Source organism: Sorex araneus, chromosome 10 (genome assembly GCF_027595985.1).
Source record: "Sorex araneus isolate mSorAra2 chromosome 10, mSorAra2.pri, whole genome shotgun sequence".
In the NCBI taxonomy this organism is placed as follows: domain Eukaryota; kingdom Metazoa; phylum Chordata; class Mammalia; order Eulipotyphla; family Soricidae; genus Sorex; species Sorex araneus.
Window position 1 is genome coordinate 32,188,201 of NC_073311.1, and position 72,089 is coordinate 32,260,289.

The following is a 72,089-nucleotide window of genomic DNA, read 5'->3' on the forward strand; positions in this document are numbered from 1 at the left end:
AGGCAAACACCCTATCTGCTGTGCTATCATTCCATTAAAGAGGCATAAGTATTAAATTTTAAAAGAAGCACGTTTCACTTATTCACACATATTTTCTAAAACTATTATATAATAATTTTTGCTTCATCTAAAATCTCATATCTCTGGAATATAAAAAGCATGCTTTAGATTCAGAATGATCTCTTTAATATGTGAGGTACAAAGAAATATATTAAGGGAGCGACAAATGACCAAAGGCAAAAGAACTGGAGACTTGTTCCACAGAATTGAGCTTACATATGGGATAGATCGCTGGGATATTGGTGGAGAGAAGCAGAAACTGAGTGTGTAGTGTTGGAACTATGTGTGCATTAAACTATCATTGCTAGTGTTTTAAATCATGGTGCAACAATAAAAAAATGGGAAAGTCTGTTTTAAAGGCTAGATTATGATGTTAGAAAATCCCAATCACCTTGGATGCCAATTTATTAATATGCATCTGTTAATTCTTTCAGAAAATATTTAATAGCAATTCTAGTTAATGCACTTGTGATATCTGTATTTCTATATTACAATATAAAAATTCTACCTTCAAGAGCTGTGACCATCGTGCAATAAGAGTTTAACAAGGAGTTGCTTGATCTATTCATTGAACAAGAAATGAGCATTTGACATGAATCTCAAAGGCAGAGGAAATACTTATTAGCAAATGCTGGCAGAACATTCATACAGAGACGACAATATGAGAAGCTGAGGAGAAGTGGAGGAATGTCTTGTAGGCAATCTAAGTGAAAAATGGTTAACAGATATGACTGGAAAAAAAAACATGTATATCAGTTAATAGTAAGATCCCAAATATGACAAAATACATAATTTATTTTCTTGACTCTTATTTTTAATGTTATATACCTCACAATGTTTTCACTTTTCTGTAGAGAGAATTATTTTGCTATTTTATAGAAGGGCTAGTCACAGCCTGATAGCATTTTATATTAATTTAGAGTGAAAAGAAATAGAAACTAATGACTACCTATCAAACCGAGTGAGCTTGAGATAGTCACTTGAAGTAAATGAACTTTACTATTCAGTAGAAAATTTCTTCCTTGGATACTGCAATATATTTATTTATGGTTAAACTCAAATGCTTGCTTGATGATCACATCTGCCTGTCATCATTTCCTACCACTACTCAGAATTCATTCATTCCCCAATTACTTATGCAGTGTTTACAAAAAGCTGGGCTCTATTTTTTCTCTGGATATTGCAGTGAATCAAACAAAATTCTCTCACTGCTGTAGTTTAAAATCTAGTGTAAGAAAGAGGCAAAAACAAATAAATACAGAATATATGTTGACAAGAATAACTTAAGCATTCAAAAGAAAGATGTGTAGTTGTTGAGTAAGAAATTCTTTTTCTAAGGAGGTCAAGGAATTCCTTGTTGCTAAGTGGGTTCTTGATCACAATTCTGAGTTAAGATTTAAAGGGAAAAGAAAAGGAATTCGAAAAATATATATGGAGGAGAAAGTTAGATCCAGTAAAGAAACAGAAAGAGCCAGTGGTGCTGGAGGTAAGTGTTTGTAAAAGGTAACAAAAACTCAGAGTGAGAGTTATGCTTGCGATATACCCAAGAACTTTGTAGGACACTGCAATAAATTGGGTTTATATTCTGAGTAATAGGGGAAGCCATTGGGTAATAGGAATAATGTAGAGTTTCTGAAATTATTTTCTTCTCTTTTCTTTCTTTTGTTTAATTGTTCAATGTCTGGGGATCATAGAGTTGATTGCAATGTACAAAGATCACACCTGTTGTGGCACCAGGGATCACAGTATCAGTACTGGGGATGGCATTTGACAATTTAGAGTGTTTCCCAGGACTGGATCCTTAATTCCACATATGTAATGCAGGTATTTTGCCACTCAACCATATCCCAAAGTCTGGAAATGATGCATTAGTGTAAAATGATCCCTATATATTTTTTTGGAGGACGAGATGCCAGAGCTTTCTATTACAGTTAGAAAGTAAATAAGAAAGGGTTGATTGAGTTATTGAAATATTGTGAGAGTAGAAGAGAAGTTCTTGCTGGATATATAGATTTCAGAGTTTCAGTATATAGAGCATACATACCACAAATCTGCATTGCAGCATCGACTTTTCCATGCAGAGAAAAAGAAGAAAGAGAAGCAGATGCACGAAATCCCAACTTTAACAGTGTTAAAAATCAGGCAGTTCAATAAAATTGGAAAAATGGGGGGAAAGAAACAGAAAAATAATACCTAGGGCTAGAATATTTATGTTTTTTTTACATGATCAATGCTTTGGTTAGGTAATAAAAGTAAAGTTTCTTTCTTTTCTGTAATTGGAGCACTGAAGCAGTACCCATAAGCTAGGAAAAGTGACAGTCATGTTTTCTTCAGCATCTTTAGTCCTACAAACATTAGCAAATTTCTATCATTTCAACTTCTCTGTAAAATAATGCACTGTAGAGTCTGCTATTAATTTGGAACCACCACATCCTCACAGGATTGCATTTCATCCAATTGCATTCAACTATTGCAGGTAGGCAGAAAGAAGAAGCAGTAACTCTGAAGTCATTTGGAGTAGACTCAAAAGGAAAAGAAGAGTCTCCTAAAATCTCTGCATAAGTACTATAGGCACAAATGGAGTTCTTTTGTTCAGACTCATGTGTGAATGTGATAAAAGGTCTAAAAACTAATCCATACTATTTGGTACATTTTTAGTGGGAGAAATACACCTGGCATTGCTCAGGATTTAGACCTGGCTCTGCACTTCAGGGATCATTGCTGGCAGGCACCAACCAGGACCCAGGGGAGTGCCGGGTCTGCACTTGAGTCATCCCTTGAGTCAGCTGCCTTGAGGGGCATCAAGGTGAGCACCCTACCCACTCTACTATTATGCTCTAGCCCCATATTTGTATTTTTATTCTCAAAAAACTCCGTCCATCTGAGTTATTAAACAAGACTACCAAAATATAAATTTGTATTTTTTATAACTATTGTCATGAGGTAGAAACCATTGGAAGTAAAATATAGAAAATATTTATTTTTTACATATCTTAAGATATATCATATAAATCATTAATCTGCTTACTGGGATGCTTTGATATACTAAAAGGAGATAAAATATATCTTCAAGATATGCTTGTGCAAAATCTGAGATGGAAAACATTGATAACCCCTCTCCCCACTCCTCCACACACATACCAGTGGTCCATAATATTTAAAATAAAGGTGGAGGAAAAACCAATGAAGTCTGAAGGATGTTTCTCTCATCTCACCTACCTTCTCATTAATGTGTCAAATTCTCGGAATCAGTAAGAACTGAATCAAGACCTAGCTATCTCACCATGGACAGAACATTTTGCTATTTCTGTAGAAATTAAATTATCATTTATCATAGCAACTCAAAATTAACATCCTACTGAGATCTTTATGAGAATAAATGGACTTTTTAGACCTGTTTGACATATTTGTTTATAAAATGAAATGTAGCCTGCTATTGTTCATTTTCCTTAAAAAAGTAATGCATGGAGATAATATAAAATCTGATCTAGTGACTGCATTTGCAACATAACCATATTTTATCTCTAAATATAGCCTTTCTCCTAGGGGAAGGAACTCAAACTCTGAAACACTTCTGGAATAATTGCATTTAGTATTGGGAGCTAATTGAGAAGATGCTGATACTTGTTTTCATCATTGCCGTGAAGTGTTTTTAAACAGGCCTTCCGTTGTAACACTAGGGACAGTGTAGGAGACAGAGAGACTTGGGGAGGTTAATCTCCATTTACTATAGGTCACCTCAACAATGAATTTCAGTTTCTTCACTCACAAAATAAACTAAGAATCTATCTCTGTATCTGCAGAAATACTATTAAAATATTTTCGGAATTTTTGAACTGCTGTGTTTTACATATATATGAATATATACACACATATGTAAGCATACGTGTGAAAATGCATAGTTTCCAGAACATTTATGGGAACTCAGCAAATTCTTCTGTTATGATAACAAATTTGGAGTTTAATACAACATGAAGTGATGATGCACTTTCTGATTTAGTTAGCTTAGTGAGAACTGATTTGTAATTAAGAAGAAAGGAGGGGGTAAAGCAAAACAAGAAAAATAAGGCACAGTGAACTACCTAATTCTTGTAATCACAATCAAAGATGCTCTAATATGGATAAAACAAGGGGAAGTATGGCAATATAAATCCCTGTATCTGCTGATGATATGCACAATTTGAACACCAACCAGATATTACATACTAGAACACAACACACTGTATTAATATTCTTTCTCTAAAAAAAATCTTTTCTGAAGTGAAGCTATAGTACAACAGGTAGGCATGCCTTGCACCTGACCAACATGGGTTCCATCCCTGCCATCTGATATGGTCCACTGAGAACTGCCAGGCGTGATCACTGTCTGCAGAGCAAGGAGAAAGTCCTGAGCACTGCTGGGTATTATGCAAAAACCAAGAAAATATTTCTTTCCTTTAGTCTATGGCAATAGGTCAAAGAGCTGGAGTCCAGGCTTTGTAATGACAAGGGCTCTGCTTTGACCCTGAGCACCATATGGTTCCTCAAGCACCACCAGGAACAACAGTTTGATATGGGCACAACAACCCCCCTAAAAAAAAGAAAGAAAAGAAAAAAGAATTTTCTTCTTGTGCATTATTTATCCTCGTAGTCTGTAGTATCCATACAATAGTTTATTCCTGATAAGACTGGTAAGAAAGTAATTTAAAAATACTTTCTGAATGCATAAATACAAATTACACACACACACACACACACACACATACAGTTGCCTCTTAGAACATACATGAGTCTAAGGAATACTTTATTTTTAGCCCTGCCTATAAGTCCTTGAATATTACTTTGGCAGTATAATATTAAAATTTTTCTTCTCTTAGTACTCTTTATGGAATATGGAATACACATTATTTTTTAACTTAGAGACCTTGGACTTGTCACTAGATAGATTCCCAGTGTATGACAAGTTACCATTCCATGAGATGGATAATCCTACATCAGCTGTTTAACATAGCCATTGCACTATTTCTTAAAGGAAAGAAATTCAAATGTAAGTGTCCTGATGTCTCAAGGATGGCAAGGTTATATTTTCAGCATGTCCCTCCTAGTCTGCTCAAGATAGCAGCTATGCGTCTAACTGATAGATCTGTATTTCTGGGAAAATGAAGGAAAATGTGCCAAGGACAAAAGGTTACATGTGGTATCATATGAATCCATTTCCTATTGAAGGTGCTTTCCCAGAAACCCCTCTTAATAAATTCACTTATATTCTATTATCCAGAAATGTCATTACAAGGCTACCCATATCAGCAGAGGAGTCTGAGAAATGCTTTTTAGATGGGAACATTGCCAGTACCGACAGAATCAGTATTCTGCTAAATAAGATAGATGAACAGTATCGTTACTGTACATGCCACTGGCAAATTCCATCAAACTTGAAAAACTTCAGTATCTTCATTTAACAAAAAAGAATAAGTAAAATATAAAAGTTTTGTACATAAAATTCAGAGTTTTAATGTGTTTATAAGCATTAAGCAAGTATATTAAACGACATCATTGGACTATTCGTGTTAGATACAAAATGACTTAATTACCGTAGTACAAGGAAGCACAAGGTAATGATGGCTCACCAATATTTGTAAGTTTGCTTTAAATTCAGGTCTACTGTCACAGATTATTTAAAATTGAGACAATCTTCACAATTTTAAAGGTTTGTTTTTCCCTAGATATTGCCGTGGCCTTTGTGACCTGCAGGACAAAATGTAGACCAGGTCCCACTAAGGCAGACAGCTGAAGGAGACTTGCAGAAGAAAGGCTGATTTCAGATTTCTGAAATTTTGAGAAAATTATATAAAATTACAAGTAAAGATTTCATTAGAAACACATTTGATTCACATGAACTTACTGATATACCATTACTGATATACTTTACACCATTATATACTTTTATGGTATGAGTGCTAGAAATTTTCAATTATATTAATCAATTAAACACAATTAAGAATGTGTTTTCAAATTTGTTTTTATTTTTTCCAGTTCTTATTTCCTGGATCTGAAGAGAAACCAGAGCACAGCACAACGGGTAGGGCGTGTGCCTTGCACGCTGCCTACCCGGGTCCGTTTCCTCCATCCCTCTGGAAAGCCTGGCAAGCTATCCCACCCACACAGTAGAGCCTGTGAGAGTATTCCGCTCACACAGCAGAGCCTGGCAAGCTACCTGTGGCATATTCGGTATGCCAAAAACAGTAACAACAAGTCTCACAATGGAGATGTTACTGGTGCCTGCTCGAGCAAATTGATAAACAATGGGAAGACAATGCTATAGTGTTTATTTCCTGAAAGACAACATTTTTAACAGGAAATAGTGCAATTATTTAAAGTTTGTTCAAATAGAGTTTATAGTATAAGTTAAAGAAATGTGCTTGTAGATATTCAACTTTATTATTTCTTTGATCAACTTTAAAATGTGCATTTGACAGACTACATTTTTAAGAAGCATTAGGTAGCTGCCAAAGAAAAATTTATAATTTCTTGAAGTCTTCCTCTTTTCTTGTATAGCCCCACTAGAATATTTGGATGTGCCATTTAATTTAAGTCATCTATTCACTTTTTGTTTTTGCAAGTATGTCCTTGGCTAATGAGCATTTCAGGGTATATTCTATATATGGGAAACTGAGACTAAATGGAGCGACAGAGTGCTTAAAAGAAATCAGCTTCCGCTAAAGAGGTTGTAGAAAAAGCAAGTTTGCTCATCTTTTATGAAAAGCACCCTGCTATGTAGCCAGTATCGTAGTTACCGACAAAGTATTAAAACAATTTAATAAAATATTAGTATTGGAAATACTAATTATAATTGGAAGCAGATCCCATATACCACACATTCTGAACTAATCATTCAGCATTTGCGTTTAGAATGTTTGTAAATATCCCCTGAGGTACCTTATAAAATAATCTTTCTTGAGATATTATGATTCCGTAGAGAAGAGAAACCTAGGAGTAAACCTAGAAAAACCTAAGAAGAGATCTAGGAGTAACACTGGAAAAATTAGAACAGGGGTCGGGAGGAGTTCAGTAAAAATAAGAGTGACTTAAAGCAACCAAACAGTTAAACAAAATCACAAAGATCTGGTGACTGAAATTCCAGTGAGATGAATGTAAGAAGATTGATCTGAATCCCAGTATCCTAAAAGACTTACCATGGACTTTTGTGAGTGGGGTTGAGTTAAATTTATATTTTTGTCCATTGAGGACAAAGTTGTAGGCTCCTGGATTCTCCCTCATCTTTTAAGTTAAGCTAGGTGAATTTGGTGAACAATGATGAAAAGTTGCCATGAAATGTTTGAGACAAAAGCAGTCAGTGATGAGTACAAGACACAGTGGGAAGATAAACATCCACCATTTAAAAATAACATCCACACATAATAGGACACATATATGTAACTAACATTGAGAAATAATTTTACTATATTCATCAGAGAATACACAAATAACAACATACAGAATTTTATGTAACTTTACAGTTACACACTAAGGAAACTACTTTAGTCAACAATGATTTCAACAGATTTGAATCTTAAAAATTGATTTTTCCTATGATTTGCTTGTGTACTGGGAATAGAGTGAGTAGGTGGTGAAGAAGACAGGAGGAGTAGGCCAGTGGCCCAGAGGCAAGGGAGGAAACAATTTTGTTCACAATAGGCATCCTTAGCAAAGCCAATTGTATGACATCAGTGTCTACACATTTTCCATGATTTCTAAAAATATAATCAACTCACTAAAAGAGAAACATTATAACATACAATTTTAATTGATGAATGATTTGTGTACTTGGCTTTGAGATTGGGCAGTGGTATTACATTTAGATGATGGCTTCCCTTATTTCCTAGTCCTACGCCCTTGAGAAAATACTACCCAGAACAAAGGCCACATCCAATGTCTTAACTTGAACCCCTTATTTCCTGTCTGTCTTCATTATTATTATTAAACAAATGTCTGCAACTGTGAACTGTCCTAGTTTTTATTTTTAGATGGTTTGTTTTCTTAAGTTCATTTATAAAGAAAACATATAATTCCGTGTGATGACCATCCCCCCCTTTTAATTACAGCATTAATTTTCCTAGAATGATGATGTTATTGATTGCCCAACTGCAAACTTCGTGCCAGAAATGCTTAACACTGTCTTGTCATTCACAGTCTGTTTAATGGTAACAAGGGATTTATAGTCTGTCAAATTTGATAACCAGAATAACCAATAAAATATGACAGGAAAGACTTACTACTCTTTAGAATGGAATGGTTCCAACTGTACAAATGATGGCAGTTCAAAAAAATCCCTGAGGTAATGAAAAAAACAGAAGAAAAACACAATTATTTATTTCTATCAAGAAAGAAAATGCACATGTGCTGAATGGAAAGTGATGATTTAGAAAGTCATTATTCCAAAGTCCTTATTTTATTTGTTTCTATTTATCAAAATTGAATTTTTACTTTCTTACTGGAAATGAACATCTACAAACCAATTTTTGCCCTCAGAACATTCAAAAATGCTTTCATTAGTAAATCCATGACTTCTTACCCCAACTAGGAATCACTTTCATAATGGGAAGCTTTGTGGGACAAATGAAGTTGACAGGTGACAGTAATGGGTATGAAACCATTACTGTTTGAAACCTGTTAGGCAATTCCTTTCAACCCCACACCTCTATGTCAATACACATAGCACTGGTTGGTTTTTTTAGGTGTTATTCTCAGTAATATATACATTATATATACACACATATAATGTGCATATACATGTACATATATATGTATATGTGTGTATGTATATATATGTGTGTGTGTATATATATATAGGCTGGAGCAATAGCACAGCAGTAGGGTGTTTGCCTTGCACACAGCTGACCCAGGTTCGATTCCTCCCCCCTCTCAGAGAGCCTGGCAAGCTATTGAGAGTATTTTGCCCCCATGGCAGAGCCTGGTATGCTACCCGTGGCATATTCAATATGCCAAAAACAGTAAGAACAACTTTAAAAACAAAAAGGAGATGTTACTGGTGCCCACTCGAGCAAATTGATGAGCAGTGATACAGTGATTTTATATATATGTACATATATATATGTATATATCATGAACTCTCCAAAACAAAATGACTTGACACTAATGACAAATTCAGAAAATAATAGGAAACCCATTTTGAGTACTATTTTTAACTCCCCTGCAGTGATGCTGAAGAAACTATTAAGCACTTGAACACATCTCTGGTTAACTTTCGATATTAGTCTCATTCGGTTTATTTACAGAGTGCAGACAGTTCGTGGTTGAACTTCATCCTTGAGTGAGCAGTGAATGAGCTACACTCTCAGCATAACTTGAATTTTTGCCATATCCCTCCATGACCAATATTTGAACTTTAAAATCAGGCTAGAAAGATTCTACAGAACAAGCCACCATCAATTGTGTACTGACTGACCTTTCGAGATTCCCCTTAGAGCAACAATTCTCTGGATATAATGGACTGAACAATTTGATACTGCATCTATTCATAGAACTTATCTGTTTTAACAAATTTTCACATTTCAAATATCTTCTATGATGTTCCTGTAGGTAAACATAATAAATTGAAATACAGGTTGGCATAAAATACGATATTGCCTTTATTTTATTTTCATTATCTTTAAAGCTTAGGTTATAATTGCCTAGTTAAATGAAATAAAATTGCTGATACTTTAGTGTATTGCTCTAAATAAATAACCATTTTCATTGCACTATTTAAATGCCTTCATGCCTTAAGATAAAATGTGTATCAAGAAAATATTCACATTTTAATATTAATTTAGGAAAAAAGCTGTAATTTTGAAATGCTGTGTGTTTACTTTATGAATTTTTGTCATTTTTTTGAGTGGGCTATGTTAATGCTTAGTGTTAGTGCTCTCAAATTGATGTTTTGGGGTTAACCCTGATGGTATAGGGGGGTTATGTGATGCCAAGGATCAAACCAGGCCTCCTAAATGCAGCAAAGCATGTGCTTTCAGTCTATTAAAACATTTCTTTAGCTGTGGAATGGTCTTTAAATTGGTGAATATGAGTAGAAAGTCTTTTGAAAAAGTATAAAAATTGATCAAATGCCTTTGGGTGCTAAGTGGGACTCTGAGATATTTCATTGTAATCAGAGTTCCATTTCTAGACTGTAGGTATATATTATATTTATTGAACAACATTTATTTTATCTGGCTATTGAAATAACTTTATTTCAGAAAATAGAAAAAAATAAAGAAATACTATGCAGATTTTGTGAGAACTTACTCCATTCTTATTATAAGCCATATTGTCAATATGTAAATAACTACCTTGTTCTTTGTTAATTTTTGCACTTATTTATTGGTTATTTTAATTATTGTAATCCTTTCTTAAGTGTTGGTGAAACCCAGACAGACTTACCCTTCTTACAAGAATAATAAGTGTTTAACTGGAGAGAGCCTTTGGCCTATTATTGATCCTAATTTAGTTATAATATTATTTATAAAACTCCACAAATGTTAAAAGTATGTAAGGTATATTCTTAATAACCTTTCTAATATTGCAAGCCACAGTGCCCAAAAGGAGATAGGAGGGAGAGAAAGAGGGAGAAGGGGGAGGAAAAGAGAGAAGCAGAGAGAGACACAGAGAGACAGAGAGAGGGAGGAAGGTGGAGGGAGGGAAGGAGAGAGATGGAGGGGAAAAGAGTATGCCATAGAAGCAGGCAAGAGGTTTTGAAATATTGTATGACTGAAATTCAATCATGAACAACTTTGTAATGCTCTAAAACAATAAAAAAAATTAAAAATTTAAAAAACTCACAAGTCTTTCAGAAAAGTGCAGAAATACTTATTTCATTCTTCAATAATAGGGCAAGAAGTAGGATGAGGAAAAATAACACTAAAATGCATGAGGTATCAGAACTGTTTAAATATGATAATTAAAACTTTGGTACATCTACATAATGGAATACTATACAGCTATTAGGAGATATGAAGTCATGAAATTTGCTTATAAATTGATAGATAGCTAAATGAAATGAGTCAGAAAGAGAGGGACAGACGTAGAAGGACTACACTTATTTGTGGAGTATGGAATAACATAACATGAGGCTGACACCCCAGGACAGTACATACAAGGGTCAGGAAGATTGCCCCATAACTGGAAACCTGCTTTATGAGTGGAGGGGAGAAAGCAGATGGAATAAAGAAGAGATCACTAAAATAATGATGGCTGGAGGAATCAGTCGAGATGGAAGATGTATGCCAAAAGTAGATAACGGGCCTATTGTGATGGCCTCTCAGTGTCTGTGTTGCAAGCCATGATGCCCAAAAGTACAGAGAGAGTATGGGGAATATTGTCTGCCATGGAGGCAGGGATAGGGTGGGAAAGGGGGGTATACCAGGGATATTGGTGGTGGGGAATGTGCACTGGTGGAGACATGGGTGTTTGATCATTGTAACCCAAACATGAAAGCTTGTAACTATCGTATGGTGATTCAATATTTTTTTAAAAGGTAATTGAAAGGAAAAAGGGCAGGCAGGGTAGTAATATCTGTAATAGTCTTAGAAAATAAGCAGAAAGTAAATTATGCATGTTTTCCTATAGAAACAGGAATTTCATTTCCCTTCATGCCTTAAATTTCCCTCAAACCTAAACTTCCTACTAATTTATAAAAATTCATCTGAGGAAGGCATGGAAATTCATTATATTTTTGCTTTCTTTTCTACATTTTCTTTATCTCAACAAGTTACAGGAATCTTTAAATAAAGTAACACTTATGTAAGTTTTATCTTCGAAGACTTTAAAAATGATTAATATGTGTATGAAATTGGGCATATCAGAGCACTTGGTGAAACATACTTCTAAAATAAATCTTTTAAAGAGAAAAATTCAGTAAAATATGTAGTTTTACCTAGAATTCGCAGGTGATTCTTTTGCAGTCATTATGCTATCTTGTGGTCAAAATAATTAATATATTGAAGAAAAGAGCTCCAGAACCCAGATTAGTGTAAACACATATTTTTTTCTCAAATTGGCTATTTTCCTTTTCTTTAAAAATAATTTAGAGTTCTCTTATGATTGTTAGATGACTCTTATCTTTCCTTTAGGAAAGCTGAAGGTAGTTAAGAAAAATTCAAGTAAAAAAATTCTTAGAATTTAAACCTATATTACTGTAAACAAAAGAACCATAAATTATAAGGAATGTAGACTTTATTTACTTGAAATTCTCTTTAACTGTATTTCTCATAATTCTATCCATATTTGGTTAACCATTTTCTGATCATTATGATTAAAATTTTAAGTTAATACATACATATATATCTACACATAAACAAAGTACAAATCTATTTATATATACATAATTAAACAGAAAAACTCTTAAATTTCTTTAATCTTTGGTTTGAATCTTATCTGATTCCTCTTTAATATGGTATTATTAAATTATCCTTTAATAAGTTTAAGGAACTTTTCATGAAGAAACATAGCTATTCACAGACTGAAGCACTACAGCACTGTAGCACTGTCATCCCATTGTTCATCGATTTGCTCGAGTGGGCACGAGTAGAGTCTCCATTGTGAGAATTGTTACTGTTTTTGACATATCAAATATGCCACGGGTAGCTTGCCAGGCTCTACTGTGCAGGCGGGATACTCTCGGTAGGTTGCTGGGCTCTCCGAGAGGAATGGAGGAATCAAACCTGGGTCGGCCTCGTGAAAGGCAAACTTCGTACCCGTTGTGCTATCGCTGTAAGGGCAATTCACAGCCTGAAGAGTGAACAGAATCTAGAAGATGTGCTTTTCCCTTTTCCCTTTCTCAACTTCTTCCCTTCCTTTCCTCTTTCCTTTATTTTCTACCATCTCCTCAACACTACCTTCTACTGTGATGTGTAGCCACCTTTTAATATTTATTAAAAATTAAGCTATTTTTGTAATGAATATAATAAAAATGTGTTGGTAAGTATGGTTGTTGGTGCATTTCGATGCCCTGAGAAAATCAGAGGGAACTCCAGATATGTTAAGCTCTTCCAAGTTCTATATGCAAAGCTAAACAACTTGTATAAAAATAAAATGATCTTAACATTTTTCCCTATTGGCATTTATGGTGAGAAACTTAACTAGTGGTCAGAGAAATTTTTTAAAACTGTCTAGTGTTATTTTATTGAGGGACTAAGTATAGTTGCTATTGCAAATTCGAATTAACAACAGACAAGGAAAAGAAACCAACACACAGAAGAAATCATTTGAGGACTGAGGATAGACTACAGCTTACTTGTTTGTGTGGCACTTCTCAGTTTAAACTTCTTAAATATAATGTTTAAAATCATTTATTGAGCTGAAATGATTTGATGCACACTATATTTTCAGTTGATCCTTTATTTTTTGTGATTTAAAGACCTCTTCAAAATGAACGCACACATATTTTTTAAAAAGATCTAGTAAAACATTAAGCAAATAAGCAATATCTTGAAATAAGGTATTATGTTGTCTGCACTTTCTGTTGTGGTTTTAAAATTTGGAGAGAGACCGGAGCATTAGTACAGTGGGTAGGGCGTTTGCCTTGCACGCAGCTGACCTGGGTTCAAACCCCGACATCCCATATGGTTCCCCAAGTGCAGCCAGGAGTAACTCCTGCTTGTAGAGCCTGGAATAACCCCTGAGCATCGCTGAGTGTGACCCAAAAAAAGCAAACAAAACAAAAACAAATAAAATTTGGAGAAGGTTTTTCATGTTAATGGCCAAGACTATTTTGTGTAAGACAGTTGAACATGTAAATGCCTTCTCTTTTATTATGGTTTCTTATCTCTTGAAGTTTGTTTCACAGAATTTTGCTCTTTTGGCTGCCCTGATAAAATGTACAGAAATTATCAGTGATACCTTGATTTTTTATTATCTCCACATTTATAGTTTGAACAGTTTTACTTAAGGAAAGCCCTCAGCAAGCTGCAATTTCTAAAATCATATCTGAAAAGATTATTCGGGTTATTTTCTCTATACAAGTTCAGTTCATGCTTGCTAAAATGGTGTTAATGATGTCATTCTTTAGTTGGGTGGTTTTTCTTCCAGATTTAAGCACTGTAGCACTGTAGCACTGTTGTCCCGTTGTTCATTGATTTGCTCGAGCAGGGACCAGTAACATATATACTGTGAGACTTGTTACTGTTCTTGGCATATCGAATACTCCATGGGTACATATGCGAAATCAAGATAGACATTAATGAATTCAAGGGTTGTGAATTCTTAATCAATTGTTGAGGAACATGGCATATATAGGTCTGGTCTTTAATCTTTGGGGACTTCTCAAAGGTTGTATAATGTAAAAAAACTGTAAAGTGCATAGAAAACTCCCTACTCTTCTGGGTTCTTTTTAGTTTGTTGGAGTAACCAGAATAGCACCAGATGAGTTAACAATAGAACGTAGCAATTTAACTATGTGTACAGGGAATTTAGATTGTAGGGATTCTCATTTTTAGTTGCAGAGAAATAGGTCCATATTCTAAAGTAAAATCTGGATGGAGTTTTGGGGCCAAGAAAAAGTGGAGGGTCACTAAAAATAATAAGCTTACTTACAAAAATAAATACTCTGTAGGTACACATGTACTCTACCAACTAAATTTACAGCTTCTTACAAAAAATAATACTGTTATTTTTTTATATTTGGGGGTTACACACAGAGGTGATCAATTATTAGAACTAGAAAGCATAATAGAGCATCAGAGAGATGGAAACACAAATGTTAGAGGATAGAAAATCTGCTCTGATGTATGAAAAGAGTAAGAAAAACCTGGGGTCAAGGGATCTAGTGACTCTCTTCTACTTATTACTATTCTAGCAATCCCCATACTGTAATAACATCAAGTCAAATTACAAATTAGTATATATAAAGGCTAACAAATTACATCTTCGATAAACTTACTTACAAATAAGTATTTTGCCTAAGAAGTCATTTGAGTTCTTAGAATATATATAAGCATGTATCTATACTGAAAACCAGAAAAATTTTTTTTTTACCATGTTCACTTCATAGACTGGAGCAATAGCACAGCAGGTAGGGCATTTGCCTTGCACGCAGCTGACCCAGGTTTGATTCCTCCATCCATCTCAGAGAGCCTGGCAAGCTACCAAGAGTATCCCACCTGCATGGCAGAGACTGGCAAGTTCCCCGTGGCATATTCAATATGCCAAAAACAGTAACAATTCTCACAATGGAAACATTACTGGTGCCCGCTACAGCAAATCAATGAACAATGGGATGATAGTGCAGTGCAGTGCAGTTCACCTCATTATAAGAAAAGTAAAATACAATTTATGTAAGAGTATCAGAAAAGTAAAGGAAAAATTGCATGTACAAAAATTTGAATAAATAATGGATCAATATTTCTCAGAAGTACAGAGAGACATGGACATTTAGATTTTAAGGGATCAAAATGTCAGATGGGATTAGCAAGGAAACTTCATCCATTTCCATTAAGGTTAAATTTAAGAGCATCAAAGACCCCAAAAAAGTAAAAATTATTCAGGGATTAGGTGATGACCTACAAATGTATCAAGAATCAGTTTGACGTTATGCTTCTAAATAGAAAATCCAGTTTAAGAAAGCAAAGGAGAATGTTCTCAGAAACTAAAAAAAAAATGTAGTTTCACATAGAGATACAAATAGTAAAATGAAAATTTATGCTGCTATTGTTTGTACATCAGTTGTTGCTCTGGGAAAATTTTTACTAAATTGTATATATATTTTTTAAATTTTATTTTATTGAATCACCATGTGGAAAATTACAATGCTTTCAGGCTTAAGTCTTAGTCATACAATGCTGAAACAACCATCCCTTCACCAGTGCCCTTATCCCACCACCGACAAAAAAAACAAAAACAAAAACACAGTACGCCTCTCATCCCGTCCACCCCTGCACACCCTGCCCCCGTAACTGATAAATTTCACTTTACTTTCTATTTACTTTGGTTACATTCAATTTTTCAACACAATCCTCATCATTATTGTTAGGAGCACCCCACTAGAGTCAGACATGTTGTGAAGGGGAATGAAGTCGCGCGGTTTTGGATTTCTGTACTTTAACAACTAAGTCCAGGGAGATTTCTTCCGGATATTGGATCATTGCAAGCTTGTAAACTCCATCTGTGGCCATCATATTATGGCATCCCCACGCCCTTCATCCCTGGGAACAGACAGGTGAGAGAGAGAAATACCTTTCCCCTCCTGGGCGGGCATGGGGTCGCGGTTTTGTTCTCAGGCTGGAGACATTCTGCAAGTAGCTGCCCATGTTGAATTTAGTTCAGCTGGGTCTGGATTCACGCTCGTGCAGCTGCGGAGGAGCCGCACGTGCGTGTGGCCCCCGGGGTCACATCTCAACAGCGGCCTTAATTGTATATTTTTTTGTCAGCGTTTGGAATTATTAAGACACAAAGAGTCCTTCCTAACCTTCCTAAATATTTTCTTTTGGTTGGGCCAGCACATATAACAGAGCTCAGGGACTACTCCCAATGTTGACAATTTTGAATCTCAAATTAAAAACTGCATTAAAAAATGAGAAAATGTTTTCCAATAATAATAAATGGTAAAAGTGATTCCAAATTATTTGTTGTATGTTAATCCTAATCAAATATGACTGTTTCTGATTGTGTTTATCTTTATATTTTCATTGGATCATGCCAGCCATGGAATTATTACTGAGTCATTAAATGCATGAATAAATGACCTTAATTATTTTTATAATGTCCTTTCAATATTAAATGTCAGATTCCTTACACTGGTTGGATCTAAATATTGAGTGGTTACCCTATCATTTTTAAGCATATAGTCTGTAACTACATGATATAAAGTAAAATTATTAAAGATGGATATGTAACTCAGAATTAAAACACACATTTTGTATGCCTGGGCCTCTGAGTATAAATTCCAGTGCCTTTCCCAAAGCAAAACTTAAATATTTAATATCTGTCTGTTTATGTAAGCAAACAGTCCTCAAAGACATCTAATGATATCTTGTACTTGAATTCTTTGTCCTCTGATGCTTAGAATCCCAGACTTCTAACACAAACTAAAATATAAAAATAAGTTTTTTCCACATAAACTCTTTTACAATTTAAGCATGTCAAACTATTCTATCTCTATATTTACAGTTTTGCATTTGATTGTCCATAATTTAAATTTTCTTTTTCCTTATTTAGATATGCAATTGGTTAATTCCAACAAACACATGGCTGGTGACTTATTTAATCCCCCATATTTCTCTCCATGTTGTGATTCTCTTATCCAATTCTTTGAAAGGGGATTGTAAATTCAAACTTTATTTAGTTTGTTTCTAGAAACATGCAAATTGTTGGAGCAGGAGAGAATTTCTTTTCCATGATTCAAAAATATGTATAGTCCCTGAAGATTCTGATTTAAGACTAAATTATAGCAGTCATAAATTATTTATGATTTATTTTTGCAACTTTATAATTCATAACAAAATAGTTACCCTTTTGTAAAGATGCTACCAAATTGAATTTGAAGTTTATTTATATAAAATTTAACCAATCAATTTTTAAGAGCTCTATATCAGATTCTCTATTAGCCATTTATTTTGTTTCCAACAAAACCTTTGTGAATTGCTATATAGGACTCTAATCATAAATATATAAAGCACAAATCTCTGTTCCCGAGCTCATTGGAGTCCTGTAACTAAATAGACATATTTCTAAAAGAATTATTAACTTATGGAGAGTAAAACCATAAACATTACCACAAGTATACTGAGACAATAATTTAAAACAAATGAGTAAATATGTACATATTTTATTATCTGGATAAAATAGTTGCTCAACAACTGTATAGGAATTCAGAGAAGAGGTTCACCACTAACTGAATTGATGAAAGCAAGCTTGAGAGAAAATTAATCATTGAGCGGGTACTAAGAAACAAGAAGAGTTTGTCCTGGAAGAAAGATTATGGCAAGAGTAAGAAATAATGTTTTAGTGGCTGGAATGATAGCACAGGTGTAGGGCATTTGCCTTGCACACAGCCGACCCAGGTTCAATTCCCAGCATCTAATTATGGTTCCCCCAGCAGCGCCAAGAGTGATTCCTGAGTGAATGAGCCAGGAGTAACCCCTGTGCATCGCCGAGTGTGACCCAATAAGAAAAAAAAAAGAAAAAAAAAGAAAGAATGTTTTACATTTGTAAGTCTTTTTTTTGGTTGAAACTCAAGGCAGTTAAAACAGAAACTAAGAAGATAAAACAAAAAGTTCAGCATAACTAAATTTGCTTATAAAAGGGTTTAAAATCTTTATGTTTATATTATTCCCTAAGAAAGCTTCTGGAGTGAACTTAGAAATGCAGATGTTATTTCTACTATACCAGTTTTCCTCTTGTGGAGTTCAACCAGTGCCTTTTATTTCTTTGATATCAACCCCTTATCGCATGGGTATTGGGTAAACATCCTTTCCCATTCTGTAGGCTGTCTTTGTACTTTGGTCACTGTATCTTTTGAGGTGCAGAAGCTTCTTAGTTTAAGGTAGTCCCATTTGTTTATCTCTGTTTTCACTTGCTTGGCCAGTGTCGTGTCAGCTGTTTACAATAGCCACAATCTGGAAAAAAACCGGAGTGCCCAAAAATAGATGACTGGTTAAAGAAACTTTGGTACATCTACACAATGGAATACTATGCAGCTCCTAGAAAAGATGAAGTCATGAAATTTGCATATAAGTGGATCAACATGAAAAGTATCATGTTGAGTGAAATGAGTCAGAAAGAAAGAAACATAAATAGAAAGATTGCACTCATATGTGGAGTATAAAGTAGCAGAGAGGTACGAGCTAGCAATGATGCAACTTCTGGTAGAAATTTCTCTGGACTTAGTTACTAAAATACTAAAATACAGAAATCCAAAATCTCGCGGCCGCTATTGTGGCCACATGATCTCATATCTCTTCATTCTCAGCGATAGAAAACAAATTATCAAATGCTTCCTTTCCAGCAGGTCCAACTTTGGGGCGGAGGAAACCCCAACCAATAACAGTGAGTTCTTTGTTGAAATATTGAATGTAATCAAAGTAAAGTGAAGTAAAGTGAAATTTATCAGCTACAGAGGCGGGGTGGAGGGCTGGAAGGGTGGGGGGAGGTTTACTGTGGTTCTTGGTAGTGGAATATGTGCACTGGTGAAGGGATGGGTGTTCGAGCATTGTGTAACTGAGACTTAAGCCTGAAAGCTTTGTAACTTTCCACATGGTGATTCAATTAAAAAAGGGGGGGGGGCAGGGAGAAAGCTTCTGGATATTTGGGAAAATATTAGCTTTGAAATGCTTTTTGTGTTACACAAAATTTGGTACCTGAACACCAAATCTGTGGATGTCCTTTTGTTTTCTACAAAGCAGACTTTGCAGACATGATAGCACTGTAGCACTATAGCACTCCCATCTCGTTGTTCATGGATTTGTTCGAGCAGTCACCAGTAATGGTGAGACTTGTTTTTACTGTTTTTAGCATATCAAATATGCCACAGGTAGCTTACCAGGCTCCACCATGCAAGCGGGATACACTCAGTAGCTTGCCAGTCTCTCCGAGAGGGACGGAGGAATCAAACCCAGGTCGGCCGTGTGCAAGGCAAACATCCTATACGCTAAAGTTAAGAAAATGAAGAGGGGGAGGTCAACGTTTCTCAACCTTTTATAGACTCCCAGGATATTCCAAGGGGACCATACGTGAAACATTCATAAATTGGGAATCTTGGTGGAGTCTGAGTATAAGAATACCAGCAGGATATAGATGCCCATAGAAATAGAAACAGGACAGAAGGGAACCATGGTATAAAAATGTTGAGAAACGCTGGTCTGGATGGGCCATTTGATTTCTTAAATATGAAATTTTAAAAAAATTGGTTAGAAGGGCCAGAGACATAGAATAAGAGTTATAGTTGGAACTGGGAAACATGGGGTACAGAAAAGCAAAACTTAAGGGAGGGAATGGCAGTTTTGAGATTGTGAATGAACTTGAACAACTGCTTCTTCCTTCAAAAATGTTAAACAGATATTATGAGGACAATAATGTGCATGATCTCTAGAATCTGGAGAGTAAATTGGTCACAGTATATCCTACTAATTCTTAGTTATACAATTGCCAAAAAATGAATGGATTCTTTTTTTTTTTTTGAGTTTCCCAAAATGAACACATCCCTATTGAAATGTTATTGGAAGTCTCAAATACAGAATTGCAAAATAGTACATTTGTGCAGTTTTAAGTTAGTAAGATTGTGATAACTTGCTACAGCAGCAATAAAACTTCACATATCTTTTATACTGAAATAATTTGACTATACTGAATGAAATTTCCATTGCTAGAGCGATAGTACTGAATGGTGAAATCTTGGCCTTGCATGTGGCCCAACTGAATTCAATCCTTGGTATCCCACGTGGTCCCGTGTGCCTACCAGGAGTAATTCCCAAGTACAGAGGAAGGAATAACCCCTGAACATTGTAGGATGGACAAAAACACACAAAAATGTTATTATTATTATTTTAAGCAGCAAGTTATTTTTCAGCTAAAAGTTTTAGCCCAACATGATCTAGTTTCTGCTTTGGCTCATAATTTAAAGCAGTGTTAAGTATAATAGGTGTGTAGTGTATGCACATAAATGGAAAATAGAATAAAAATCTGTAATGCATAAAATATTTGACCTTCACTGTTATTCTGCTTTCACTACTTGTTATGCCTTACAATGAATAGTTAACATAAAATGTTCCTTTGAATAAAAGCATGACATTTCAATAATTATGTCAAAGAAAGTATTAAGAATCTGTACTCCTTATATATTTTATTTTTTTCATTTTATCAGAATTTATAAAGAATAAAATATACTTAAAACTCATGTTCACAATAAATATCACAATCTGCTATCTTATTCTAATTATTTATCTTTCTTGAAAATCTAATCATTTTTCCTTATACTCCAAGAAGCACATAATATATGTGTGCTCTCATGGCTAGTGCTTGCAATTCTTTATTAACATAAACATGTTTACTCATTTTGCAGGTGGCTAAGTGGGAAGAGTTAAAACATATGTCACAATTATTAAGTAATGTAAAGCTGTGATTACCTCTGATAGTGAATGTGTCATGCCAAACTCATTATTTCAAAATAAAAATTTAAATGCCTAGTTACTGTTGTAATTGGTTTGGCACATCCTCTCGTCCTATTTTATATAATAGTATTTTATATCATTAGAACAATAGATGCTGCTTAAATTAGTCTTTGTTTATTTCAATATGCAAGCACCAGATAAAATGAAACAGAAGTATTGGAAAGAATTGGAGTCAAGCATTGCATCAAGTAAAAATCGCTGTATGTTGCTAATGTTCAATAAAAACATCACTTGAAATAATTGCTCTGGAATGTTACTAAAAGTTCGATTTTGATAAAACTCTCTACCAAATTACTTTAAGAAGGTATAGAGCTTTGAGAGCTTATTGGTACAGGTGGGAAAGGGCCTAACCATTCTAAAAAAAACTGATGTTTGTAGTCTTTCTGAATTCTCCAGAATTTTTAGGATTTTGAAACAGGTATATTTGACATTATCTTCTATATTATCCAGTCAAATAGAAGTTTATTGAAATCATCTTGGAAACAGTCCAGGTGGATCAACCAATTACCATTTTTTAAATATGCCTATCCATTCATTTGTTGATTTAGTGTGAGAAGAGTAAATTTTCCCAACGCACAAGAAAATAATATAAGGAAGACAGGTTACATATTGATGGTGCTACCATATCCTTTTATTTATCAAATTTGAGATAGATGTACAAATTTATTTATAGCATTATCAGCTTAAAAAATTAAACTTTCCTTCTGAGATTATGAGTCCTAACCATCTGCCTGGAAATCAATTCTCTACATTTTTGAAAGCTAATGACAGCCCCTGATGTCTGTGTATGTCAAACTCTCCAAGAAACTCAATATGGATCAAGATCAAGGACAGTATTTAAGCAACAGTTAAAATAAAACATAAAATACAATTTTTATTGTTTCTTAGAATTTGCTACTTTTACATCTTATTTTATTGTTTTGAATTTTCAAAAATTTTCAAAAGTGTGGAACAAATCCACACTTTTTCCTATATTGTTCTTAATCTTGGTGAGTTGGATGGGAATAGAGTGTGTGATCTTATTGTGTTACTTTCCTTGTCTGGAAAAAGGAAAAATGTGGATTATTTCACATAATTTAGACATTAGGAAATGCCTATTTATTTTCTTTGCTGTTACTTCTTTTCCCACTGGGGCTTCCTGTTTTGTTGATGTCTGTGCTTCCCTTATCATCTGAAAAGAGCTCAGGACACAAAATCAGAAGATAGGTTTTAAGGAAAAAAGAAATTCCCTTTGCCTAAGCTTTTAGTTAGGAAACAAATAATACTATATGTATGTACTAGTAGTTTCACATTATACTAATATATAGCGTGCATTTGCCTCTAAAAATTCCCTGCTGAGCAGTTGAATGTAGATGTAGACATTGTAACTTCTCAGAATGACTAAAAAGAGAATAAAATTTCATCCCCAGTATTGTAAGTATAATAAATGTGTTGACAAATGCAGCTCATTGTATGGAGGGATAGCTGGAAAACATAATTCTAGAAGATTTTTTAAAACATTTTAATTAGTTTTTCATGCTTGAGACTTCAAGAAATTTCTTTTAAATTAACGATATGCCTACAACATTATTCTGTGCCAAGTTTCTTAAATTTTTAAACTCTTTCTTAAATTTTTTTTCTTGCTCTTCGCAGAATGACTGGTATATGTAACTCAGAATTATCTTTAAAGAAATTGGGAAGTTGATGACACTGGTACTTGTTTCTGCCTTCATCGAATTATCTGGCATCCTCATGGAATTTTTCATGGACTAAGGTTTCTTACTAAATTTCTTATAGTATGGTAATCTATTGGGAACTGAAGACATAAAAGTAAATATATGGCATGGAAACTGGATAGTCTATGAGTGATTCAGGCAGCTAGACATTTTCACCATTAACATCATAATGAAAACTGAAACATATTCAATGTTAATTGAACCCTGTTTTGCCTACAATAATACAATATTTCAATTTGGAAATCAACAATTCCTTTATGTCTTTTCTTTTGTTGTTTGCTTTTTTTTTATTGAGTGGCGCATATGGTGGTACTCAGGGCTTATTCCTCACTGTGTGCATATGGATTACTTCTGGAGGACTCCAAGAACTAAATGGAGTGACAGAGATTAAAAGGCAAATGCCCTTCCAGTTGTATTAATGTTCAGAGTCCAGAAATCAGCTATTTCTGATGGAATTTTATTTTTCACATAATCTCAGTTTTCTTATTTTTACATTAAAATTTATTTTGCCTTCCTATGGATAGAATACTTACTGAATTTTTTCCTCTAATTTATTTTAGTTTCCAGAATTTAAAGTTCATTTGTTATGCATTATTTGTATGCTTAGGGCCAAGATGCAGCTCAGAGAATCCTAAGTTTTCAGGATTCCCTGGACATTACTTAGGAGGTTCCAAACAACAACAAAATATATAAAAGCTCATAAGCAGGACGAGGGAAGGACCAGGGTAATCTTTCTGTTTATCAGAAGTAGATTTTAGAAAAATATCTTTCTCAAATATCTTGACAACTAGAAACCAAAAAAATATGTTCAAGTTTTTTGTCAATTCCCATGTTTTTATCTAAAAACTAAACTAATTTTGCTACAAAGTATCCCTGAGCTTATCAGTAACTGCAAACGGATTTTTAAAAGTGTGGTAAGAAAATATTTCAGTCAAACTGATGCTTGATGTTCATCAATGACTCATCATCGTTAGACAGTCTTTATGTCTCAGTGTGATGACAACACAATATGTGTGTGTGTGTGTGTGTGTGCGCGTGTGTGTGTAAGGACAGAAGAGATAGTGCTGGGAGGAAGAATAGGAAAAAAGCAATATCAATTTGAGAGTTAGAGAAAATAAAAAGTGTTAAGCCTTGATGACTAAAATCCAATACCGGAACCTGGCAATTATGAGCTGGAGGTATTCATGCAATTTATGAGTAACCTATTTTTGGCTGAAGCATAATTCAAAGGAATCACTCACTGCTTGAAAGAAAGCCCAGGTATATTGGCACAGTCACTAAAAACATTTCCATAGTGCTTCCAGCAGCTCTTTATTACTGAAAGAAATATAAGTGGAAAATCTCTTTCACTTGGGGCTTCAAAGATAGCCACCTACAGGCATTTTACTTTCTTAGTGTTAAAAAGATTAAGTCATCATTCTTTTCAAATGTTTCAGTAAGAACAGCTTAATAATATCGTATATTGGAGTGGGGAAAGTTAACTATTTCGAATCCGTACTTAAAAAGAATTTCCTTGGGAGGGATTTTCTGAAGGTCACAATGACGCAGAGACTCCGTCTAGTCTGCAGCCCTTTGAAATTCAGCAAGAAGTTGTTTGAGTGGAAATGTGTGTCTTTGGCTCCTGCTAAGCATCTTTCTGACATGTGGAGTAATCAAGACCTTCTGGTGAAACCAGTTCCCTCTCGACCTTGAGCATGATGGATAGTGATGGGAGGCTGATTTGCTCACGGAATCTCAGAGAGCTGTTCTTTTTTTATGCAGCCAGGTAAAGCCACTCTAACCCCATTAGAATCTGACTGAAACCCTATGCAGTAAATGCCTGGGACATAAAACTGAAACTTGATAACCTTTTATTGAAGCAATAAATGAATGAGTCTATGAAAGAAGAATTAAGTTAATAAGAACAGATGTTTTACAGGGCCATGCATCCCTAATTCCAATCAGGTATTTTTAGAATGGGTGGGCTCTGTCACGAGAGTTACTCTGAAATAAGAAAACCTAAGACATGCCCATGAATCTGCAGCACAACTCTCTCCCTAAGAAAAGGTTCATCTGTCTGGGTGCACTCGTGAGTCAGGGCAATCGTAGAACGTTTCTCAACACAGTTCTCCAGAAGTCATTGCTAATCAGTAGGATTTGGTGTAAGAAAGTCAATTGCCTTCAAATGCCTAAACAAATGAGTACTACTTTAATTCTATTATTTTGGTGGATAAAACTAAGTCTCTTTTTCTATTTTCATTTATACATTTTTATGTTTATTAAAATATTCAAACGATGAATTGGAATATCAGTGTTTTTCTTTAGGGGGAAACGATCTTGTAATAAGTGTAATATCAGTTATTATTGTATTTGTCTGGGAATTTCATGAGGCCAGTCAATTAAGGATCACATCAGGGTGCTGCTGAAATGTACTTTTAGGTTTAGTGGGTCTCAAAAAGAGAATAGAGTATCTAAATTTCCAAATAAGTGAGTGATGTTGAATGCTGCCGATCTTGTTGGTTGATCCTCACACCACACAAAGCAGTCAGAGTATATCACTAAATTTTTAATTATGGATGTGAATTAGAATTACTGGGGACTTTGAAAAAATATTGAGATCTGAGTCCTTCCTAAGAGATTCTGACTTAGACTGGTTTCATTTGGACTACATATTCAGATACAAAGGGACTTTAGATATTTAAATAGATAACTATAGCATGTAACTAGAATTGAGAATCACACAAGTCTAGCATCTGGTGTTTCTCCAGAGTACCAATAAAAATTAATTGATTCCATGAAACTCACTTCAAAACACTCTTTCTACCCCTATCTAATTCCTCATTACTTTGATTTGACTCTAGCTTTCTTCTTGTCTTTATGATCTTTATCTCAAGTTTTTGTTGATTTTTTTTCTCTTATTTGATTTCTGTACTCCAGTCTGAACTCTCTGGATACTTTTGCTTTTTTTTTCTCTCCTAGGATGTCTGACTCTTTAATAGAAATCTCCTGCTTATAGTCTGGCTCCATGAAAAATGGCAGTTACAATGGTTTCATTAGTTAAAAAAAAACAAAAGCAAAAATAAAAACTAAGAGTCCTCTCTGAGCCCTTTGAGTTCAGTCTTTTTAATGTAAAATAATTTAATAATTATCATTATTTCCTCAATAAGCATATCATAATATAGGTGGAAGAAAGCACAAAGATAATAGAGTTCAGTACCCATATGTCAGACTACTAATGAATAATCATCTTGCATAGTCTCTTATTCAAGGAGTTGAATAAGGTATAACTTGTGACTTCCTTATAAAAAAACAGAGGTGAAGAAGGTAATGGGATGTTACTCACATTATTCCATTTAGCTATAATGCATCTTCAGTTATAACTCCATTTTAGCCGACAAGCAAGAAAGATCCTTCTTTCCTTGACAAAGCAAATAGACTGGCAAACTGTCTAAAAAGAGGACCACAATGCACAGAACTTCAGGCAGTCCTTGAGAACAATCCTTAGCAATAATCCACACAGAAATGAGTCCTTATTCAAGAAGCCACGAAAATTTAACTCTAGCTTAGAAAGAATTTAAAAGCATACTCTTCCATTGTTAGACCTGTAGAGATGAAAGCAAGGCAGCCCCAAACTTCATGTTAGCCTCATGAAATCTGGACCAAAAAATTCACAAAGCTCTACAAAGATTTTTGTTTGTTTGTTTTCTTCTGTGCTTTGGGATACACTGGTTGTGGCCAGGAATTAACTTCTGGCTCTGTGCTCAGTTTCCTCCGAGTGGTGCCCAGGGACCTTATAGTGGCATGAGGATCAAACCTGGGTCGTCCATGTTCAAGCCAAGCACCTTAACCCATGTTCTCTCTCTCCAGCTCTCAAAACTTATTTTTAGAGCAATTTTAAATTGATAGAAAAATGGAAGAAAAGGCCTAAATTCCTAAAATCACTCATACACACACATGCATAGCTTCCATCACCACATCACAATTTTTGAATTGATAAATCTATATTGATGTGCCATAATTTCACCAAACCAATGGTTCACATTACACTTAACTGGTTGTTGTATATTATATATGTTTGGGCAAATTTATAACAGTATCTCCCTCTCTTTTTTGGAGGGTCATGGGTTGGGTGGAGCAGTTTGGGCCCCACCAAGTGGTACTCAGAGCTTATTCCTAGCCATGCTCTTGGAAACTTGTCCAGTACCAGGGATGGAACCAAAAGCATCATTACAAGTCAAGCACTTTAACTATATCCCTGACCTATTTTACTTTTTAGTACACTAAATGTATGAATGAATATGGAGGAATAGATTTCAGTAAAATAAATAAGATAATCAGTGATTAATTATACAGAGGAAAATTGTAGAATCTCTCCATCTATTTTATTATTTTAATGCCATTTTGTTTTGTTTGGGGTCTTTAGCTGATTCTACTCAAGGCTTGCTCTTGGCTTTGTGCTGAGGCAGGGATCACTCCCTTTAGGGATCAAGGAACCAGATGCAATGTGAAGATCCAACACAGGCTGGCTGCCTGCAAGGCACATATCTTATTCTTATTTCTCCAGTCTTTATGTCATTTATTTGTGTATTCATTAAAATTAAATTGTGGTTTTGAACTCTTTTATCCATAATTAGTTTTATATGATAAATTTTACACTTTTGAAAACAAAATAAAGAGTCAGGGAATATATATTAGTATTCTGTCTGTGGAAAGGAATTACAGTTTGATTCCTACCTTCAGAAAACACATTGAACAAGAAATTAACTTTATTTTAAAACCAAAAGATAAAAGGACACTTAAGGTAGTTGATACCAATACTTGTCTTAAAATGGGTGCTTTGTATAAACAAAATAACCTCTATTAAAAATTCAATAAACTTTAAAAATTAATGTAATACATTTTGGTATGACTATTGAAAAACAATCCATTAAAACTATATTTTTGCAATAACTTGAATAACTAAGTGTACTGTTTTACTATTGTCTTAAACTTAAACATCCAATATGTAACAAATATTGAGTGCTTGTTAAGGGATAGGTATGGTAATCATTCCCTTTACAGAGATGAATAAGGCAAATTTTCTTCCTTCAAGAAATTCACATTTAAGTTCATCTATATCTGCATGCGTTCATCATTTACAATGAGAAAAAGACAGTTATCACTACAGTTTATTTAATTAATCATGAGGAATATATGTTGATTAACTGATTGGTATTTAGTAGAATACTAGATTCCCTGGGATACAAAAGACTGAAACATACTGTCCCTGTACTTAAGCACCATGTCGAAACAGTCTACAAAAATAGAGGACTTATGTTTCTTACCTCCAGGAGAAAAATAACCACATCAATTATATGCCCCTTCTAATTCCTAAATGTTGCAGTGCACTAGAAATGAGTCATTCACAATGAGATGTACTAAACAGATTATCATCCTCACATTTATTTGAGGTACAGGGTGTCATGCTGAGAATATTGCAGGTTTTATTTAAACTTAGATAATAGATGATTTGGTCCCTAGTCATATAAATTCTGTGTGTATTTGAGAAAGTCATTTAACTCCTCTGAGTATCCAGGTCCTTATCTATTCAATGTGTGTTTCGTAAAGTTGTGAAATTCAAGTGAGATCTCAGCATCTGGATTCTGGCACCTGTTAGATGCTACAGATCATATTTTTAGACATGAAAGGAGTATACACAATATTTCTTCACAGATTGCTTTTTTTTTCTCTAATTTTCAGATGATGCCCAGGAGTGGTAAGAGGTTACTCCTGGTTCTGTCCTTAGAAGTTTTTACTGGCAGTGGGGCTGGAGTGATAGCACAGCGGGTAGGGCGTTTGCCTTGCACGCAGCCAACCCGGGTTCGAATCCCAGCATCCCATATGGTCCCCTGAGCACTGCCAAGGGTAATTCCTGAGTGCAGAGCCAGGAGTAACAACCCCTGTGCTGGTTGTGACCCAAAAAGAAAAAAAAGAAGTTTTTACTGGCAGTGCTTGGAAGAGCACATTTGGTTACTGAAGATCAAATCAAGGTCAAGTGCAAGCAAGGCAAATACATTCACATTTGTACTCTCTCTGCAATCCTCACATATTTCTTCTTAATACTTGAATCTTTAGCTGGTTGTGGAGTTAACTAGCTAAAGACTATATTATAAAACACCTTTGAAATTAGAGGCCAGATCTAGATTCTGTACAATGAGGTGAAAGCAGAAATTATTGATACAATTCTCAGATTATTCTTAAAGTGCAAGATATTTTATTTGTGTTTTCCTTCCTGTGCTTTTCTCTCCCTCTCAAAAATTGAAATGGGTATTTTATAATAATATGTATTCAATTTTGAGTAAGCCCCTAAGGTATCAGAGAAACAAAAGTGAAAGGGAGTCTGTATCTTTGATGCTATTAATCTCTCATACTAGATATGAACTACCTCCCTAGGCTGTTTTTGGGAAAAAGAAAGAAATTGCTATTGGTGAGAAGTGAGTTAACTTTACTGTTGAATCTCTGGGTACAGAAGCCGAGTCTTAAATCTTCATCATTACTTGAGGCAATGTAATACTGAATGTATTAGCTTGATACTGCATGCTTTAAACTAGTACATTGTCTGTAAATAGAATTTACATTCCTGAGTTCTTACCAGTATAACAATGTTACATTATTATATTATTATTATATTCTATTATAGTCAATATAATATATTATTATATTATATTATAGTCAACATTCACTAACTGTTGACTCCCATTTTTTAAATTAAAGAATCAATTACATTTTAAAGATTTATATTTTTTCTTAAATATTTCATAAAGTTTCCACAAATATTTTCACAGTGTTAGTAAAGGAATCAAGACTATTTTTTATATACTATTTATATATATCATTGCTTGACATCTGCTCTAGGACATGGCTAATTTCTATTTTTGTTCTATGATATACCTTAAAGACGCAAAATTATTTTCCTTATTGCACTAATTCCCAATTATTGCAAAAATAAAATAATTTTATTTCTCTAATTCTTTATATAACACTGGTGAAGTTTCACAGCTACATTACTATCATCTCAGAAGGGCTATGTGGCATTATCTGTGTTCTACTCAACAATTTCAGGCTTCTCTTTACCTGATTTATTCTAGAAGAAGGTATTCCAACTCTGTGACCCCAGAGTGTCGCTACAAATTACACTTCTAAAACGTTAACTGTTTGCTAATTCCACTTACTCCATGCTGTTTACAAATGACATTTTATGCTTATACTTTGAAATTTTTTCCATAAATAAAAAAAGAATCCTGTAGCTAAATTAAGAAGATATGCTGAAAGATTAAATCATGTGAAAGATGTTAAGTCTTAAAATCCATATAACTTCAGTAGAAGATATTATAGAATTTTTATATTAAAGGATGTACAAAATTTACTTTCAAGCAATGGTTATTGAACCTTTATAATGCAGAATGTTTTGTAGAAGAATACTAAGATCTCAATTCTAACAGTAGCTTCTGTCTCATATTTCAAGCCTTGCAGGTGATATATTAAAATTAGATAAATTGTTCAACTTAAGAATAAAAATTTGGGGGGGGGCTGGAGCGATACCACAGTGGGTAGGGTGTTTGCCTTGCACCTGGCTGACCCAGGTTCGATTCCCAGCATCCCATATGGTCCCCTGAGCACTGCCAGGAGTAAGTCCTCAGTGCAGAGCCAGGAGTAACCTCTGTGCATCACTGCATCACCGGGTGTGACCCCAACAAAAAAATAATAAAAATTCTCTACCTCAAAACAAAGCATGAAGTTTTGAGAAAAAAACCTGTAAATAGAAAAAGCTGAATGACTGCCAATTGAGTTTTCTGTGATATTAAGCTCTTTGATTTCCTAAATGTGAATTGGCTCAAATTTATGTTAACATAAAATGGGGAAGTTCTGGTACACATTATTTATTTTATTCAGCAAAAAATGATAGAAAAAGGGAAGGGTAAATATAATTTAAAATATGACTTTCAAACATTTCAAACATTTCAAACATGGATCACTGTATCACTGTCATCCCGTTGATCACCGATTTATTCAAGCAGGCGTCAGTAATGTCTCCATTCGTCCTAGCCCTGAGATTTTAGCAGCTTCTCTCTATTTCTTTTTCCCAGCGGTGCCGAATTGGAAGCTCTTTCAGGTTAAGGGGAATGAGACCCATCATTGTTACTGTATGTGGCATATCGAATATGCCATGGTGAGCTTGCCAGGCTCTGCCATGCAGGCAGGATGCTCTCGGTACCTTGCTAGGCTTTCCGAGACATAGAAGTAGGCTATAAGAGGTTGTGTGGCCATGAATATGGCTGTGTACTTCGGCAGCTTTGTTTTATAGTCTCTGGGTCTTGCCACTGATGAGATTAGAAGACACGGGGGAACAGTTTGTGGGTTTGGCTGCCAAGCTACTGAAAAATGGGGGATCTGGGTGGAGGAGGCCCAGTCCCGATCCAAGCAGGCTTGGAGATCTCATCCCCAGGTCCCTCACACCTGGGTTCCTCTGACAGTTCCTTCATGCGTGAGGCTCTTCCAAACATGTAGAGAGTAGCCTTGAGCATGGCTGTGGCTGGGTTCCAGAGGTCTTCGGCTACCAGGGTTCTGCTCAGGGTGGGGAGGGAAACTCAACCTGCTCCCCTCCAAGGAGGACCAGTAAAGACAGACAGGCGAGGGGGCAAGAGACTCAAACATAAAAGAAAGTTTTTACTAAAATTTAGTTTTCTTTCTTATTTTGTAAAATAAGGGAAAGTAGTAGCACTGTAGCACTGTCATCCCGTTGTTCATCGATTTGCTCGAGTGGGCACCAGTAAAATCTCCATTGTGAGACTTGTTGTTACTGTTTTTGGCATATCGAATATGCCACGGGTAACTTCCCAGGCTCTGCCTTGCAGGCAGGATACTCTCGATAGCTTTCCGGGCTCTCCAAGAGGGATGGAGGAATAGAACACCTGTTGCCCTCATGCTAGGCAAATGTCCTACCTGCTGTGCTATCGCTCCAGTGCAAGGGAAAGTAGTAATAAAAATGAAAGTTCTTACCAATATAGCAATGAGTTCTTAACCATGTCTTCTTAAAACATGAAAAATTGTGTGCGGTATAAAAATGGATAGATAGACAAGCATAGACAGGTATGGTTGTCAAATATAAATACTAGCAAATTTTTGTACTATTAATAGTAGCTTTATTTTAAAACAATAGTCGATGTTCAATCAACATAAAAATGTTATCTATAATTACAATTGTGATGCATATTTCCTAATAGATTTTATGTAGAAAAATGATAAGCAAGATTTAGCAACCTAACAATTTGCTATTATATTTTAGTGAGATTTGTGTATACCATTGACTTGAAAGTATAATTTGAAAATGCATAACTTTTCTGGCCAAGTACTATCAAATTTCTGCTCTATATTAGGAAAAAATGAACAATTACACACTTAATATGCAAATTAAGTCCTATTTACAAAAGTTCAAAGCCTGATGCCTCCCAAGATGTAAACATTTGGGCACAAAGTAATCATACACTAAAAGATAGCCAGTGAATTTGCAGGTTTATACAGAACACTGATCAATGAAAAAGTAACTTTCTTGTTGGGTCCAGCTACAAAGCACATCTTCACGAGTAAACATTTTATAGATCTACTAAAAATACCAAAATAAAGTGGAGAGGACATAGGAAAGAAATAATCATTTGTGTGAACTGAAAATAAAAATGTTCCAATCAAAACTGAATTACTTTTTGATGGCATTTTTTTCAATGTTAAATTTTTTCTATTGAGCAAAAGATGATGAAAAAATGCTTCTAACTTACAAATATAACTATACTTACAAATCATCACCCATCAATATTATTTTTCCACATTATTCACTCTTCCTTTATTACTATTCTCTATTGTATGTTGCATCAAGGTGAAAGAATATATAATATATACATCAGCATGTAACAAATATAATAATTGGCTTTTCCCTAATATATTTATATAAAGAATATTAAAACCTCATGAAAAGTGGGCTGCTAAAATTTTATGAAATACTGATTTAAATACCATCCTAACCTCTAGATACGTGTGTCCTTTTTTTTGATAGGATTATATCAACATCATAAGATGATATCATGGAAATGAAGGAAAGTAATCCCAGCATTATCAAATATCATAATCTATGTTGAGTGCATTTTAAATGCATTTTTAAGGACTCCATAGTGTCCTAGTATGTGTCATCTACATAGACCTATTCACATTTCTCGGAGGGTGTGATACCAATTCGTACATTGATATATCCACTGATTGTGATCTTTCTTTCTCATGAACTTCCTCTTTCTTTTAAGTGTCTAGAAACCTCTGGGGTTTTTTTTTTGCTTTTTTGATTTTGTTTTTATGTTTCACAATTAGTACCCAGGGGACTTGGAAGGTACTCCTGGAGATACTCAGCCTTATGGTGTTCACTTGATGATTCAATACTGAAAGATGCACTACTAGTGCCCTGCAGTGCCACGAGCCAATAGAGCCTTCCCAGCAATGCTTGAGGATCACAAGGACCAAACTTGGCAGTTCTCAGGGGATCATACAGTGTCAGACATCAACCTCAGTGCCTTGAACAAGCCAGGCCCTCCAAAAAGGTTTTCTTCTTCATTTATTTATTTATTTATTTTTTGGGGGGTCACACCCAGCGATACTCAGGGATTATGTCTGGCTCTGCACCAAGGATTTACTCCTGGTAGTGCTTAGAGCTTATATAGGATGCCAGACGTCAAACCTGGACCAGCTGGTTTGATCTGCCTTATAGTGGGTAAATAGCTTGCCTTGGTATGCAAGGTAAGCACCTTGCCCACTCTACTATCTCTCCAGCTCCTCCAAATAAGTTTTACTGCTTCACATTTTCTATATGCCACAAGTCATGTTCTCCTGATTGTTTTTACATAACTCTTGTATTGATACTTATACTGAATTCAATTTGTTATTGATGTTTGGGGCCACACGCACCAGTGCTCAGGGCTTACTTCTAGCTCTGTGCTCAGAGTTCAACCCTGACAGAACTTAGGGGACTGACCGTATGCAATGCTAGGATTTTAACTCAGGTTTGCAATCTAAAAGGCAGCCACTTTAACCAGCACTCTCTGCATTCTGTTCAACCCCATAAAATTGTGTTTGTTTGGAGGCCACATCCCAAAAGTACTGAGGGTTTGCTCTTAGCTCTGTGTTAAGGGATCACTCCTGACAGGACTTGGGGACCATATATTGCCAGGGGGATCCAATGACCATCACCTGTATGCAAGGCAAGTGCCCTCCCTACTGTACCAAAGCCCTGCCCATTCAATATTTTTTAAACACAAGAATATTTTATTAGATTGGGATCATCTCAAGGTCTTTTTGTTGGCATTGTTAACCTTATACTACTCGCTTACTCCTGGGAGTTTTCTAGTATAATAGTAATCATATTGTTAAATCTTGAATGTGAAAACAATAGTTTGCACATGCTAAGAATGTTAATTAGTGTTTTCTCATACATATATTATCTCATTCAAGTTTGTAGTAAGTCAAAGAGATATTTGTATGAACTAGATGCATGGTTACCAGAACAAGGAAGTGTTTGAATATATTGGATAGTATAATTTAAGTTCCTAGTCCTAGGAAATGATCAAACTCACTAGAAAGCATTTATTACAAATAACAGCTAAAACTTTAAATTTACTTATTTCTACCCATTAATAGTGTTGACTGCGATATTATCACAACACTTTTTCCCATTATTTTCAGTGGATCTTGTGTATGCCCATTTATGAATGGACAAGATTTTGTTGCTATTTTATGTAAGGCATCATTTTTATTTAACTTGTTTGTTTGGCTTTTACAAATAAACAATTCATCTGTGCACTGGTAGTTCCCAGGATTTGTGTCTTTTAAATTTTTGGTAAATGTTGTAATTGGTTTTTACATTTTATGCTAATTTGAATCCCCACTAATTGAAACTGAGAATTACCAATTAGCTACACATTTGCATAAAGAAGTATTTGCCTGTCCTGATTGTGACTTTGCATCTTATGTCTTTATTGTACCTGAGTCTTTCACTAAGTGAGGCTGAGAGTCTCAATATATTTACAGGCTGACTGTGTATGTGTGCATGTAGGTGCCATAAGTTTATATTCATTATCCTATTTTAAAAAATATTTTTAAATTTGTTTTTTTTTTACCAACTCAAGCATAATAAGAATTTTATTTTCTTATACTATTGCAACGAGCTAGAGCGATAGCACAGTGGTAGGGCGTTCTCCTTTCACGCAGCCGACCTGTGTTCGATTCCTCTGCCCCTCTCAGAGAGCCTGGCGAGCTACCGAGCGTATCTCACCTGCTCAGCAGAGCCTGGCAAGCTACCCGTGGCATATTCAATATGCCTAAAACAGTAATAATAAGTCTCACAATGAGAGACATTACTGGTTCCCACTCAAATAAATCAATGAGCAACTTGATGACAGTGACAGTGACATTGCAACGGCTATTGCCATCACATGTATCCTTTTGGGAGAACAGTCCAAACTTAAGTTTCACAGATACTCTCTGATTCCCCTTAAGTTTAAAGTCATTGTTTTTGGAAATAAGAATGAGAAATCCAAAAAGAAAAAAAAAAAGAAAAAAGAAGAATGAGAAATCCAAAACTTTAGAAAATTGTTTCCAAGTGACTACAAGCATAACTGAGCCATGTATTGTGCTTAAACTTTCTGGTTTATATGTATGATATTAAATTGGTAAGTATAAGAACCTATAGTTAGGAGGCTATTTTTTTTTAATAACATCCAGGAAGAATCATGGAAACCCTTTGAGTCTACAAAACAGAGAATACTTTCTTCAGAAGCATTAATCTGGAAGTCATTATTTTTCTGACGCAAAGGTTAGGATTGATAAAATGTTTCTTGTTATAAAATGCTTCTTGTTATCATAGCAGTGTAGACATATTGAGACTTTCTAAGAAACAGATAAATATTTCAGAGAGAATTTAGAGAAGTATTTTTTGCGCAATGACAAAGATCAGATAGTTATAGAAAGGCTCACAATTATCAGTAAATAAAATAAGACCTGGTTTGCAGATGAAATACTTCTGAGAGTTATACCAATGTTAGTATATTATTTGTAACTACCAGATAATAATATAAATAATGATATCTAACAGTCAAAACATGTTGCTATCTACTTTATGTCAATGAACTGATTAATGTCTATGAAGTAGCCACTATAATCATCATTATACAGAAAATAAATTGATTTTCAAATGGTTACTAGAATAACAGAGGTAGACTTAGCTGTTATCTACTACTGTTCAATTAGTAGATTACAGAGGTAGACTTAGCACAATATAGCTCAATAGTAATGCTTCAATATTGTCATTTGTTAAAATAGCTCAATAGCAATATTAGATCAGCAGTTCATATTAATCACATTATACATGTCTTAACATTCATAGCAAATAATTCATACAATAAGATGAATAACATGAAGTTAAAATTCTACAAACAGATCAAGACTTTAATAAATATATTCTTTTCTCTATAGCCCTCATATTTTCACTTAGGTCAGAGTAAAAAAGTTTCCAATATTTGAGAAAATATATGAAGCCATAATCTTTTTTCTGTTTTCTTACTTATTCCTTCCCTGAGAGTTAAAGTAACTTATCCAAACATTTATTTGCATTAAAGATTAAGTCTCATATGTAACATTATCCTGAATTTACCTTTTTTAAAACTCTTGATGTTGTTTATCCTCCCTAGGCTAATGAGTGTTTTTTTTTTCCTCTCCTCATAAAGAAATTGAGAAAACTTAAATCTCTTAAACCAAGCATAGTTCCTCTCTCCCTGGTTTATGACTTTTTCTGATCCCAACATTGATGAAGTAAACTAATCTCACTAGGACACTTCCATGGTTTTTAAGTGGTTGGAATTTTTGGAAGATTGCATAGGAATGATTAGAGCCTCCCAACTAATATATAGTTCACAGTTAAGTATTTTTTAGAATAAAAATAAGGGTTGAAACAAGAGGGACAAACATTCTACCCTAAAGAAGAGGAATAGACTCCATTTTAGCTGTACTGACAGGTGCTGACAGGTACCAACAGGTATACTGATCAGAAACTTATTGTAACTGGGTTTAACTGGTAAAAGTTTAGGAGAACTGTATCCAGTGGCTAAGACATATTTGTGCAGAACCTTAAGATAGGAGAGTTGGTTTGAAGTACAGACATGTCTTTCCTCATATTATGAGTAAATCATAATAAGTTTAAGAAATAATAGCAGCTTCAATTGTCCAATAAGTTGCTAAAGCTTGCAATAATCATGAATGTTAAACCATTTTACTATCTAGTTTTTTATTCTGTTTTTCATCCTGCATCTAAATAATCCAAAATAAAATCCACTATCATTTTATAGAGGTTAAAAATTGGAGTAGTCAGTGAGTTGAAAAAAGCCATACAAATTTAGAAAAGTGAGCATAAACCACAGAATAAAAGTTTTATTGGTCACAAAATGCATAGGGTAATTGAATCGCAATATCATAATGTGACTATGTATACATAACAATAGCCTTATGAAAACGTGTGGGTATCAAATGTGAACAGGGCAAACAAAAAAACCTTAATGGAAATCTTAATGATTATGGAGGTATACAATGCAGTAAATAATGTAGGCCTTGTAATTTTTCCTATTATAGCAACAGAGTGTAAGTCTTCTAGATAGAGTTCATGTCTAGCTCAATTTATGGCATGGGAGGCAAGGCTATGCATGTTGTTCTTTTTTTTTTTTTTTTTTCTTTTTGGGTCACACCTGGCAATGCACAGGGGTTACTCCTGGCTCTGCACTCAGGAATTACCCCTGGCCATGCTCAGGGGACCATATGGGATGCTGGGATTTGAACCCGGGTCGGCCGCGTGCAAGGCAAATGCCCTACCCGCTGTGCTATCTCTCCAGCCCCTGCACGTTGTTCTTAAGTGGATAAGGCAACACAAGACAGGAACTTCAAACAAATTCTAAGGACTTGAGGTACCACCAGTGTAAATGTCTGCTTTTTTAATTTTTTTAATTAATTTTCATTAATTTCAGTGAAATTAATGCAGTTTTCAAATGCTACTGTCTGATGTACAGGTGGATGTATATGTCACTTTCTGCCCTAAAGTGTGGCATAGTGTTATAAAAATGGTTATATTTTCAATTGTGGTGTACAAATATAAGCATATGGTTGAAGTAAAATTTTACTGTATTTAAGGCTTTCTTTCTTGTGTGATTTCTCTGTATGTGTCTTGACAGTCTCATATAGAAATGTGTGTGTACGTGTGTGTGTGTGTGTGTGTGTGTGAGAGAGAGAGAGAGAGAGAGAGAGAGAGAGAGAGAGAGTATTGACTATGCACTGAATTCTAGAAGTTTAATTTTCTTCAAGGGGCCAGCTTCAATAGCATGTTCCAATGATCTCAGAGATTATGTGGCATTCTAAATTTTGTATGAATGATGCTGATGAAGTCTTGACACTTTGTGTTTTCAGGAAAATTGGAGTTATGAAACAATGGGGTATTTTAGTATGTCTCGATAACCTGAGAATTTTAGTGCTATTCCTGGGACTGAGCGTGAAAATACAGCACAGATTACAATATTAATAAAAAATAATTAAGACACTGGTTAATTTCAGTGCTCTAACTAAATTCTTTGACTAATAATATATTTTCTTAGACTTCCCATATGCTCCTTGTCCTCCTGTTTTTCTTTTTCTTTTTGAAGTATTTTTTAAAGGGTATAACTCAGAACTGGGATCATTGGAGATGATTCTCAGCTAATACTTTCATCATTTAAAAAGTAGCTACTAGATAATCCATCAAGAGCTAAATACAAAATGTCACATAGGCACTTCTGTTTTTGTGAATTATCCAGAATGAGCAAGCTCATCCAGAATGAGAAAATAAGGAGTTAATCTCAAATGGTCTTGAGGTATCTTTTTGATTCAGAAATATGTTCTAAAATTAGGTGAAGTGATATTTGCTAAACTTGCTACAAATTGTTACATGGTTCTCTCAAAATGAATGAATCATAAAAACAAACAAACCCTTGGAATTTTTCAAGGAGCATTATTTATGTGTATCTGAGTCAGGTTGATCTGAAGTAAAATTAATGCTGATTTCTAGTAGGGCTGATTTCTTTAGGTGAGGATTTTTCTGGCATAAGTGTTGTATGTGTTACTGTTATTAAGTATAAATTATTCTACAACCAAGAATAGAGTTTAACTTTCTGTTACATTTCACAGTAAAGACAAGAACACAATGATGAAGACTCATTTAATTACTATGCAAATATTTTTGCTAAATAGTAAAGGATTTACTCAGTTGCATTTTATGACTCTTTGAACTTATGTGAAATGATTTATTTTTATAACTTCTGTATATTTCTTTGTTTACTCAAAATTATTCTTCTTAAGCATTTTACTGCAAGAGTTATTACTGCAGGTGAAATTATATAAAGTTTAAGGAAAATCAGTTGGACAGCTTTCTGTTCTATACGTTGTTGTCCATAGACAGCATCCAACCTATTTTTAAATGAAGCATTCTATATGTAAATTGGTAATCATGATCTGCCCAAATATGTAAAGCAATTTAATCGGCAGTTTTAAAGCACAGCTGAATTAAGATGGGAAAAAATAACTGGCAATTTTATGAGTATGTTAAAAAAATAAAACTGGATCCCATGTTTTCTAATGGTTCTTAACTACAGTGAATCAAAAGAAAATAGACCTTTCTTATGCTCTATAGATGGTAAAGCACTGGTAGTATCAATCTAGAGAAGTGAAAACATAGTGAGTCCTGGTTTAGTAAAACACAGGGTTCTGTTTATTTGTTTGTTTGCTTGGTTTGGGTTTTGTTTGGTGGCCACACCTGATGATGGTAAAAGTTTACTCCTGATGGGGTTCAGAGAACCATATAGTAGCCAGGGATCGAATATGGGTTGACTCCATGCAAGATAAACACCCTACTTGATGTACTATCTCTCCAGTCTCATATGTCTTTTTAGGTTTTGGTTGTATTAAAAATAAAACAAAACAAGACCTTTCTTACCAGTAAATGGCAAATCTTTATCATTGTACCTAAGTTGCATAGGTCAGGTAAGAAAGGCCAGCAAGGTACTATGCAATCAATGACATTTTTGGTTCATACACGTGTATTGTCTCTGATAAAAGGTACATTGGTAAACTGTGTTGCTTGAAAGGAGCAATCAGAGTAGCTGTAGAAAGGTAGTAAATGAATGAACACTGTAATAACTATAAATTATATCTGCCACACTGTAGAACCGAGGCCTGATCTGAGGGTGTATGAAAAACTGAGAGTTAAAACAGATGTTTTTTTCAAAGGATAGACCATGCAGTCCTCCAAGGACATGATGTCTGCTTCATTGAGGAATTTATCATTAATAATTTTGGTCTAACATTTACTTTTTAATTAAGTAAATTATTTCACTATTTCCTACTCCGTAAATGAAGAACTGAGATGCTGATCTTTATGTTCGGCACGGGGGAGCAGTTTGTGGGTGTGGCTGCCAAGCTACTAGAAAAAATGGGGGGATCTGGGTGGAGGAGGCCCAGTCTCAATCCGAACAAGCTTGGCGATCTCAGCCCCAGGTCCTGCACACCTGGGTTCCTATGCTAGTTCCTTCATGCACGAAGCTCGTATGAATGTGTGGAGAGCGGCCTTGAGCACGACTGTGCCTGGATTCTGTAGGTCTTCGGCTGCCGGGGCTCTGCTCTGCGCAGGGAGAGAAACTCAACCCGTCTCCCTCCAAGGGGCCCCAGTGAAGACAGTCAGGCATGAGGGCAAGAGACTTTGCATCACTCTCTTCTCTCTTATTTTTCCTTATAAGATATATAAAAATTTAGAAATCTTGTGTGAATAAGTGTTGCTTTGATCATTCAAATGTCCAACTATGAGCAAATGGATCAAGAAGCAATAGAATACATATACATACAATGGCATACTATGCAGCTATAAGAAAAGATAAATCCATGCAGGTTTACACTAAATGGATGAAACAAAATGTTCATGCTGAAGTCAGAAGGTGAGAATAGATACAGAATGATCTTTCTCATATGTGGATATAAAGATACATAGTAAATGAACAACACACAAACTAAGGCAATTGAACCAGAAAGCTGATTCATAGAACAGAGTTTACCTGGGGGTGAGGGATGAGTTGGAGGGGCCTTTGAGACATTTGTGGACAAAAGTAGGCACTCTGGTGATGAATGTCATGTTGAAATGAGATATGCATGATCCTATCACTAATAGTATTATAAATCATGGTACATCCATGAAAATGGGGAAAATAAAATACAACTGTATCTGTTTAGTTGTTTTATAAAAAAGAATATTGCTAGACAGTTTAGTACTGAAATTTTTGTCTCCTAGTGACATTAACTATATGTGTCTATCAACTCATCTTTCTCTGTCTTCCTTTCTTTCCTGCCAATTTTCACAGCTCTATTTTGAGGCATGGGTAAGGAACTGGGCCCAAAACATTTTATTTTTTCCAAGAAAAATCTTTGAGGTTTATCACTGAAAACATTGTTTGAAACCTAGTTGGTGACTTGAATTTCTCTCTTCCAGTTATTGCATTGGCTAATTGGTTGGACTACATAGGTGCCCTCCATTTCTAGCTTCATCTGTAGGCCGTCTTTTATGAATTTATCCTGTTTTCATCCTCCATGGCTGGAGAATTCCAAATTAGTAAGATTGTTTCATCCAGGTCCCAAAGTGATCTCAATCAGCACTTGGAGATCCTGTATGAAGAATTTATCTGAGGAGACAATGTAGCTGTAGATTATATCTGGAGGGAAAGAAATTAGTCTAAAATATTTCTCTTTACAAGGCATCTCATTAGCTACGAGATTCTTTTCTTTCCATGAACACTGATAGTTTAGTATAAAAGATGGAGAAGTATTTCTGTGAAGGCCATTTTAGCTGGATGGATTCGAGGTGCTCATTAATGCCTCAAGTTGCTTCAGAGCAGTGTATCAAAGTAACAGCAAATATACTTAGAAGTTCTATTTCTTTAAAGATACATCAGAGGTTCTTATTGTTGATGATTAACATTTAAAGTGATTATTTGCATGTAGTCTGTTGGACTCATCCTAGCAAGACACCAGGCAGTGGAGAGGTGACCAGTATTAAATCTCAAGATCAAAGAACAGTAATCAATGAGGTCACACTAAAGTCAGGAAAAGGGAAGCAGGTTTTTTTTTTTTTGAATGAGTGTAACAAAGTTACTGAATATATCAGTTTATTTATTTTTGCCATTCCATTTTTTATTTTTTAATTTAATTTTATTTTTTTAATTTTTATGAATATATCAGTTTAATAAGAAAATATTTTATGCTTAACTCTAAAATATGAGTTTGGTAAAAAAAATCATATTGAATGTTCAACTATTTCTCATCACCATTTTTACCATAGAAACTACCACCTGCAGTCTTAGAGATAATAGAAACTTCTAAAAAAAAGATTCATTTTTTTCTAACTTAATCTTTAGTTTCTCTCTTACTCTCTCTCTCTTTCTCTCTTTTCTACAATATTTTCTCTCCATCTCTCCTCTCTTTTTGTCCTAGAGACAAAAACTCAGCCATGTATCCAGTTTTCTATTAAGATATGGCTTTGATTTCATTTGAACTTCTTCAAATCCAGAGCCCCTCGCTTCTAGACTTGGTTCTTTGACAAGTTGCTTGCCTATTTCTGATGTTATTTTGACCTTTGGGACTTGGTCAGGAATGATGAACTACTGTCCTTAGTCTACCCTTAATTATAAATAGGCTATGCAGACTCCCTGACTAGTCTTTTCTTTTTAGGAGTGAATCAGTTGTGTATGTAAGTCTCAAGATGAACCTCCACAGAGATTTAATATGATTAAGTATGCCTTCCCCCCCCACATATACACACAGACATATATACCACCACCACGACTACCTTCTGTGCATGTAGAAAAGACCAGACTTCACAGAATGATAATAATAACTTATACTAATTAAATGTTTACTTCATTGTATATGTTATCTTCAAATAATAATTATACCTATTATGCCATGTTAAAAATATTTCTGTCAAACATTCAAACATTTATTTTCTTAAATTAAAGAATTCTTAGAATATTAAATTGAATAGCAAAGAATATGGCCTGAAAATTGTCTTTTAGTATGTATTTTTAATATTGAGGAAATTAAAAAATCTGTACTTATATATATTAAGTAATATTAATGTTGTTCACCCATGCTAGATTTTAAACAATGGCTATTTCTTATTTTCCATTATATTGTATTTTCATTTCCTGATCACCGATCTGCATTTCATTGGTTCATTCATCATCATGTATTTGATACAAATAAGCTAATTTAAAAATGCACAATTATTAATCTGCTTCTCAGGAAGTTTTAAATTAGTACAGCATGTCTAATTTTCTTAGAGTTTCATTTTACCTCAAGCAATAAAATTCTTTAAGAATATATGGAATCATATTATATAAATTTAGAATAATAAACTTGAAAATCATAAATTATTTTGACAAAGACATTTTATATTTTGTAGGATTAAGTTAGGCAATATTGATAGAGGAAGCCTCATCATTATAGAAAAAAGAGGTTTAGAATGGCTGTGTGCAGGGAAATTTTTGTTAAAGACTAAGATATATTAGAGACTTTTAAAAAGTTATGAGTCTATATAGAAAGACAAACTATATTCTTATCTCTTCTTTGAAACTTTGAATAAATGGTGTATTGCTCACAATTGCGCTATTATGAATGAAATTTCCACAATAAATGGAAATTCATGTTTGGTTTGCCTCAAGTATGTTGTGAGTACAAAGTAAAGATTTTAAGCTTCAGAAATTCAGTATAGGGGTTTTGATCCTCAAGCATTAGTCATGTTTCAACAAGTGTCTAGAAGTGACATGACTGGTAAAGGTTGTAAAGAGAAGATGTAAAGAGAGGTGAATAATAGCAGATGTCGGGGTCCTGGTCAGTCGACCCTGGCACACTGGAGTATGATTCCCTGAAGCCCCCAGGTTTACTCCCTATAGGAGAGGGAGTGGGTAGGAGAGAATTCTCTGTCCTGGCCCTCCGCTCACCGAGGACCCCCGCCACCTCAGAGAAAGGAACCACATGGAGGGGGGAAAAGCTGGTGGTCAATCACCAGTGCTTTTATAGGCTCTCACTCAGGAGTTTTTATACATACAATCGTGGGGGGCGGGGTGCATTCCACACATAGCACGTTCACCTCCTAGGGCTCAGCACAGATGTAAATTCATGATTTACATTTCCCACTCTTAGGGCCCACCTATCAGCACCAGAGTGCCTATGTGTGTGGCTTGCTGGAGCAAGCCCCTGGGCAACTGTCAACAGGGTCGGCTCTTGCTTCCAGGGCAGGAGATTTGATCACAGTCTCAGGCTAGCCGCTGAGACCCCAACATGCAAAGAATTCCTTTTATTTTAATAATTGTATTTTTTTAATTTTTATCTTATCACCATGTGGAAAGTTACAAAGTTTTCAGGTTTATGTCTCAGTTATACAATATTCAAACACCATCCCTTCACCAGTGCCCATATTCCACCACCAAAATCCCCAGTATACCCCCCGCCCCGCCCCCCCAACTGTATAACTGATGAATTTCACTTCATTTTCTCTTTACCTTGATTACGTTCCATATTGCAAAACAAAACTCACTATTGTTGTTGGAGTTTCCCCCCAAGAAAGACAGCCCTACTAAGGAAACATTTGATAAATGGTTTTCCATTAAAAGATTGTATGTTTTCAGTTTTTAGAAAAGGTCGCGGCCGCATGGTTCAGATGTGTTCCAGTCCCACAGCTTGGAGCCATGTTAGTTGCTGCTCAGTGTCGCCAGGGCTCCATCTGGAGAAGGTGTATCAGCTGTACCTCCTCCGTCTGGATCCCCTGTGTTGCTGGCCCGGTTTCGGGTCCGGAGCATTTCTCTGGCCACGTTGCTCACCAGACTGCCTGGCCTCTTCTCTGTTGAATGTGGCAAGATGGCGCCGAGGGTGGGTCGAGGGTGTGACTTCCGGCAGCCGGGGCCATTTGGAGTTTGGGCTGGTGCCGCCCCACTCCAGTGCCCCCCCCCCCCGCGGCTGGGGTGTGTATTTTTTAATTTAATATATAAATCAGTTTCCAAGAGTTTTTCTTCACTCTTCTTATATCTCCATATATCCTAATTTAACTAATCAATCAATTGTTTATTATGATATTATCATACAGAAAATGTATGTTTGAATTTTGATTTTGATCTCAAACTTTCAGGCATCTAAATCATAAAATCTTTGGAATGACAAGGGTGGGTTGATTGCTTTATTTTTTAATTAATTTATTTATTAGTTAATTTTTTTTTTTCTGGTGTACTAAAGAGGTGGTTGGTGATTGGATTCCCTAGAGAGCTTTAGAATTGGGCTGATCTCCAGGAACTGACAAGTTAGTTAGCAAGTTAGTTGCTTACTAGCAATTGACACTAAGTTACCAAGCAACTACTTAGTGGTTACTAACTTAATGCTACCAAGTTAGTATTAGTTCAGGAACACTAAAACTAACCTCTCTCGAAGGCTAAAACTTTCCTTCTTTGCCCTTATCTCATGGGAAGAAGGTGGGAGCAGGGATAGAAATAGGCATATTCACCATTGTCGATGATTTAATCATGCATAAGAAAAAATGACTTCATTAGGGCCCCAAACAAAAGGATTTTAAGTTTCCTCATTACTTGACTGCATTCATAAAAAATAATGTTTTCCAATTTCATGGGGTGGAAGTGTTCTATGGGTGGGACCCTTCTAGATATAAACCAGTAAACCTCTTCATTTTGCTACTTATTTGTATCCTTTGTAATATCTTTTGCAATAAATAAAATAGTCCAGGTAAGTTAATGTATCCCAGAGTTCTGAGTAATTATTGCAAATGGTCAAAACTGAGAAGGGGTTATTGAAGAAAAAAAAAACATTTAAGCCCGTTAGAACAACAGATAACCATTTAGAAATAGTTACTGGCATGTGTTGTGGAAAGTTTTGTGGACTTGAGTCATTAAGCTCTACGGTCTATGGGTAAATAGTATCTGAACTGAATTGTAGGATATCCTGAGAATTGAATAAATTTTGATATGGAAACAATTCCCTCACATAAGGTGATAGATGTGTTATGACTAAATTGATAAATTTATATTTACCTTCCAGTTGACTCTCAATGTCCTTAAGTGAAAAAATACATAAAATATTTATACTCTAAGTTCTCTAATGACATTATTTTTAAGTACATGATGGGACTGACAGAAGGGACACCTTCTTGGTGGTTAGTGAGCCAGAATAAATACTCTTGAGCAACAATTGGTATAGTATTAAATGTTCTAGACATTTTACTTTGAAAATTCTTCACAAATGCAGAGAACAGAAATATGTATAACATGGCATATGTGTTTGTATGTCTTTTTTTTTGATAGAGTACATGTGTTGGTGAATGTGTTTGGAAATAAATCTCAGTAGCCCATAAACTATCATAGATGGTATGTAATATATAGAACAATATAATAAAATATGTGTATACTAAGATGTTAGTTTTTCTAATGATACTCTATATAAATTACCAGAAAACACAGAATACTTTAGAATTGGAGACAAGGTACAAGTATCCTCGGTGGTAACGCTTTAGAAATCTATTTAAAGTATAGCAGTTGTTTCACATCTAAACCATCTTTGTGTGTGTGTGGTTGTGTGTGTGTATGTATGTGTGTGTGCGTGTGTGTGTGTGTGTGTGTATGTAATACAAGTAAAGTAGAGTAGTGCAATCAGGTCAAGAGGTGCTTACTTCATTGTGAGATATTAACCCAAACATGAAAGCTTGTATCTATCTCAAGATGATTCAATAAAATTTAAAAAAATTAAAAGAAAAAAGGAGTTCTTGCTTAAGGATTAGCATTTTAATTTACTGCCCTAACTATACTGAATGATAGAAGTATGATTATTTGTTCCAAACTTCTATAGGTGGTGTAGCTAAGTTTGAAGCTGACTTTCCTACATAGTAGATTATTGAAAAGTGGCCTTAGGATTGTTCTTCCTTAGTTTGAATGGATAAGTTGAAGATAATATCTAACCATAACTTGTAAAATTTTCTAAGATGGTTGTATGAATCAATATAAGTAAAGTACCTAGTTCAGTACCAGGTAAAAAAACGAGTGCCCAGTATTATGCACTGTTGTCTACTTTCCTAGAGTGCAAATTCTAAAAGTAATGGCTATTACTCCCAAACACTGGTTTGGGAGATAACTTAGATCTAGCCTCAGAAGTGATGGAGAAAAACTTCAAATATGAAAACATTAATAGATAAATTAATAATGCCCCCATAAAAAAGGAAAAAAATTAAGATGAATACGTTTAAAAGAAGAACATTTTCAAATCTAAATTCTGTGTCTCTCTATCCTAACAACTGACCTTATAGTCTAATGCTGTGCCACCACCCCCCCACGACCAAATTAATAGTATTCTTCACCCTCCTGGAAGATGGGGGGGCGGTGTTCCACAGAAAGTTCTAAACTCGTAGACTCAAGTTATGATGACAAATTAATCCTAAACCCACTGTGACATATATGGAATTACATAGTCAATAAATGAAGGTAAGGTATGGGGAATGCAAATATGTAGAACTGGATAGAATGCTTTAATTTGTAAAAGTGTCTAAATACTTGAGTCAACTGCAGTATTGCCCCACATTTTCTACTTAACAGGATATTTACTTCAATTTCTATACTGCAAGTAAATTGATACACTGTTTATGGTCAAAACCTTTAGTTTCTTAAGTATATTATGGACTAAATAAATATTTCAACTGAGATGATCATAGTAACTATAGATGTGTATCTTACAATAAATGTGAGAAAAATGAAGTTTAAGAAACTAGATCCTTTGCCTTTATTACTTATAAATGTCAGAACAGTGTGAGAATTAGTCTACTTATTTCTTCTATGTGTTTCTAAATATCCCAGGGAGTAGCTACCATTACTGTTCTCAAAGTATTAGTAACAAACTTATTTAAAAAAATTGTAAAACTATAATCTTAAGGTGAAATCATGAATTACAAATACATAGCTAAAAATACCAGATATTATATTTAGCGATTGATTTATAAGGGAACCACTAATTTTCAAAGGAGAATTCAAGAATATCATAGAGGCATATTATATGTTTGTATAATATTAAAGGGCAACACTATGGCTCCTTCCTGACCTTCTGTTTTCTACTCTACCACCCCAGGTGGGGCTTTTGTCTGGCTGTTGTAACTGAGCCTATTCTGAACAGCAGCACAGCTTCAAAGGAAGGAAGAGTTCCACCCTCCTGAGTGGGTCCCAACAGCCTTCACACTTGACCTGTGTCATATTAAGAGCCCACACTACAGCACCAGAAGTGACAGATCTACTCAAAAAAATTGTGTGTTTCTCATTTATTCTTCCTGTTATTCTCTGAGGACAGGCAGAGAAGACAAAGCAATCTCTAGCTTTCTCCATCCGTGTCCCCTCAATCCCCTCACTAGCTTCCTGAGGGAGTTAACTATAAAAACTCACCCAACACAACAAAGCACTAGAAAATTAATGGGGAAAGGACATAGAAACTCACAGCTCAATGTGTAAAAATAGTATCACCAAAGACAAAAAGAGCACCAGAAAATCCTCAGTGTCTTTAATGGCACTATTATAAAGATGTTCAAGTTGTTCAAAGAAATGGTAACAAAGACAATCAGCAAAGCACAAGAAAGTGTGAGAGTTATGAAAAGCTATTGCAGTCAGAAATGAAGAAGATGGTAGGTGATATAAAGAAGTCAACAGAAGCTCTGAACAGCAAAATAACAGAAGCTGATCAAAAGATTCAGGAGCTTCTGGGGCTGGAGCGATAGCATAGCGGGTAGGGCGTTTTCCTTGCATGCAGCTGACCTGGGTTCAATTCCCAACATCCTATATGGTCCGCAGTAAAAAACTATAGCATGCCAAGGGGCGTGTGCACTCGCTGGCTCTCCGGGCGGCTCTGTCTCACCGCCCACGTTCGGTGCTCTGGAACCGCTGTGTATGGGCTGGATCGGGATGGCCATTAGCCAAGGACAGGCGAAGGAAGAATGAGGACCAAGCTGGTTGCTGATTAGTTACCATTTATTCAATCTTCCATCTTTTTCATCTCCCACACTCCCAGTTCAGTCCTCTCTCTGGATCTACTGCAGCCTCTCTCAATTCTCTTGTCTCTCTCCTCCCTCTTTCTCTCTCCCCCCTTGCCCCTAGACTACACACAGCCAGGTAGCAAAATCATCATAAGAAAGCCCTTCCTGACTCTTAAGGTGTTTTTCTCCTTTCCTTAATCCAAACACTCATTAACATCTTAATACTAGTTATTTTTGGGTGGACATAGCAAAAGATACATTAAGGCTTGCAAGGCAGCTCTCCTGGCAACATCTTGCCACAGACTCAGACTACAGCACTCAGGCCAGATTAATCATTCCTCACCCTAGCAGGGTCCAAATCTAGTTATCACTGTTTGGATCATGACAGCATTTGTCCATGACCAAGCTCTTAACTTGTAGTGAAGCATTAGGCACTTTGGCCAGGCCCATCTCCATGCCAGGGTAGCATACAACTTACCACTTGCCCTGGGTCCGTCCCGTCCCTTGTCGCGACCCTGCATTTGGGGGTGCTAGGAAGTAAGGGCAGCTTAGGCTTAGGTTGAGAGAACAGTTGCCCAGGAGGAAAATATCATGTAGAGTCAAATGACTCCTATGTAGCATTTGCTAAGTCTTCCTATGTCCATACAAAAAGAACATGGCTCTGAATAAACTATGCAAATGACTCAAGGAGAAGAGAAAAACAATATTTACAAGTCAACAGAACACTAAGAAAGAAGCTACAAATAAACACAGAGGAATGGGAGCACTTTAACGGGAGTAACCCAATAAACCTAAACTACCTGAGGCTATGTAATCCTAGAGTCCCCCAAGCACCACCAGGAGTAATTCCTGAGTGCAGTGCAGAGCCAGAAGTAACCGTTAGGCATTGCCGCCCAGTGTGACCCGAAAAGCAAAAAAAACAAAACAAAACAAAAAAAAGATTTAGGAGCTTCAAGATGAGATTGTTAGGAAAGAGTAAAAAAGTGGAAAACAGTCTGAAAAGAAAAAAAGTGGGATGTTTCAAGAGAAATAACATAATAATCATTGGACTCCCTGAAGTAAAAGAAGGCAAGTGTGAAGAAACAACAGTTAAAGACAGCATCAACAGGGCTGGAATAATAGCACAGTGAGTAGGGCGTTTGCCTTGCACGCGGCCAACCCGGGATCGATTCCCAGCATCCCACATGGTCCCCGCCAGGAGTAATTCCTGAGTGCAAAGCCAGGAGTAACCCCTGAACATAGCCGGGTATCACCCAAAATGCAAAAAAAAAAAAAGATAGCATCAACAATAATGTCCCTAAGTTGAGGATTACAGTCACCTAGATCCAAGAGGCCTGAAGAGTCCCAATGAAAACAGAAACAATTAGGAAAGCTTTAAGTCATGTTATACTTAAAATGACAAAGTATGAAGAGAGAGAATATTGGAAGCAACAAGGTCAAAAAAAAAAGAAACTTATATAAAAAGGAAAACCCATAAGACATATAGCAGAACTATCAAACAAGATTCCACAAGCCAGAGTAGAGAAAGATAAAACACAAAAAAATCAATGCATTTAACACTAACCAAGAATCCTCTATCCAGATAGATTATTGTTTAGAATTGAAAGAACTATACATTCATGGAAAAGCAACAGCTGAGTGGACTCATAGCCTTGAAACCAGTTTGTAAGAAGCATTAAATACGTTCCTATAAGGACAGGAGAAACTTCCCATCATGTGGTATTAAATATGACACTTACTGATGTTGTATATGGCTGTCCTCTACTAGATCAAGAACGGTTAAAAATAGGTAGCAATTATCACAAATTGGCTTCTATTGATTTATTTTCTATTTTATTTGCCATTGTTTTAAATTTTTTGAATGAAATACTATCAAATTTATTTGTTATATGCCTACCAACGGGGCAAAACAATGAAGCCTCACTTGTGACAAGGAGATGATGATGATTACTATAATAATAAGGTTCAAGTATAACAAAAGTAAATGCAATATGTTTTAGATGCTGGAATTGAAAACTTCGTTATGTAAATGAGAATAGGCACTATATTCTAGTGTGTTAAATAATTTTAATTTCCTTTTTTACATATATTAAAATCACATAGCAATTAATCACTACCAATTGTCTTTTGTTGATTTATCTTCAGATAATTCCATTTGCCATTTCTTTACATTTTGCTGGAGTAAGGAATATGATATATTTGGTATATACCTGCCAAGTGTTCAGGCTAGAGTATGGCAGGACCCTGGGAACACTGGTGGTGAGATTAGTGTTGCAACGTTGCATGTCTGAAATATTTCTGTTATGAACAACTTTGTAAATCAGTTTCTCAATTAAAAAATAAATAAATAAAAAAGAATATCTCAGACACAAGCACATCTCAACCGGGAGTTATTTGCTCTCTAAGGGGTCCCAGAATATTTCTCCTAGGTCACAGATAAAAAAAAAAATCCCAGAAATGTGGAGTCATGGCATGAGACTAGAAGGCCAACTTCTAGTACAGGGCTACACAGGAAGGAACTGGTAGAGGTCACAGTTTGAAAAAAGTTGAGAATAAAATAAAAAAATACTGAAAATATTTCACAGTTTGAAATAAAACAAGACTCTTTATATGAAGATGTAATCAGGTGTATCTTCAAAATTAAAAAAAATATATCTTCCATTTATATGGGCAGGACCCATTTGTATTACCATCAGTCCTCATGTTAACTTTTTAAATCAACATAGATAATGAAAGATGCATATCCCTTAGAATCACCCCTAAATGACTTATATATTAATGACCAGCTTCCAGTAAAAAATTTCTGTGGTGAGGTAATTATATACTTCTCTCTGGTCTGCGGGATTTCTAATCTCTGGTACCTCAGAGGTGAATTGTATGAATATAGGTTAATATCCAAGACAATTGGCTTACAATGAAGATATTAAGATGGGTTTTAATGAATTCTGACTGGCATCCTGTTAGGAAGGTAACATTTGGAAAGAAAGGAAACACATACAGCCAAGAAACAGTATGGAGATCAGGGAAGATACCACTTTGTTGAGAGATCAAGAATAGTTCCTTCCTTCACAGCCCTCAGAAGGAATCAAGACTGCTACCTCTACATCACTCAGACTTCTAGCATCTAGAACTATTGTGAGACTTAAACATCTATTACTAAGTTTTTGATATTTTGTTAAGACCAACTGGACAAACATATATAACAATGGAGTCACATTCGCTTTTAATTCCAAAGTTTCAAATGAGAAATACTTACAAACAATGGTCATAAGAAGAAGAGGATGTTAAATGCTGTAAGGTATCTAAAAAAGGATGGGGAATTTTAAGAGGAGAAAAAGTAAATCAAGAGCCTGAGCTAAGTATTTTTTTATATATAGTTATAATACAGATTATGAATGATGTTATGAACAGCATTGAAAATGAACAAACCTATTATTGCTTTTCTATTTATAATTTATTCTAATAATATTTAGTTACTTAATAATTTCTGAAAATCTTATTGTAGAGTCATGACATATTTTGATTAATTTTATTTCTGTCTCTGAGAGGGAGGTTTATGATGATTTTTCCAATAGAGTCATACTCAGGAAAGTTTGGTTTTCTAAGACAAAAAGATGCTGTTAGAAAGGAAAATCTGGGGGCCGGAGCGATAGCACAGCGGGTAGGGCGTTTGCCTTGCACGCGGCCGACTCGGGTTCGATCCCTGGCATCCCATATGGTCCCCCAAGCATCGCCAGGAGTAATTCCTGAGTGCAAAGCCAGGAGTAACCCCTGAGCATCTCTGGGTGTGACCCAAAAAGCAAAAAAAAAAAAAAGAAAGGAAAATCTGACTTAAAAATTCTATTGAACTGGTCAAAGTAAGAGACAATATCTACTTAACTATATAAAATCTGTTTTCTTAATATAGCTTTCCACATGTAGTATCAAATCAAAACTTAAAGCATTTGAGTATCTTGAAAAACTTTTCTTATTAATTCCTAGTAGTTCTCTTGTTATCACAGTGAAAATAATTTAAAATTTTCAGGTTAATAAGCAAAATTTCCGAATTTCTATTTTTATTTTACCTCTGGATTTTAGATGTTAATTTGCTGTTTTTTCAGGTTAAAAATGGTAGATATATATCATGAGTAATTCTTAAGTATTGAAGTGGACATGCATTCACGGTAAGGGCAGACTCCTGAGTAAGTCTAGAGAGTGACCAGGTTGTGGTAGGTCCTTGTACTAAATACTGACTACTGTACTGAATATTGAGAAACAATGATGGACATTCAACAATGAAAAAAAAGCAGCAATCAAAGAAAATATTGGAATTCAGAATGACTTTCTAGGGTATATTTGTAGAAATTATAGAGAATTATAGTTGGGAAAAATTGGCAATAAAGAACAGGTAGCATGGGGAAAGGATCCTTCTGATTATGGTTATTTCCAAGCTTTATTGTTATTACCACTGGTAGATCCCAAATTGGGAATTTAGCCTTGTAAACATCCTCTGTAAATACTAAACCTGCTCTCAGGCTTATAGACAGTCTCTTATTTTCTTAATGGAAGGAAGAAAGTGAAGTGTTCAGTGATGTGAATATTTGTGCTTTTGTATCAATGAGAAATATCAATCTTGTATTGTTTACTTTTTTCTTGCTTTGCTTTGCTCCTAAGTATTGCAATTGTTCCATCCACCATTGCCCAACTGCTTGTCATAATAAGTACCAATTTTGAGTCATTTGCATCACTGGAATATATTATATAACTTTTGAAAGTCTAAGGAGATGCCACAGGGAAATATGAACAAATCGAATGTGTCAGGGCAGGTCTTTGGAGATCAAGCATAAATGTCAAGGCCAAGTGAAATTACAGGAACAACTTGTTAAACTGTGATAAAAAAAAATGAAGAAAATAACCTTAAATGATCTCAAGGCAAGAGGCTCCAAAGGTTTATACATCTCAGAGGAGCAGGGAGAGTGCCACTGCAGAGGAGAGCCATTAGTTCCTGCCTTATATCAAGTCATATGTTAATATGCTTTTGTCTTCTGTTTTACTCTTACCTATCCTTCCTCATATATACTTGTGATTCAAAAAAAATGTGAAAATCAGCCATAAACTTAAAAAACTAATAGATAATAACTGAACTAATAGATAATAACTGAAATTCACCTTGCATTTTAAATTTAACTTTGGAACCCCAAATATTTATCTCATTATAAAGCAAAAGCAAAACCTGAGAAGAAAATTGCTGGTGAAAAAAAAATATTTGCAGTTATGTTGTAACTGGGTTGACCTATAGTCACACAAAGATGATCATTCTCATTGCTGTTGAAATTTTATTATCTTTTTCTATACCCTCCTGATCTGTACCCAGGAAAAAGACAAAATCCAAGCACCTTAACAAGGTTTACTATTTATATTGTTTTGGTATCATTATCCTGAAATTTTTCCTGAGTGTATTATGTAGCATAAAAAAATGAGTAAACTATAGTGCTATTATTATAAACTGGAAAGATTTTTTAGCACTAGAAATAAGATAAACAAAACAATAATTTTAGCTCTGTATTTTAAAATGAAATACAAATAATGACCAATTCCATAACTCTGTGACAGTGGTGTTTCTGCAAATGTCTGGATGAGATTCCATGTGAATTTGGTTAAGTCTAAAGTAAGTGGCCTTCCTCAAAAGGGTTGGGCTTCATGCAGTCCACACCTATCTTGAAGAAAACAAATGGCCAAATATGAAAAAGTCTGTCTCAGTGTTGAGGAGGCCTGTGGTGCCTGAATTGAGCTAAGCCTTTTTCATGTGCTAGGCATGTTCTCTCATCCAGTTGATTGATATTCTTAATCCCTGTCTTTCTTCTTAAATTAGGACACTTTATCTTTCTTTGTTTTCCTTCAGACTCAGTTTATACCATTGATTTATCTGATTTTTAGGTCTTTTGACTGGTTAGATTTACTCATCAGATTTCTTGGGGCTCTGATTTATCAAGGGCAGGTAGTGAGATCTTTCAGCCTATTTAAGTGAGTAAACTCTTCAAAATCTCTCCTTCCTCCTTTTATCATGTTCCCCATTTCCATTTTCCAAATTTAGCATCACTTAATGGCTGAACAAATACCTTCTGAGAAATGGTGGTTATGTGAATATGTTGTTGTACAGGAGTCACTGAACACATGCTCTCATCCAAACAGTACTTTCCATTTTGTTGACATAGAAATCCAAGAGGGTATCTTGAAGGAGGAGTTGGATCATCATTACTTTCTATCGCTTTTGCTACATGGCACGACGAAAATCAAAAATCAACAGCTATTTTTAAACACTGTCATTTATTGTGTGGGGAAGGTGCCTGTTCTTGACTAACACACTAATAAGCCGTGCCTAATTCTTATGACTAATATAATTATGACTAACATAAACATAACATAACTAAGTCATTGTAAAAGCAATGAGCACTCATAATGCCCCATTTATAACAACTTCGGTACCAGCAGTATAGATAATAACTACAATTAATAAAAACACACAGATGAAATGTAAAGCATCGAGTTCATATGGTTTTTGTTTTTCATTTTTGCTTTTTGGGTCACACCCAGAGATGCTCAGGAGTTATTCCTGGCTCTGCACTCAGGAATTACTCCTGGTGGTGCTTGAGGGACCATGTGGGATTCTGGGGATCGAACCTGGGTCGACTGTATGCAGGGCAAATGCCCTACCTGCTGTACTATAGCTCTGGCCCCATATGTATTCTTAAAACATAAGAAAAGAAGAAAAATCAGGACAATATCTTATGATCCAGTTTTGGAAGATTCAAAAGAATTAATTCACTATTTTGAGAATTGGTACCGGGAAGGGATTTGTGAGGTTGCTCTAGTAAGTTTAGCCTATAAAATGAGATAGGAGAAGGTGAGTAAAATATATAATTTTAAGCTTGTTTTCTAAAATTGTATTGTTTAGGGGTATAATTTTAAAAGTTCAGAGGCACTCATGTACCCATGTGGCCTGGAGCCTCGTTGCATCAAGTGGTAGACTGCCTTTGTTTTCTTCCCCTTCTCTCAAATTTATGTTCTGTTGTAAAGCGTATATAAGAAATTTAGATTAAATATTGTTTAGAAACAATATTTCTGAAGCCATAGCCAAAGGATATGCATTTGATTCTATTTTGATCAACTATTGCATGACTTTGAACAATGAAGTCATCACTTTTCTACTTTTCTAAGTTTCAAAAGTTATTTTAAAATATAAATACTGATATTTTCCTTATTTCCTCATAGTTGAATTGTAAGAATTAACATTTATGCAATGATATTTTTGAAAGTTCATTACAAAGTGTTTAGATTTCAAAAGTTAGATTTTTTTCTCTTTTCTTTTCCTTTCTTTTCTTTTTCTCCTTTATTTTTTTACCATTTGCAAAAGTATTTGTATTGCTCAGAATTTTCACTGTACCTGTCTTTCAAGAGAGCAATACAAATAACTAAAACATTCAGAGCCCATTCTAAGACTCTACCCTATATCTATTAAAAAATAACTTATTAGAAAGTTGCTATTAATTCAGGTTGTGGAATTTACCAAAGTAGGGAGAATTATAATGGAATAACATAACCATCCACTTTAATAGACTTTATCATCCTGGGAAATTTAAAGTAGAAAAGTAGAATAAATATGTCCAATCTGCATTTATCTTTACAGTTTATTAGAAAACAAAATGTATTTTCTAGAATTTTTAATTATCTCTGCCACAGATATAATTTTCAGGATGTAAACAATTTGTGGAATATGATAACAGGATAGCTTATTAAATGCTGCAGATGAGAACATTCATATGGAAATGTAAAAATTAATTGAATCTTGCTTGGAAATTGAAATGCTAAAGTGAGCAAAAGCATCATGACCCATCTGTCACCATTCTTAAAGACTAATACCATGTTTCAGGTACTGTATGTAGAGCAATTACCATGCAATTAGCTGTGTTCTCTTTCATTTAGTAGGTACCCTCCTGAGTTAAATCAACTTTGTTCCTCGAATTATTGTCAAAGATCCATTAGAGTTTCTGATTAAAAATTACCTCCAGGTTGAAACATAGTAGTTAAGCTTTCAACTTGAGATAATTTTCTTTCTTTGATTCTTTTAAACCCTGGCAATACAAATTATGTGCCTTTAAAATTATGTATGAGTTCAAATACCTTTCAGAAGTCATTAATAAGTTCCAAAATGAAAATAACTTTGTTTCTTTACATACTATTGGCAAACAGACTGGACAGTGGGGCACAGGATCTTAACTCAATGCAGCAAGCACAGGCTTGGCATAACACAAAGAGGAGTGGATCTTTTTTTATCTGGAATTTAGCAATAATGAAAAGTGCCATTACCTCTTTTCCTCTAAAATAGCTTCTCTAGCATCCCAACCAGCACACTGGCAAACTTATCCCTAGACTTACATCAAACTCCTTGGAATTAGCAAGTTAAAGGCAGAGGAATCCCCAGCTTGGGAGAGGTTAGGGATGTTGGTGGTGGTACATGTACTCAGGAATTACTCCTGGATTTACTCGGGGATCATATAGGATGCTGGAAATCGAACCTGGCCACATGCAAGGCAAACACCCTCCTCGCTCTACTATTGCTTCGACTACTCTTCTCTTCACTTTTCTTAGATGGAGAGAGAGGGGAGAGAGAGAGAGAGAGAGAGAGAGAGAGAGAGAGAGAGAGAGAGAGAGAGAGAGAGAGAGAGAGAGAGAGAGAGAGAGAGAGAGAGAGAAGAAAAGTGCTTGACACAAAGGCAGGCTGGAGGAGGGACCAGTAAGGGGGATGGTAGGAGGGAAGCTGGGAAACTGGGGACACTGGTGATGGGAAATGTACACTGGTAGAGGGATGAATGTTGTAACATGACTGAAATACAATCATGAACAGCTTTGTAATGGTCTATCTCATGGTGATTCAATGAAAAATAATTTTTTTAAAATATTTAGCTTTCTTTTGAAAAAAGAGGGTTTTTTGTTTGTTTGTTTTTTTGTTTGTTTGTTTTTAATATACTTTTTCCCCCATGTCAGGAAGTCACGGTGTGCTATGTAGGACTCTCCTCAGACCTGGACATTTTTGGGGTTTTTTATTTGTTTTGTCTTTTTTTTTTCTTTTTGGATCACACCTGGTGATGCACAGAGGCTACTCCTGGCTCTGCACTCAGGAATTACTCCTGTCTGTGCTCGGGGGACCGTATGGGATGCTGGGAATCGAATTCGGGTTGGCCATGTGCAAGTCAAACCCCTACCCACTGTGCTATCATCCCAGCCCCAGGCCTGGATATTTTTGAAGAGCAAAGTATAGCCTCACCTAAACCAATGCCCAACTGTTAGCATCATGGAAAACACAGTGCTCTTTCTTAATTGCACTTATTTGAATCACTAAATTAAGCAAGAAAGCATGACTTTTTCTTTAACACATCAGTTTCTTAAATTGATTTTTCTCCAATCATCAACTTTAAATAGATCAAATCAACTTGTGCTCATAATGGCGATGCCTCCTTCTGAACACGCACCACGCTTTTAACATTATTCAAGTATCTGCATCACTGATAATTTTTATGACCCCCATTTTATAACTTTGAAGTTTCTAAAGGAAAATCTGACAAGAGGGACTTCAGAGATAACTCAAGGGGCTGTCTTATAGGGGAAGAGAGCCAAGAAATTCGGTAAATTAAATTTCACTTAAATGGGACTAGCCAGTTGGAGAACTCATGAAGATGGCTCAGGGGAAAGATGGCAAACACAAAAGGAAGCTTGGGATAGGGTTGTCCATCTTTGAAAAAGTACCTTATCTCCTATACTACCTCTCCAGCCCCAAACAATATTTTCTCAAATTTTAAAAGAAAGCAAATTAAATCTATCCTTTTTATATTTAAAGTTGTTTTGTTTTCTTTCATTACTATTTTATATATAATAAATTTTATTTAGGTTTTATAAAATTGGCACCAGCTCTATGATTCAGTTTATTTCAGAGTATTCTGTAGGACTTTGTTTATGTCAGATACTCTTAGAGTGGAATGATAGGTTAAGTACTCACAAGAAAGTGGAGAGGTCAAAGTTCAATGTTCCTAGCCATTTCTTTAAGAAGACAGAAATCAGTACGTCAATATATTAAGTGCCCATGGTAGCAAAATGAATCATGATGAAAGTTAGTAATGCATTTATTTACATTTAAAAATCTAATAATGTCTATGAATAGTCTAAACAATGACTAGTAGATGAACAATGAACAAGATGATTCTAACCTGTGACCATGTACAAATTAAGATACAATTGGTGATGTGCTTTGACCCAGAGATATTTTGACATGACAGACTCAGAAAAGAAGCATATTAATCAGAAATACATAAAAGTTATAGATATAAGGACATGAGTGAAACACATGCTTTGCATACAGGTTTGATTTTTAGTCCTGCACGTTGCCCAGAGCACCAAGTCAGTAATAGACCCTAAGCACTGCCAGATGTGATTCATCCTTCCTATCAGAATCATAATATAAATAGGACCCAAAAATCAGACTGCTAAGTACACAAAGTAGAAATGTTAAAATTAGTTGGAGAAACATAATTCTATAATCACAACTAGATTTGTGATAATTTTTTTCAGAAATTCATATAACAACTACAAATTAGGAAAAGTATGTATGATTATTTCAACACTATATGCTATATTGATTTAATAAATTTATATATATTACTAAAAGCAACAATAACAGTCCAGAATAGAGCTCAAGGGACTAGTATGCATGCTTTTTTGCTCCAGGCCAAAGTTTGATCCAAAACACTGCATGGTTCCCAAACACCATGCTACTGAATGAATATCTCTTAATCATTGCTAGGTGTGACCCAATATCCCACTTCTCAAAAGTCACTGTCACTGTCACTGTCATTGTCATCCTGTTGTTCATCAATTTGCTCAAGCCAGTACCAGTAATGTCTCTATTGTGAGACTTGTTACTGTTTTTGTCATATTGAATACACCACGGGTAGCTTGCAAGGTTCTGCTGTGTGGGCAGGATACTCTCGGTAGCTTGCAGGGCTCTCTGAGAGGGACGGAAAAATCAAACCCAGGTCGGCCCGTGCAAGTCCAAAGCCCTACCCACTGTGCTATCACTCTCAAAAGTAGAAATTCAAAATCATTAACTTGCTTCCTTTTCGTAAGGTAAAAACTTACTTCCTTTCTTAAGGTAAAATTTTGGGGAAATGTTTGTTTCTGTTTCTGATCTACTGCTCAATCCAAAATTGATCATTGCTGTAAAAGTGTCACAATTTAGACCACCAAAAAAGTTTAGGTGGTCTAAATTGAAAAGACAATCACCATTAATTTGTATGGGGAAAACTTTAAGCCTTCAAGTACCTCCCAAATAACCTATAGTATCATATAAATCAATATACGAAACCCAAAGTAACACTAAAAAATAATCAAAACAAATGACTGTGGTAAGTACATTGGCAGTAAAACAGTTCCTATGGAAGAAACACAATGAAGGTTCACTCTCTTGTTACTTTAGGTATAAGCTGTCTCTAGAATGGCTCCTGCAAGACAAACGCTGAAGGGTATTTTTGCTTTTGTTGTAAAACAAACAATCTATTCATATTTTCTTCAGTTGGTTAAAAAATCATAATAATGTAGGTTTATATCAAGGCCAATGCTTAGGACAAACTTTCAAAAGATAGGGAATACCCAATAGATTTCTTTAAAAAAAAATTATCTTCCCTGGACACCTCTTCCAGGAATAGTGATTTTAATAGGTAAAAATCATTTTCTGTCCCTTCTGAAAATATGATTATTGCCTAAATTGGAATTCAGCTAGTTAGAAAAAAATATATGAACAAGAACTGTCAACTATTTTATAGTTTGTCATGTTTTCTTCATTTTTGAAGAGTAAATTCAACATATATCTTTGCTGAAAGATGAATGACAAAATCCTGTATGAAAGTTTTCTTAGGCTGTAAACAACCCTTTATCCCATTGGAAATAGAGAGACAGTTACTTTGCATATTCTTTCAGGCCACTGTCTTTTAAAAAATAAACAAAAATTAAAGAGTTAATAACATCTAAAAAATCTATATGGAACTTACACCTCTGTTTGTTGTTGTCACCTGTTTATTGGTGAATGGAAGATTTTGAAAATCAATATTAAAATAAAAGAAAAAATATTTTTACAATATTTATTTGCATCCAAAAAGGATTTTTTATTTACCTAAAAATAAAAATACATAGCTTAAGGAAGCAAGTGTTTGTTTGGAATCGGGGATTTGGTAACTGTATAGCTCAGTTAATACAGTTTAGTTGATAATTGTGGACTGGGCATAAATGGTTTTTTTAAGTTTTTTTTAATTGAATCAACATGAAAAAATTACAAAGCTTTCAGGTTTAAGCCTCAGTCATATACTGATTAAACCCCCATCCCTTTAACAGTGCACATGTTCCACTACCAAGAACCCTAATATACCCTCTCCCACTCAACGCCCACCTAAGCAGCTAATGATCTTCATTTTATTCTCTCTATATTTGAATACATTCAATATTTCAAGAGAGAACTCACCATTATTGTTTGGAATTTCCCCCCAACAATCAGGCCTGCTGAAAGGCATCATTTAATAATTTCTTTTCATTGCTGAGAATGAAGACTCTGAGTTCACGTGGTCGCTGTTTCGGCCGTGCAGTTTTGGGTTTCTGATATTTTAGCTCAGTTCACAGTCTAGATGCATTTCTGCAAGAAGCCGGTCAGGGTGCCAAAATGGGTTAGAAGACCTCTCGGATCATAGTCTTTAGGAGTAGAGGGATGGGCATAAATATTGATAATGTCATAGTACAATAAATTATGTTTTCCTCTAGTCAATTGGTAGCTCTAGAAAAAGATGTCAACAGATTAAAACATTTTAATGCAAATGTAGTAAATGATTAACTACAAAAATCCACCCTAAACGAGAATAAAGGAATAATATATATCTGAAGTGACAAGAAAATCAACAAAAAAATGTTGCAATAAGATTAATTTATCCTTGCACTTAAAACAAAACAATAATTATATTAAAAATACAATAGAGTGTCCTAAAGAGACAGCACAGTAGGTAGAGCACTTACATTGCATATGACTGACTGGTTAGATGCTGCATATTGCCAGCTGTAGCCACCAAATCAAATAATCACTGACACTGTCACTGTCATCCCATTGCTTATGGAGTTGCTCAAGCGGGCACCAGTAACATCTCTCATTGTGAGACTTATTGTTACTGTTTTTGGTATATAGCACAGTGGTAGGGCATCCACCTTGCTCGCGGCCAACCTGTGTTCGATTCCTCCACCCCTCTTAGAGAGCCTGGCAAGCTACCAAGAGTATTGCGCCTGCACGGCAGAGCCTGGCAAGCTACCCGTGGCATATTCTATATGTCCCCAAAAATCAAATAATAGCAAAAACATACAATAGGGGAAAGATTCAAAGAGTTGAAGGGCTGGGGCACATTATTGGAATGCGGGAGGCCTGTGTTTGATTTCTGAAACTGCATTGTCCTCTGAGAATTACTGAACATGATCCCAGAGCACTGTAATTAGAGTCCCCGGGAGCCTGCCAAATATGCCCCCAAAATAATGACAAAAATGTAGAATCTATAGTATTATTGATAATGATGTGCTGTAGTCAAGTTTGTTTATTCATCCTTTTCATATTTTGCAGTTAGATTTGTGAGATTAGATAAATCAAATATCCACACTTTGGATATATCATAATCAAAGGAAATTAGGCAAGTATTATAAGTCAATCATTTGAAAAAATGTTTGTTTAAATCAGAATCTTTATTATCCTACAATTTTAATCAGATACCTAGTATCATATTTAGATTGACGAAAATATTACTTAGGATCCATTGACAGATCTTTTTTTTTGTCTCTTTGGATCACACCTGTCAATGCACAGGGGTTATTTCTGGCATTGCACTCAGGAATTACTCCTGGCGGTGCTCTGGGGACCATATGGGATGCTGGAATTGAACCCCGGAAAGCCACGTGCAAGGCAAACACTTTACCCGCTGTACTATAGCTTCAGTCCCCCATTGACAATTTTGTGGAAGTTTTTGTTTAATGAAAATGAAAATTTTTTTCTTAACCAGAGTCATACTTCTCAAGGCTGAACATCTAAATTTTCTATATAGTTGATAATAAAGAACTGTGTGACTCCAACTGTTGGAGAACCTCATTCACGAGGACAAAGTTAAAATTCTAGGTGTTGAAAGGTCTAGAGACTATTCTTTTAAGTGGCACTTTCTTTCTCTCTTTCTCTCTTTCTCTCTCTCTCTCTTTCTTTCTTTCTTTCTTTCTTTCTTTCTTTCTTTCTTTCTTTCTTTCTTTCTTTCTTTCTTTCTCTCTCTCTCTCTCTCTCTCTCTCTTTCTTTCTTTCTTTCTTTCTTTCTTTCTTTCTTTCTTTCTTTCTTTCTTTCTTTCTTTCTTTCTTTCTTTCTTTCTTTCTTTCTTCTCTTTCTCTCTTTCTTTCTGTTTCTTTCTTTCTTTCTTCCTTCCTTTCTTTCTTTCTTTCTTCCTTCCTTTCTTTCTTTCTTTCTTTCTTTCTTTCTTTCTTTCTTTCTTTCTTTCTTTCTTTCTTTCTTTCTTTCTTCTCTTTCTCTCTTTCTTTCTGTTTCTTTCTCTCTTTCTTTCTGTTTCTTTCTCTCTTTCTTTCTTTCTTTCTTTCTTTCTTTCTTTCTTTCTTTCTTCTTTCTTTCTTTCTTTCTTTCTTTCTTTCTTTCTTTCTTTCTTTCTTTCTTTCTTTCTTTCTCTCTCTCTCTTTCTTTCTCTCTCTCTTTCTTTCTTTCTCTCTCTCTTCCTTCCTTCCTTCCTTCCTTCCTTCCTTCCTTCCTTCCTTCCTTCCTTCCTTCCTTCCTTCCTTCCTTCCTTCTTTCTTTCTTTCTTTCTTTCTTTCTTTCTTTCTTTCTTTCTTTCTTTCTTTCTTTCTTTCTTTCTTTTTAGTTTTATCACCCCATTGCTTTGGCTTTGACTAATTTCTGTGTTGTCTCATGCTTTGAAGAAATAAGCAAGATTTCGCTTAAAACCCCCAAAGATTTAGGCTAGATAATTTAATCCTGCTTTGCTATTTCTTAAGCTCATGTCCCAATTTGATCTTTAGGTTGGTTCTCAGGATATTATGTAAAGTATATGGGACAAGGATGATAATAAATAATAATCTTTTCTTTAATGAGAAAAGAGTTGCAATAGGTTTCCCTCTTAATGATTTTCTTTATTGAAATGCTGCTCTAGTCTCACTTGATTTTCTCATATGGAAGTGCTATCTTTACATCTTGCTAAGTAATTATAAAAGAGCGTTCTCCAGAGAACATCCTCAAAATATTATTCCAGGGAATGGAGACATAGAGGACCACTTCCCTTGGACTGGATCAACCCAGATTTGATCCCCAGTATATGATTCCCAGAGTCTCACAGAAATGGATCTTAAGCACAGGTTCAGGAGTAAGACCTGAGAACCACCAGGTATAGCCCCCAAACCTAAAATTAAAAGTCCATGTTCACAGGTTATATAAAAAAATGTGATTTTCGTCATCCAATTTTATTACAAATTGCATAGAAAATATTGTTACTGATTATAAATGCTTTAAAACTTTGACATCTCTTGGTCTCATTTTTGAGGATACTTTCAAAATGATTACTTAAAAGATTTAAATAAATTTAAAAAACTGCAGAAGCTAAAAACTAATTCACTCAAATTATAGTAAAATGTTGTTATCTATGAAACCTAAAATAGAGGGCTGTGGAGATGGTACAAAGTGCTGGAGTACGTGATTTGTGTGCAGGAGATCCAGGTTTAGTACATGGTCTTCTGAGCACCTCCAGGGAGCACCCCCAAGCACCATGATGAGAGCTGCTGTTTCTTCTTCTTTTTTTTTTTTTTTTTTTTTTGCTTTTTGGGTCACACCCAGCGATGCTCAGGAGTTACTCCTGGCTTTGCACTCAGGAATTACTCCTGGCGGTGCTTAGGGGACCATATGGGATGCCAGGGATCGAACCCGGGTCGGCCGCGTGCAAGGCAAACGCCCTACCCGCTGTGCTATCGCTCCGGCCCCCTCTTCTTTTTTTATTATTAGTGAATCACGGTGAGGTACTGTTACAGACTTACAAACTTCCATGCTTACATTTCAGTCATATAATGGTCAAGTATCCATCCCTCCACCAGTGCTCATTTTCCACCACCAATGGTCCCAGCATCCCTCTCACCAGCCCCACCCCATTACCCCTCCTCCCCACACCACCTCTGTGGCAGGGCATTGCCTTTTGCTCTCTCTCTCTCTCTCTCCTTTTGGGTGTTGTGGTTTTGAGAGCTGCTTCATAACACTTCTAGATATGACCAAATAAGACAGACACAAAAATTGTTTGGGGGGCATTCCCACAATGCTCAGGGATCACCCTAGACAAACTTGGTGGACTCCATGGGTGCCAGATATAGACTCCAAGTCTGCTGTGTGCAAGGAAAGTGTTTTTTTGCTATAATCTCTCTCCACAACATTTTTTTTGCTAAACTAGAAAAGCATTTTTTGTTCTTTTTTAATCTTGTTCTACTCCCTTACATGATGCTCAATTTAAGTTTGTTTCATAGTCTTTATGAATGCTAAACATAAAATCCAACACTTGGGTTTAAGAAATGTTGTAAATTTTAGAAAGAACAAATTATTGGTCCTAAATGTAAAGGCAAATTTAATTCTAAGACACAATATTGAGTTTTTACAGACAGTATAGGTCTGTAAAATATTATGGTCTATTACAGATGCATACTAATATTAATTGCCTCAACAAAAGTAAAATTATTCAGTGATAAAAAAATTAAAAATCTATCAGTTTTCAAGCACACAGAGTTAGAAATATTTATTACGAATTCTGTTTTATTTCTAGTAAACTTAATTTAACTTACTTAGATGTGAGGGGGGAAGAAAGAGAGAAAGTACCTGCTCAAGAGAGAACATGGTCTTCTACAGGGTTGGAAAAGGAAAGAGCCATAGAGTCAAGCAAGTGAAGTTTGTGTTCAAGAGAAAACACAAGCTTGAAGATCAAGCTATGAGTTCAATTGAGAAGTGAACTGAATGTCAGAGAGATAGTTAATAGGCTGAATGTGTGCCTTGAAGGTGGGACCACAAGTGGTCTGTCAGTCTCCTCACCCCTACACACACACACACACACACACACACACACATACACACACACACACACACACACACACACACTCTCACTCACTTACTCGCCAGGAGCAAATCTGAACACAGGGCCAGGAAGTCTCCAAGCACTTCCAAGTTTAACAACCACTCCCCACCCCTTTCCTGCCCAAAGAAGAATAAAAAAGATACTCAATAGATTATTTTTTGCCATAATTCAGAAAGGTGTGCTTTCACCAAATACAATAGTGTGATTGATTTAAAATACTCTGAATGAAATTCTTCTGAGGTCATAATTACGAAAATTCATCCTTAAATATTTTAAGATACCTCAGAGTAGGTTAACTGAACAATGAACAAATTCTTGTATTGTCCCATGACATTTTGATATAAATGAACAGACCTATGTATGTATATAAAATGTAAGTCATTAGACCTTATTTTTTCTTTTCACTGATAGAACCCAAATATAGTTCCTTAAAGCGTTATAGTCCATGTGGGTGGGAAGTTGGTTTACAGAGTGTACTGTTCTTGCTTTAACTTCATAATTTCAATGGATTTAATGTAGCACATTTCATCCAATTATGCTTAGAAAAGCTGTAGCTATGTTATTCAGCACTGTTTTTAAAGTGACAATGCTGCAATTCTAAGAGAGGAGGGGGAGGATGAGAGATCTTTGGCTTATATTTTATTCTCACAAACTTCCATCTATTTTCCTAAGCATAATAAAACTCCTTATATGACAAAGATGACACAAGATAACAGCACATAGGAGACAATGGACTGAAAGTGGAGACAGAGACTTTTCGAAGGAAGATGAATAAGGTACAAAGTTTCCATAAGACTTATTTAAATTGAAGACAAAACAGAATAAAAATACAGTCTTGAAACATAAGCTAAACTTCCCCTCCAAAGTAGAAGCATTTGCCTTGCACGCAACTGACCCAGGATTGGATCCTTGGCATTCTGTATAATCCCCTGGCACTGCCAGGAGTAATTCCTAAGTGCAGAGCTAGGACTAACCCCTGTGCATTTTGGGGTGTGCCCATCGCTCCTCCCCTTCCCTCCACAATTCCATTTCACAAGAAATGGAAGCATTAATTGGGTATACATGTTAGGACTAAGTAGGTTTGATGAATATCTTTCTTGGGTGAAAATGGGGCAGGGTTTGAGTCTCAACCCAGGCTACTCAGTGGCTATACCTGGCTCAGGACTAGGGGGAGCAAGAAGTGGCAGAATCCAATGCAGAGCTCCCATGTGCAAAAATGCACTCCTGCCCTTTCAGCTATTTCCCTGGCACCATGATGAACAGGTCTTGAAATTGGTGATCTCTCAATGATTCTTTGTAATATTCAGATTTGATATTAATTGTCTGCATATTAAAGTATTTTAACTGAACGGAATTTTGTTTTGTGCTGTAAATATTTCCACAATCTTGTAAGTCATGATTTTATTAAAAACATATTTCCACGAGTAAATGAAATGAAAACCTGCCTACCAGTCAGTATCTAGAAAGCTTTAGTATGAATTTAGTGCTTAATATTTAATAAGCACAAAAAATTCAATATCTATGCTCACTATATTCTCAGCTTAGTTGACAACCTCTGTTAATAGATATTGCTAGGGGTATAAATAGTTTTCAAGAAACAAATAACAGCAACAACAGCAAATGATGAGGTTTAGAGAACAATCTATGAAGGTCAGAGACAGAATAACAAAAATGAATTAAAAGTTTGAAAAGAAAAAAGTTTGAGCTTGGTTTTAAAGACAATGATGTTTTTTATGAAGCAACAGAAAAACTATATTTAAGGAGGGATAATATTAGAAATTACAGGCAATACATCATAAGAAAATTTTAGAAATAATAATTTAGAAAATGTCCAATATTGTAGCATTTATTATTTCCTCATTTCTTCATTTCATTTAGGTTTTTAAGTTTTTCAGCTTTTTTTCTTGAAAGCTTAAGTACAGTTTGTTAAATATATTCTTAGAATAGTTCCTGTTTTAGACATTATAAAAATTGTTTCTTTTTTCCTTATAATAGTTGGTGCAAAACATATTAGCTAACTGTTGAAAATATCTCTATCGTCTATGCAGATATTTGTATTTTAGTAGTTTATTCTATATAGTTGGTAATTATCTCTAGTTTTTGAAGTGCATAATTTTATCATCCAAAGGGAATCATAGATCTTTAATTTATATCTTATTAAAAGCATTTAAAAATCAAAATGGATGTTGAATTTTATCATCTGTTTTTGTGAGTCCATAGAGATGACTATAAGTATTTTCCTTTTCTAAATTATTAATGTCAAAAAAGCATTAATGGACTTTCTAATGCTAAACTGTCTTTATATTCCTGGAATAAACTTTCATGTATCATACTACATTATTTTGAAATATTGTTGCAGCAAATTTACTTGTATCACTTGTATCACTTGTCATCTCGTTGCTCTTGGATTTGCTAGAGCGGTGCTAGTAATGTCTCCATTCATCCCTGTCACATGCTAGTGAGGCCCAATGGCGTCTGCTCACTCTAGGAACACAAAGACCATCAAACTGTTCATTCAGGGTCTTGACGAAGAAGTCTGAGCATCTTGTAAGGTGGGCGGCCAGGTGTTCTCTTGACATTCTGTGGAATACAGTTGGTAACGGCTCTAGTCCAGCGGTCATCTCCAAGTCACATTACATGTGTGGCCCATGTGATTTTTGACACCTTGGCGAAGGAGGCAGTGTCCCTGATCCAGAGTTTCAACTTCCATCAACGATTGAGGATCAGGAGAAAATTTACTAAATTTTTCAAATTTTTACAATATTTTTACATTTTATGTTTTTATTTTATATATCTTAATACATTTATAAGACATTGTTATTACTGTTTTCTTTGTCATCAGTTACCTTAATTGGTTTTTAGTTTCAAAATCATTCCAACTTGCTACAACTAAATACAAAATTGTTTCGACTGTATGCTCTATATAACCTAATAATAGTTTGTAATTTGGGAATTTGAAAGTCTATGTCTCTCTTTTTGGACCAGTTTTCCTTCCAACAAATTTTATACCATTGATTTCACACCATTTTGCTGTTTAAAATAAAATTATATTATTTTTTTCAGTTGTGTTGATTTTGATTTATATTTTTTTGTTAACTTCAATATAATGAGTATATATTATTTCCTAGGACAATGCACACATAAGTATTTCATTCACATTTATCCTTAGAGAATCATTGTGGGAAGGTATTAATACCCTTAGTTGGCATTTGTGGAAATTGAAACTTAGTAAGCTTAAATTACTTGCTGAATACCCTAGTGTGCTAGTTCTTCATTAGACTCTCAGCTTCTGAGGGTACTGTACTGTGTATCATTATGGCCTGTATTTCCTGCATGGCTCCCGGCAGATTTCAAGCACCCAATAATTTCTTAGAGAACTGAACAGAGCCCACTTCTTAACCAAAGATCTTTCCATGAACTACTGGGTAATAAAGCATTGCTGTTTCTAGTTTTCATCATAATTGTGTCAGGGTAAAACAAACCTAGTCATTATGTTTGTCAGAAAATCACAAGGAACATAAGTTTTATATTTTGTTTTGCTATTTTTTTATCTATATGTAATTTACTTATAGTACAAGGCTTACCTTTTTAATGTAGAGTTGAATTAGTTCTGGCAAATGTTGTATAACTTCATGTAATCACTTCTTGAATCATAACACACAACATTTCCATCACAGAAGAAAATTCCCATTGGCCATTATGCAATCAATCTCTCCCTCATTCTGGTCACTAGGCAACCATTGAACTGCTATCTCTCGATGGATTAGTTTTAACTGTTTCAGAATATCATCTAAAGGAAATCATCTGAAAATGTACTTTTTTGTATAGATGGCTTCTTTCACTTAGCTTAATGATTTGGGGATCCATTGTGTAGTGATATCAGCAGTTAACTGCTATTTATGATAGTTATTATGCCACTTTATGCTTTTAGCACCATTTCTTTATCAATTTTCCTATTGATGAGCATTTAGTGTGTTTCCAGTTTGGTGCAAATGCAAATAAAGTCGCCATAAAGATTAATGCTAATGAATTACTTGTACATGCAGCTTTTTATTTTTCTTGTGTAACTTCTGATAGTTAGGCTCACCTTTTTTTTTTCTGAAGAGGAAAGTATCTAATAGTTTATCAGACATAATAACTGTAGGTTTTTAGTAGGCATCTATTTTCTGTTTGCAGAAGTTTACTTTCATTTCGACTTTCTTAATGCTTTTTATCTGTAAAAGAAAAAAATTAAATTTATCTTTTTTTGTAATTACTCAAATACTTAAATGTTTTTAATCTTTTATTCTGTTAATGCAATTATTTCTGTTAGCATTAGCTAGCTAACATTTAAGGGTAAAGACCATTTTAATTTTTATTAATTTTCCTACTTGTATATTATCTTTTCTCTGGTGTCATCTATATATATTAAAGACTCCAGCTATTGCTACTCTAATGTAAGTCTTAAAGTCCCTAGTTCGTATTTTGGTCTCTAGATTTCTTTGTCATAAATGGAGCTTTCTTCTATGTTAAATATGTAGTATGATGACCAATAAACTCACCAGAAGTTTCCTTTGGGTCCAGGAGTTAGCTTTTTGCTATCTGTTGTTCAGTGGTGTATACCAGTACCCTCATACCACATACAGGCTACTGTGTATTTGGAAGAAAGGCTAAAAGAAAATGTAACCCTATATGTGCTTTGGATTCTGTTACTGACAAGAGCATGTTAATAAGCTAATCAGTAATGAACATGCTGTACTCATTAAGACAATCAGAAGCATATATAGGGTCACAATTTCTCTGGAGGCAAGAAAATATGCAGTATAAAATCCTTCATCCGCTTAAGAAGTTACATTTAACTACTGTGTTTAAGAAACAAACACAAAAGTCAGAAATGAGACATATTTTAATTTTATTTATTATAAAGTAAAAGAATAAAAGAGTAATTTACTAATATTAGTTTTATCTTAAACTTTCTGTTTTTGACTTGTGTATTATCAAAACATTTCAGGGGCTGGAGTGATAGCACAGTGGGTAGGGCGTTTGCCTTGCACGCAGCTGACCCAGGTTCGATTCCCAGTATCCCATATGGTCCCCTGAGCACCGCCAGGAGTAATTCGTGAGTGCAGAGCCAGAAGTGATCCCTGAGCATCACCAGATGTGACCTAAAAAAGCAAAAAAAAAAAAAAAAAAAAAGCAAAAAACATTTCATAAAACTTGACATAAATAAAAATCCTATCTATAATTTCACGTTGGTAGTAGGACTTTAATTAAATCTAAGAAAGTCTCATTTTTCCATAGTTTTAATTAAATAAAATTGGAAGGTATTGCTAATGAGAGAAAAAGCATAGCAAAATATTCTGCTTATTTTTTGGTAACAGGGATGGAACCGAGGACCCCACACATAAGAGGCAAATATTATTCTACTCTCGCATAGATAGCAAAATATTCTGAATTGAAACATTAATGCCTACCTTCACAATCACTTCTCGGCCTTTTGGCTAAGATCAAGTGTAATGCCTACCTTAATCTTCTAGTCAATTGTAATTAAAATACATCTGGAAAAACATGTTCATGGAATCCTCTATAATTTATTTTTAAACAAAAACTTTCTTTCCTTTGGTGTCATACCCAGCGATGCTCGGGGCTTGCTCATGGCTCTGTGCTCAGGTGGGGATTACTCTTGGCAAGACTTAGGGGAAACTATTAGATGTCAGAAATAGAAACTGGGTCAGCCGTGTGCAGGACAAGCTTCCTAACTACTATACTATCTCTCCAGTTGCATGAATGCTTATCTTTAAATTATCAATTTATCCTAAAACTTTTTTTAATAGTTCTTGG